This window comes from Streptopelia decaocto (genome assembly GCF_964273445.1).
Source record: "Streptopelia decaocto genome assembly, chromosome: 1".
In the NCBI taxonomy this organism is placed as follows: Eukaryota; Metazoa; Chordata; class Aves; order Columbiformes; family Columbidae; genus Streptopelia; species Streptopelia decaocto.
In genome coordinates, this window is record NC_138663.1 from 79485332 (window position 1) to 79546279 (window position 60948).

At 37.2% G+C, this 60948-nt stretch overlaps 1 protein-coding gene across 2 annotated transcripts; it reads right to left on the reverse strand.

Annotated features, from left to right (window-relative positions):
- Positions 1–6715: 6715 nt before the first annotated feature.
- On the reverse strand, positions 6716–55087 carry AEBP2 (AE binding protein 2). Of its 2 annotated transcripts, XM_082068113.1 has the most exons (9): positions 54282–55087; positions 35697–35904; positions 32590–32697; positions 23983–24169; positions 17628–17752; positions 14501–14568; positions 10405–10518; positions 10083–10149; positions 6716–8775 (listed from the first exon to the last, which is right to left on the reverse strand). In XM_082068113.1, the coding sequence occupies exons 1-8, from the start codon at positions 54908–54910 to the stop codon at positions 10095–10097; spliced, it is 1494 nt and encodes a 497-aa protein (XP_081924239.1). In that variant the 5' UTR covers positions 54911–55087; the 3' UTR covers positions 6716–8775; positions 10083–10094. The 2 variants fall into 2 exon arrangements, with proteins under 2 accessions (XP_081924239.1, XP_081924240.1); XM_082068114.1 differs by lacking the exon at positions 10083–10149.
- Positions 55088–60948: the final 5861 nt, after the last annotated feature.

Below are 60948 nucleotides of genomic sequence, written 5' to 3' on the forward strand. Positions count from 1 at the left end.
GTGGGATCCTGGCACCTCAGAGAACAGTGGGGGGTGGGACAGGACCATCGTGTATACTTTCCGTAAACTGCACTGTGTGTGGGTGCATGTCTTAACATCTACTTACCATCTTCCAGCTTAAAATACCTTCATATCATCTTCTATTGCTGAAATCAGTTCCCATTGGAACACATGTAATGTTATGAAATTATTAAATAGCTTCTAAGATTAAAATTAACAAATATATTAGCCAAGGAAGAAAAAAGGCAGCGGATTCCAAGGAAATAAATACATGAGAAATTACAACATACAGCTTATACAGCTAGTAGTAGATTACCCAGATGAAGCATTAACCAAGATAAAACTTTCAGTTTGCACTTTCCCTTTGCAATAAATCACTTCTGAACAACAATATAAAGGAACTATGTACTTAATACTAACACAGAGGCCACCTTTCATGCTAAAATCAGTGCTTTAAATTTTTTACAGCCTACTTTCAACTTTCATTTACATCTGCTCACTTTAAAAGCTATTGCTATTCATAACTAGTCAACAAGAAGTAAAACATAAAAAACCAAAACCCCAGCAACAACAAAACCCACAAAACACAAACCTGCCACCACAGATTTGACCTACACAGTCTATGTTACAACTTAGGAGTCTAAGTACATAACACGTGAACAAGCAAATCTGGACCATTTTACCCATGAGGAAGGTATTTTCAGACTCCAAGATCTGACAGTAACATAAATCCTCAGCCTTCAAATCAATGGCAAACCCTCAACAACTGTAGAGGAAACAGCTACAATGAGACTAACAGATGAGCATAAAGATTACTAAAAAATCTTCATATCTATTATTCTCCTTTTTAAGAGTAAACAACCCAATCAAATGTTATTTGAACGAGGCAGCGCACGTATCTGGTCAGTGAGGACTTGAAATTCATAGATGACTGCGCAGCACAATGAAAAAGCGTCAATACTACATGATGGCTCTTTGAGTATGGAGGCAGAGCAAAATTTTTAATAAGTAATTACACATGAACTTGATCGGTGTCAGCAGAACGTCTCTTGACATCCTTTTGTTTCCCCACCTCCCCACTTGTATAAAAAGAAAGAATCCAGCTGCAGGCAACTGCTAATTAAATACTTTGGCTTTCAGCTACAGTTGCTCTATGCGCACATCTGCTGTGCAAGAAACTGTTTTCAGTGTAATTGACATATTTTCCACGTTCTAGGAGAGAATATTTATGACATGAAGAAAGAAAAAGCAAGTAAGGTCCAAGCCCCTGCCTCATATTCACTAGAACGTAAAAGCTGCAAACTGTTTAAAACTGTTTAAAATGCCTTTATTGCTTAAGGGCAGTATTTAATCTCACATTCCAACGCTTTGTTCCCAAAACAACATATTTACTAATTTTTTGGCCTTGAAATTATGTAAATCCAAACATATATTTCAGTGCCTAGACACGTTTAAGTGGTTCACGTTGAGCTTTCTGGCTTAAATTAATCATAAGCAACATCATGTTCCATTCCTCCCCATTTCACAATCTGGGTTTCAGAAGATTTGAACTGAAGTAGACAAAAGTATCCATACTGAAGTCCTCCTAGAGTCAACAAGGCACTGGTCAGACTCCATATGCCCACACAAATCTCACTGAGCTCTGTGACCTTAGACATAACGTGGATGGAACAAGTCAAAAAACATGATGGAATAATGACATTCAGATAAAGGAGATCTCGGAGTTTGGTCAGCAGCATTAAACGTCTAGTACTATTATGGAATTAGCTTTTGACTGACAAATTTTTGTGCATTACTAGTATTCCAGTATTCCGTAAGTCCTTTTGGAACTTATGGTGAAACATCTTTCATGCATTTTGCTGAATATTGTTGAAAGTAGCTGTTCTTAGAAGCGAGTATTGGAGAAACATTTGTTTAGATTCACCTCTCTCTGTAATAACATTCTCCTCAGAAACAATGCAACCGCACACTTCCAAGTAAATAAAAACAAAACAAAAAAAAAACTACAACCAGCAAAACAAACAAACAAACCAACCTTCACACCACCACAAACCCACCCCCCCACAGAAACCCATAATTGACTCTACATTTCCTTGCTCCACTTTTTTAGTCAGACAGGCTACTGTGTCTCAAACCAGAGGCAGTTCGGTAAATGTATGAGGGGATCTTATATCCTCCACTGAGACTAGAACCACAGGCGAAGTACTAAGACGAAAGTATACTAAAATTTGACAAAACTTTTGAATGGCATCCAGTAGACAGTACTCCAATCTCCTGTAAGGGAGCCAAGCTAGGGCAGGCTGCTCAGCAAACATCTCTGATCTGAGACAAAGTAAACAGATTTATCATATTACTTACTATTTGTTGCTCTACCACCAAGGAGGATTTACAAAAGTGAAAAGGGTCATTTTTAGAATTAGTAAAAACAAATAAGGCATCATAAATCACAGCATATTAACCTTCACAAACAACTCTAAGAGTTGAATTTACCCATAACTGTCAACAAACAGCCCACTTCTAGTATGCAATCAATGCAATTTTCATCTCTTTACACTTAAAACTACTTTCTTTATACTGCTCTAAGTTACATTGTGACATCGAACACATCACAATTTTAACTCTTCGTTAGAAAACAATTGGAGATGTGAGTTCAAATATGTATGTGGGAGAGAAAATAACACAAATGTGAAAAACTTGATGTAAAGCTGACAGCAAAGTAGCACTAGACCAGAACATTGCTTCTCTTTTTGCCTAAAAATTTTAGAAAACAGGAAAAACAATTAACCATAAAACCTTAAAGAGATCTATATCACAGTTGCTTCCAGCCTGGAACTGAGCACAGCATTACTACCTCTCAATCGTCAACACCTACACACTCACAAATAGCATCTCCTTCTACCCTTCCTTTTCCAAGTCTGCATGAAAGACAATGTCCACTGCTGCCACACTGAGCCTTGTGGATACCAACAGATAACTCCCAATTCTGCTCTCACCCCTGAAAACGGTGGTAAGATGCTCTATACTGGAATCACTATGTATTTTTAAATAATTTAAGAAATTACAGATAAAAGTACTGTAAGATGAGGTTGCAAGACAAGTTTTCAAAAAATCAGGGCACACAAGAATTATGGGTACATGTGGAACTTCACAAATTTGGTCCACCTCTGTACTTGTACTACTGTGTGCTATAATGTAGTGTAAATGGATTAGTATGGGAAGTCCTGGACAGAAAAGGCAAGCAAGTTGGTTAGATTTTAAGCATTACAAAGCATTAAGAGGCAGAAAACAGTATTCCAACTATACATTTCATTAAAATGAAGAAAAATACAAAACAGTGATTACACAGGATTTTGACAAAACTACATCAAAATCCAAACATACATACTTCACAGATTACTGTACAGAGTGATATATATTGTACTATAAAAATTAAGACACCTGGACATACAGTCTGGGGAGAATTTTTCACTGTTAAGGCCAGTTGCTGTAATACAGTAAGCAAGCAAATTCTCAGTATTGCCATTTCCAGTCACCCAGCAATACAGGTTGCAACACTGGTCGATGCTCATCACCAGTTTCTTACCTGGAAAGAGTAAATTCACAGCTCCTGTTCTACTGGAAACAAAGTTCTGGCTTTAAACACAAACCGCTTATCTCTGGGTTACCCCCTGCCTCAGGAGATAACCTGAGATTTGCCAGCATACCTAACTTTTTTTTTTCTAGTTTGCCAGCTATATTCATGAAAACACAGCAGAATAGATGGTAGAAAAAAACACTGATCTTCCCTGAGTATGAGATTTTATTGTTGGTCTGATTTTAGTTCATCCTACGTTAGAAAAAAATATTGTAATAGAGATTACAATAGTGAAGCCCTTCTGCACTGTGATGATAATTATTATAAGTATACTTTGAGAGCTTCACCTCTAGTATTTATACCTAGTTCTTCTCATTACAAGCACTGGGTGACTACAGCTGTATTAAAATGAGTGTTCATTCTTTTATCTCAACTTGGTTTATATAATTGCAAGCACACAAGAGTTTTAGAAAAAGGTCTTCTTGAAAAGGCATGAACAAATATATATTCTCAATATTAAAATATTTTTTCTATTGTATTGCTCGAAACAGTGCAGGCAGGGAATTCCCCCTCTAAAATACGTAATTTGGAAACTTTTATTTCAAGTTGAAGCAACATAGCTCACCAGAGAGTATGCTTTGCTTGGAGTAAGTAAACACCAGGATAACTAACAGACCTAAGGGCACCTTTACTAAGAAAACCCAAGGGATGTTGAAACCATCTTCTGTTGCTGGAGTGTTTTATTTATAATACCTTGGTTTAGGGATCAAACTGGGTATCTTACTTCCAGAGCCATGTACATATAGGAGCCATACACACAATGTCTACTTAACAACTTACAGAAAATGACTGAAGGAAACCATAGGTTCAGGTGCTTTTTTAAAAGCGAACTTTCCTGATTATTTTTTTTTTCCTGTTGTACTTCTCTTGTCACCTTAATGCATGACAAGTACGTAAGAGAGGTTCACATGCAAGTTTAAAGTGTCAAGGCAAGAAAGCATTAAGTGAAGATATATAATCAATTTCAGATTGAAGTATTAAGACTTTAATGATAATCAATTCACCTGCTGCACTGAAAAGCAGAAAGGAAGTGAAATCAACCACTTAAATTCCTATTATTAAAAATCATGCAGATTTATACATAATTCACCTATTTGTTCCCAAATGAAGCCAGTCCAAATGTAATACGTAATTTAAACCGGGAACTGATACAATTACTTAACAGAATACAGAAATTCTTTTAAAAAGAAGTGTTGCATATTATGCAGTTTGGCCAAAATCTGAAAAGTTACAGTAAGTTCAGATAAATTTATATGCAAGACAAGTATGAGAAAAGAGTTTCTGCTTCATCTATTAAAATGGTTTACCAGAAGGAATGGTATCTAGTAAAAGACAATCAGTTGGACACTGCCCAAATGCTAGGGGAAGTCTTCCCAGAGAAGAATTTCCATCCACTTAAGCAAAAGTTGGAGATGTTCTTCATTCCCAAAACAGTACTCCTCACTCAAAAATCCTGTTGTACTCAGCTTTAGAAAACTGTAAAATTCAAGCCAACGCATTCCAAAAGGACTAGTGATTTTGGGCACCAATATTCGGGTGCACTGCAACTCCTGAAAAGTTTAACTTTCAAGAAGCTTGATACAGCATTTCCTCCTTAAAGGTATCCCAGAAGTAAACATAACCCAAGACACCCACAACCTCATTTGAGATTTCTGAAAACCCTTGCTGGTGTCACCTGACAGCAAGGGAGTAAACATTCCATCCCTTGCCCTTTTCTGATCCACATGATCAAGCATCAGCATCCACCTTAAGATGACAGTGTCACTGTAGTTCGGGCACATAGTGGGCAAAACCAAACGTAGACTAAAGCCCCACATCAAATTTATTGCCAGAGCAACACTAACACAACTCAATCCAGACCAGGTTGTTCAGGGCTTAGCCTGGATCTTGAAAACTGTCAAGGACTGAGAGACTTCTAGGATCTCTGTGAGTAATCTGTTCCAACACATTTTCCTCATTTCCCATTTAAATCTATGACCACTGACTTTCATTCTATTGCTGTGAAGTTTTAAGTGACCTTGCTTCCACCTTCCTGGTAACTTCTTATATACTGGAAGGCTGCTGTTCAGTTCCTCAAAAGCCTTCTCTTTTCCAGGCTAGACTTGTGCAGCTCCCTCAGCCTCTCCTCTTGGAGTACACAGTCCGTTGTATTTTGCCATGATTCAGCTTGAACTGTAAAATCAGTCATTTTCATTTGCTCACCTTCCGCAATGTGTTCAAGATAATACAGAACAACTAAGCTAAAAAGTATACGTTGAGGATATTTACAAAGTTACTCATTAAAGCAGTCTGTAAACAGAACTATAGGTTGGTCTTGGTGACATTTCTCTACAAAAAATAAACACTCCAGCTGGGAGGGAATGCAGTCTGTAGGTATTTGGAAAAATCTGTTAATTAAAAAAAAAAGTTATTGAGAAAGACAAGAGGAAACCTCTATGTTACATCCCAAAAGAAGGCACATAGACCTACTCTAAAAAGGAGGGGCCAATTATTTCACTAACACTTTCCAAGAATAACAGTAAGAGCAATAGATTTTTTTTCAGAACAAAGGGATCAAAGTCTCTCAGCACAAAGCGCCAGTTTCATGTATCTGGTACTCTAACAAAACTGGAATTCATCTGGGGATACACATAAAAACTGAAGCAGAGCTTTAGAGGGACATGACTGTCATGTGAAATATAGAACACCATTGCATAATTTGTAAATCTAAACAACTTTCAAGCATAAAAACCTTTAGCTCTTCTCTTTGATAACTCCAAGGTAAAAAAGAAAAAAAACACCAAAAATCGACTTACCTTTTGACTGCTATGGAAAGATTAGTTAATTCCAATGAATCCATTTGTTCACATGTTTTGAATTTTAACTGAATTTTCCTTCCAAAGCAGAAGCTGTACCATGAGAACATGAGATAATACTTTTCTCAAACCCAAGAAAAGAAAGTCACAGTTTACATGAACGTGACTTGAATCCATTAATTCCCAATTGTGTAAAGGTATGCATGTTACTACTTTCAGGAAAAACAACCATATTTTTATATTTATCTTTGAAAAGTTCATTGAAATCTTACAATTTTGAAGCTAATGAGGTTTGTTTGCTTTGTTTTATTAGAAAAAATACTCAGGCAAGGTCTACAATCATCTGTCAATTATAAATGACTTACATGAACTCATGAAGCAATAAAATTAAAAAAATACAAATACAAACTATATCCGAAACACTTCTATTTGGCAATTTTATAACAAATTCAAAAAAGAAACAAAGATTACGGATTACTTTATAGGTACAGAAAAAGCAGTAGGTGAAGTGCTCAAGCAAAAAAAAAAAAAACAAAACCAAAACACTGCATTTTTTCAAAAATAAAGTCACATCACTACAGATTTTATGAATAATACCCTTATTAAACAGCCATTCCAGAATATCTTATATTAGTGGTGCTTTTAATCTGCACTTCATTTCGTTTCATAAGATTTTTTTGTGTATATAAGTAACATTTTTAACCCACTGTTGCTAAGCAAGACTCTCGTGTCAGTACCAATGCAGAATGCATCTGTCTATTAGGATATGCTCACTTCTGCAACCAAAGGGTTACTTTATTCTATTTAATAAAAATTTAGTGTAAAAACTGCTGGTTATTAGTTTCACTGTAGTAAATTCCTCCCCAATAAGGAGGACTAATTCTGCAGTTTGACTGCATATATCCATACAAATTTTACATATTAGTTCCTTCCAATAGTAAGGAAAAAACTAATTTCATGTTCACTATTAGAAAGGAGTGCCATGAATGGGTACTATTCATCCCTCTAAGATTTCTGGGAAGGATGTTCAATGTATTTTTGTTCTTACAACAGATAACAACAGTAGTATATAGTCCCTTAGGTATGTAAAAGAAGGTTTTTTTATTGTTAAGGAAGGTGCTTTTTTAAACAATTCTTCTGGCAGCACTAGTGAATTACAATATCCTTCAATATTATTTCTACCATAATATATACACTTTAACTTTCATGCCTCTAGAAAAACATCTACAGTACATTTCATAATATAAAAATATATTACAAATCTGCTGAAATATTTACAAGCAATGTCCTATTATCTATATGCAACATTTTTGTCTCCATACAAAGACTAACAGGTTAGACACATTTCTATTTGTCAGTTAAAAAAATCCATGGCTTCTTGCTTATTAAGCAAGAAAATGATTTAACTTTCCTTTTCAAAGCCAACTTTGGTGCATAAAGGATTGATTTTCTAGATTACTTTTTTTTAAAAAATACCATTTTCTTTACATCTAGAAAACATTACGCCAAATAAAAAAAGTATACTTTACAAGTGAATGGGGATCCTAAAGGGTCAAAAAAGTAAAATAAAACACCAATAACAATAACTGCTTAAGTAGAGGTTTTTCAAAAACCATCCATTGATACTGATCACATAAAAGCAGATCTCATCAACATACTACACTACTCCTGAAAAGGGGGTCAGACATACTGCAACACTCTTTAACGTCTTTAAACCGTACTATATGTATTCATAGTTGACTGGAAAAGACAAGCATTCCATCAACATTTGCTTAAACATTATAATCCAACATATTTTAGGGATCTGCAAAAGGACACGAGATTACAAATGACAAATGATTACTATCCACCATACTCAAAGGGCAACAGGATAATCCCTTTGTAGCTGTTTTATTGTCTGGCGTGTGTTACATTTAGTTAACATTGACAAGAAGCCTAATAGCTTGTTAACAGTTCTCCTGGGAATTGTGAGTAAATGGTGATGGTTACTTTTTCTTTTCATCAAATATAGACTACTGTATTCACTAAAGAAAAAAGCAGCTTAAAGAAGCAAGCATGCAAAGCCTTTTAGTTGTTCCACTAAGTTGCCAGAAGAGTGTTTGCTCAGTCTCCCACTGTACCATTCCATGAAAATGTGGATATACAGTAATATATTAATATATTCCACGGAAGCATCAACTTCATTCACAGAATGTTTACACTACGCATAAATATTTATCTAAGAAAAAAAAGGATGGGATTTGACTAATGTGCAACTTTATTTCTAAATCCATTGTCAGTGACTAAGACTGCAGGTGTCCCCACTTGCTTGGTTTTTACCTCTTCAACCTCTTCTGGGGCATTGTTCTGTAAAGGAAGATAGTACAGCTTTACATAAATACACTGAGGTGTACATTCAAGTCAGCTAGAATATACTATGAAATCGCAAAAATATAAAATCTACTTTCATTTAATTTGATTGAAAGTGAAAGCCATTTTAGATGATACCATATTACTGTACTTATCAGATAATTATTTCAAACTTACTATTGGAGTCATTATTTTAGCATGACATTAACAGCTGCCACTGCCACTCCCTTAACCACTTCTTTCCATTGAAGAATTTTGGTCTTCAGCTTTATTTCTTTTATCTCCCATGGGTGGTCCCAAAGCTCTTTTTAATCACAGACTGATCTATACTGCTAGAAATCTAGTACCACATTATGTGAGGGGACCTTAATTTTATTTGGGAGATGTAGAAAGGGTTGCTCAGTCTTCCCCAAGGACTTAATCCCAAGAAACATTACATTTTTTATTTTAAAAGGTTGGTTTTTCTTTTCAAATCAAACTATCAGGTTCTGCAAAGGTAATCAATATAAAGATGATTAACACCTAGATTACATTATAAAACAGTCATTGTGTAAGCAGTTTTAAAACACGCAATCCAATTTCCTCATAACATTTTTATGATCTACTGTTAACATCAGTAACTCATACACTAAAGTAAGTATTTTACATACTTACATTTACAAAGAGAGCAGATATAGTATGATGATTTATTTTGATATCGTAAATCAAGTTTTCATTCATTTGATTAGTGAAATACACTGAATATTAAAGGTGAACTGAAAGGCTTATCACATACCGAGACCTCAGATAAGTGTTCTAGTGTCTCTTTTAAACATGAGGTCACTGGATGTTAAGGAAGAAACACAGGAACACTGAACTTATGGCAGAAAAACACACTTTTTTTGGACCCATTTTCATGGATTTTTAATATAAGCCCATAAATATGTATCTTTGAATGTTGGAAAACTTAGAGTGAATTAAGCATTTCAGATCACCTTTAAAAACTGTACACACACAGACCTGTGGGTATTAACAATTATGTGAGCACAGCAATAAAGAAGGGGGGGAAAAAAAAAATCATCAGGAAATTACAAGAAACAAGATGGATTAGAAGCCAATCTGAAGTCCCAAAAACACAAGTGTGAATGCAGCTTAAAGACAAGTAACATGTACTGTCCCCTTCTATCCCCCTCTGAAGAATCTCGTATTAAAAAAATAACAGTACTTGTACACAAGTACATATTTCAAGGTAATACTGCATGTATTACAGTTGAATACAAAATATGTAAAGAAAAATTTGGACTTAAAAAAATTGGTATACAAACCAGTATGTGATCTTAACAGAAGTGATCTTTCAGGATTCCACTGTATGTACCTCCTTTACTAGAATTTCTGTACACCAAGCACAAAAAAGTAAAATACACTTGGTAAATACACACATTCCCCGTTTCTCAGTAACTAGAGTTCAGTTCAAGAAGTTAAGTAATTCTGAAACAACTTAAGGCCTCAGAACTTAACTCCTGGACGCTGACAGGATTGAGGGTCCCTGGGCTGGTGTATTAGCAATCCCAATTTTCCAACGTCTAAAAGTTAAGTGAGGCTTAAGACTATATTCAAGTAAATAAAGTTTCAAAATTAGGACGTTACCTGTATATGTTTGGGTCCAGAAGCAAGGCAGTATCTTTTGGTAGTTTTGATAAATGAACTACTTTAGTTTTTAACTGATGTCGCTCACTTTCATTTACCCACACATCAGGCAGACTATGAATAAATAAATAAAATAAAAATATTCAAAAAAGATCAACCGTTGTTCTTACCATAAAATTATGCGGTAAACTAGTACACATGAAGTTTTTAAAGTAATCTTCACATTTCACTCGTTAAAAAGCATCTTCACTGGAGTGAGTAAGACAGGCAATCTTTACACATTACACTTCTAAGTTTTTCAAGTTCTCAGTGTGAAAAAGATACTCAAAAGAATTTAGATTATTCCAGAAGAATACTACACGAAACATACAATGGTAATGGCACTGCACTCTCCATTTTAACTATTTAATGTGAAAATAGGTAGCAGGGAGGGGAAAACAAACAAACAAAAAACCACATCAACACAGATCTTTGAAAATATTTTACTGGGCTTCAAATTCTTCGATGATGTCAAAAAAGTAAGTAAAGGTCAGAATATATTGCAGGCACTGGGCTTCAAGTTAGACTAATTTGCTTGCTCCAGGCAAACACCACAAAATATTTTCGCTATGTAACAGTTCTCATAGTGAAATGGAATAAAACTTCATCTTTATACATTAAAGGGAATTGTTGCTTCAATGCCACCTGCAGTGAAACTTGGGGAAGATGGCTGGAAACATACCCGTTTGTTCTATGCTTTGTACTTAAATCCTTTGAAACCAAGCACGCCTACTTCAGAGTGGCTTATTGCATTATGGTTTCTTTTGCTGAAAGTACATTGGCTGTTAAGGCCCTGCTGAGGTTTTCAGGTAACACTGGGCTTGCAGGGGTCATCAGTGTTTTACTGAAAACCCACTTTCCTGCCTCCTTCCAAAGTCAGCATTGACCAAGCCTGTGCAGAACAAGAAAGCGATCCATTTTGCTTCCCACTACTGTATAAAAACAAACAAAAAATCCACACACACAAAAAAGCCCAAACCACACAAACAAACAAAAAACCCCACAAAACACATCCTCCCGAGATTATTTTCAGCCCACATGAAGTGATTTTGTTTTTGGTTTGTTTCTTTTTATCATTACCTAGGAGCCAAAAATTAATTTCAGATTGGAGAAAAAGTTTTAAGTTTATAATTAAGGATTCTAACATTTTGAAACGAGTTTCAAATTGAAAAACTAAACATTTAAGCCTATCTAAATGAAACAGATCTTTCTCTGACCAAAGCTCTATGCAATTTGATAGACTTTTGCAAATTATTAAACTGAATCTCTATTTTTCAGCAAAGAAAGTTAGCTGTAATTCAAATTCAATTTTTTGGGTAAGCCATCCAAAAAATGAAACTAAATAAAACAGAGAACTTCTACCCAGTAGGAAAAATAGTTTCTTCAATGATACTTTTCCTTTTCTAGATGAAGGTGGAAGGAAAAGAGAAAAAAGGGGAGGTGAAACCACCCAGGAGGCAATCCATATGTCTACTTATGTTTAATACTGATCATGAAAGATTAAAAAAAAAATTAAGGCTTTTTTTTTAAAAAAAAAGCCAAAATTCAGGTTTTTGTCAAGCAACAGTTGGAAAACAATTTTAGTAGAAGCTATATGCTGAAGATGCAAACTGATACAAACAGAAAATAAAACTTTTCACATGCAAAGACTATTTGAAATGTACATAAAAACACTAACTCTATAAGCTAAGAAGTAATGGCACAAAGAACAAATTGCTGCTCTAAAACAAACAAACAAAAATTGAAAAGTTATTTTAATCTTGTCTAGGAAAACCGCTAAAGACTAGTATTTACTTTTCCCGAAAAAATACTTAATATACCCGAGAACACGGAGCAGTTTAACAGTTTGTCAAGGTGACTCAGAGGAGAAAAATATTAAATCATTATTACTAGCTCCATCTGAAAGGCTGATGAACAGCTCAGCACAATGGAAAGTAATCATCATCACTGCATTCAACTTTTCTAAAGTGTGAGTATATTCACTGTGCAAGACAAAGAGAAGACATGAGCCATGATACCTCACATTTGCTGTTCTTAACTGTAATAATCAAGACGAATCTGCCAAATACTAAGTAATTGAAAACTACATCACTCAGTGCAGGAAAATACATCCTCTACCTAACCCAGCCAAGATACAAGAATTATCAATACAAAACACTTTATTCCTTTGACCTGATGAACCAAATCAACATTCTATTGGGGATGTCTTAACATCACTGAATAATTTGTCTTATCCAATGCAGAAATTCTAATATTGTATTGATCTGCATGAGCAAAAAACTTATTTGACTCTATACTAGAAAAACAGTATTTTTTTTTTACTTTTCATGTTCCCAGAGTGTTACATGCTTTTTTAAAATGTTTCTGTCTTAAAATGCAATTATCTGTCTTCATCTGCAACACTTTAATATGAATAATTTCAGAATGCTGTTATGCATAGTATTACCAGCTGTCCTAAAAGGAAGAAAAACGACACTTTTTACTACAGTATTTTAGTTATTCTCTCTCAAGATTAATTAGAACTTGTCTAGAAGTGCTGCAATGAGCAACAAAAGTTACAGACATTTCAAAACTGCACCAAAATGCCAAACATTGCTGCAGATAACTTATCAGCAATCTCTTAGTCCTCTGCAAATAGAAGTTACAATAGATTCACACTTCCAAGTTCACACTACTGCACACGACTAATCTGAGACACTACAAACCTGAGTAATTCAAACCACATCGCCAAAGCAAAGGTAAATTTCTGTTATGCTAAGGCTTTGCATCACCATCCTACTCAATCACTTAAAAGCAGCACTGAATCTAAAAGATCTTTGTTCTAAAAGATAATTGCATGAACTCTAACTACTTCATCTGAAACTTAAGATATCCTTACTTAATGAATTCTACCAATTCAGAGATATCTTATTGGTAAAACTGAAGTTCCTTTTAAGAAAGAGCCTCTAAACCTGCATGTCCTACCTAACTATTTAGCTATTCATCTTAGTGCAAACTAAATGTCTTAGTAACTTCCACCTTAATGTGAACTATACATCCCAGTAACTTTATCTGTATGTAGGACTATGGATCCAGGAATCTGGGAGTATAGATCCAGGAAATAAATCTATTATAATTATTCTTACCTTTAAAAGGAAAAGTAGTTAATTGCCTTAAAAGTTGTGAAAAACATGTAACATATAGCTACTGCCTCTCCTGAACAATACTCTGCCCACTGCTCTCCTACAGCACAGTGAAAACCAAACATTTACTCTACTTTTCTATAGAATTAAGATCAAAATATTTACATATAAATTCTTTCCTCTATCAGAAGATATGAGATATCAGCTATTTCAAATAAGTAGATAAATTATTTCTGAAGTACACTTACTACTTCCTATGTCCCAAGCCTATCTGAGGGCAGTTCCTTCGTTCTGTATTACACACAAGGCTACACACTTGGAAGAAGGTAGAACTTTGAAAAACCGAGAGGAAAAAGTAGCCAAATATGCTGGAAGAATATTCCAAGCTTCAGTGGGAGAATTCATAGCAGCAGCAATAGGAAATGGATATCTTAAAGGGCCAGCTGTGGTTATTATCCTGTTAAATTGTGGCACCTAGACAAAAATTCTTGTAGTTCTACTGTTACACGGATGATTGTACATTTTTCTGTGCCTCAAAGTATTTTAAGATCATTATGAAGGACTGAGTGAAACAAAGTTGTCTCAGTGATAAATTTCCCTATGTATATGGTGGATAAAACCAACCTAAACTCTCCATTCAGTAAACAGAGGACCTTATTATTAATACCCATAGTGACAAAATGCATCAAAAAATACAGCTTCACATTTACCTGAACAGGTACCAGAGCTTAAAGACTTGAAAGTTATAGTAAAAATCAAATAATTGCTGATTATTTTCTAAACTTTAAATTACATTTTACAAAGCATTTTTAAAACATGAAATCTAATTTAGATATTCAAAGGCATAAAATAATTCAGTGACAGACAGTTCATTTACCCCACTGTAAATCCTCCCTCATTTGAATTCTATATTATATCACTAGCAATATACTTACATGTCCTCTGGTGTCCAGTGAAGCAAGAGTTTTATTTTTCCAGAATCTTCTTTTCTTTTAGCTATTACCTGACAATAATTACATAAATCATAATTAAAATCAAATCTGCAGTTTTTTTGCCCAAAAACTGTTGTTCTTGTTCTACTGAACATTCATAAAAGGCCAACTGTTTTACTCTTCAAAAGTTGTACTAATCCTACATACAGGTAGAATGCACATATCACTACTCAAGCCGTTCTTGGCAAGGTTTAATATTTTCCTTTAACATTTGTCTACTGACTGGTCCCTATTAAAAAACAGGTGCATCCAGTAAGTAGCCTTCTTTCCTTTAAAATAGTTTACATTTTCAAGCAGCTACTCCAAAAACTTTGAAGAACATACATTCCTCTACAAATACGCTCACATTGTTCCACAAGATGTCTATAGAAGACGCAACAAACTGATGCAGCTTCTAGATTAATTACAGCATGGCATAGGAATAAAATCTTCTCTCATAGATGCTTTGACATCCTGATTCATAATACGTATAACTAGGTAACCTTTACTCATTCCTTTCAACACCTAAACCAAGCACTGAATACATCTGCCAGGGTTTTATTGTCACCCCGCAATCAAAACCCTCGACACTGGAGAACCTTTAAAACACAGAAATACAGAAAGGTGGCAAGTGATCTTTATGAAAAAGGCTATTAAAATCTAGCATATAGAAACTGAATAGTGTAGCTCTTTAAAAATATTATTCAGCCAGTAGATGTATGCTCAGTACAGCTTTATTTGAAAAAAACTCTTACTATATTCGCCAGAAATAAAAGTGAAATTTAATTTGAAAATAACTCAGTGAAGGAAACGTGCAAAGTTGTCTCAAACCAGAAATGGAATTCTGCTGACCTCTTCTGGAAAAAGAAAGAAATTTCACTCTCTAAATTGATACGCATCTCACTTTATTTACTTAGTGTGTTTCAAAACACATGTAACTAGTATGTGATCACTGAACTGAAATATCTAAAAAAGCTAAAAACCAGTGAAGAACAGTTTAGTATTAAAATATTTTAAAGAATTAACTCCAGGCATTTCAAAAAGCTGGGCAGGGGAAAGCTGAGGACAGGATAACCTATAAGATACATTTTTAAACAATGTATTATCTGCACTTTAGATTACATAGAAATGTTTGACTTTTCCATCTGACAATTCAGAGAATTAAAGCACCAGGAATTTGACTTCAATTAAAAAAAAGTAAGCAGGAAAAAAAATTAATTAAGTGAAAGGTGAACTCTGGATAGCAAAAACATTTCTTCAAAAAGGCTTTAGTGATGACTGCATTCTACAGCTTTCCATATGTATAAATAAAAAGATGTGTTTGAAAACATATGTATATAAAAAGGAGTGCCTTTTCATAGGGAATAAAAGTTATCTACAGTGACTGTTTTGAAATTCTTCACATTAGTAATTTTTCATTAGGATATCCATCCTGTAAAATATTGGCATTATTCTTATGCTGCATAAAAAGAAATAAACCTACATCATTTATGTCAGTTTTCAGACAGGAAGAAAATTCTATCTTCATATTTTTCACTTTTCACATTAATGCCTTTGGTAATTACGTATTTCTTATTCATCCGAAAGTGGACCACACAAACATATTACACTATTTATCCAGTCACCATTCAAATTCAATGTCCTAATGCTTGCACGTTATGCAAAATTTGTTTACATCTGAGGTAACAATTAGCTCAGTATAACAGTGTACATCCACAAGATCTCTTCTATTCTACCTTTCCTTTTGAAGGCAGATTTTAGGCTGAGTCTCATCAATATAGCTGATGTGCAGCATAAGCCCAATACACTAAAACAGCGCAGCAAAGTGCAGCACAGGGCTGGATTCTTAGAACAGTTCTGCCACTGGTACAACCTCTCCCACAACTGAGATTTAAGCAGTTTCAGATCTAATCAACTCCCTACCACCTTGAGTGCCCCATGTATGGTTAAGTTAAAAGGATTTTCACCACTTCCTCCAAGTTAATTCAAAGCAGTTTTAGAGCACATTCCTCCCTCTAATTCCATCTCTTTATGAATTATACCAATAGCCAGAAGTGAGCTTCCACAACCAAGTAATCTGTCTGGATAACCTTTCAGATTAAAGCAAGCTGTGAATTGGAAGGGAATCTGCTTTTCTCACAGCACTGTAAAATCCACATTGGCCTGGAAAACTAGAATGAGATTTAAATACAGTAACAGCTGAGACACCTGCAAATTTCTACTTGCAGCTGGTGCTCAATACACATGAAGTTCATGAACAACCACTTGGGAAAACACTCTAGCACATGCCACAGATATTTCCAATAATCATCAGTCTTGTAGAACACGACAAAAGTTTCATGCATATAAAAACATCTATGTATGGCAAGAGACTGACAGTTCAGTAATTTGAATCATGTGTTAATGTTAAGCCATAGCTGAAGACAGAGCAGTCAAGCATTCTTTCCTTGGACTTCAGTTCACCTCATATTAGGTCTGTCAATTTACAAAGCACCTATCCTATCCACAGAAAAGGGAGACTGATAAAATAGGATATGGAAACAGGACTAAAGGCCAGTTCCCCACCTGGTTCTTGCCACCTCCTAGCAATTCACTGACATTTTGGTGGTGATTTTATTAAAAGAAGCAAAGGGGGATAACACCACATTTATTCAGGATTTTATCTTTTAAACTAAAAAAAGTAAAACACAAATTTCAGATCAGCATATTTGAAAATTCAATTTTACAATTACCCTCAAAATATTCCTTGTGACTAATTAACACTGTTACTCATGACTATGGGAATGCCATCTAAATTGCATTCTTATTCAGAAGATATAACCAATTTTTTTCTGCAAAACATACTTGCTGTTATATATTTCCCCAAGTGTATCAGACAGGAAATGTTGCAAGCTACTCAATTTGTGAGCTAGAACAACTACTAATAGTACTTTTTGAAAGTTAATTTACTAAGAGAAATGGACACATCAACAATGTAAAATATTCACTATTAAATGCCTAGAGCAGTAAGAGGAAAACAGAAATCTTTCTGAAGTATTAGATTTTTCAGACACATAGGTCAACAAACAGAATGCATAATACATATACTTACAGTACTATGAAATACAACACTGTGGCCTTTTCCTAAGCTTTCTATATGTGCTGAGAGGTTAAAGCAGATGGCTCGATGTCTTATAGCATCCAGTGTTTGCGCATCAAAGAAGTCATGAGGTCTTGCTAGAAAAAAAAAGTAGAGATCCTTAGTGTTGAGCACATTGAAAGCACTGAAACACATACAAGCACCTAAATAAGTCTGAAGTGTCATCAGTAAATCATTTATCAGTATGGCAGTAGCACTACCTTGTCAACACGTTGTAAGCATTAATTTAACTGAGAGGAATGACTAGAAGATGGGCACAATTCATTTAAGTTGGGTCAAAACATAGTCCTTGTAAATGAAACAGCTATTTTGACAAACTGAATTACACTTGTTCTTTTTTTTAAGTTTCAAGTGAATTCTATTATTTCTTAAACTTCAAAATTAAGAATTCATTAATTTTGCTGAGTACCTCTGGGAACATCCACTGCTACCACCTCATTTTTTTTTTTTAAAAAAAAAAAAAAAAGTCTCAGTACAAAGAAACTAAACCCAGAACTCATTAATAAATGTGAGATCTAATTCAATGCAAAAACAACCTAGCTAGTTTGTAACGTTTATGGGAACCTAACTGGACAAGTCATCTTTACAGCACAGACAATAGTTACAATGTTACTGCTGTGACTTCTTAAAAAATGCTATTTTAGTTCTTCAAAACATTACAATGTATACAATCAACATCTTAAAAGCAGAATTATACCCATACCTTATTTCTTAACTTTATTATAAAACATTCTGATCTAATTTATAATCACTAAAAAGCCCAGATATTTCTAGTGATTACTGGGATGCTGTAAGGAGATCAACAATGGCACTGAAAACAAAACTGTGTGGTACTGCAATGGGACACAAAGCAAAGGATTATGAACTGTGAACACAGAAAATACCAGCTCAAGAAATTTTTGATCTCCAAGGAGAAATAATGCTGAATAGTTACTTGAAAAACTCCACACTGCTAGACATGTTTATTTATATGTAAAAGTTGTCATTCCATGTTCTTCGCTTATTAGTAAGATTATTTTCTAGGCAAGAAGCATCAACTGCATCATATACTACATTTCAATTTATGAATAAAATGAAATTAACATGCATCTGAGATTTCACAAATAGTCTAAAAGCAGCATGCACTAATGAAGCCCTTTTCTATTAAGTGTTTCTTGAACAGTAAAAAGTTATTGAATTCTGATTTTGAGTGTAAAGAAGGTTTATCAATTCTACACTAAAAGTACTTCAACTGAAAAACTGCTACTAGGCACATACTTGCATAGTGTTAAAATACTTCACACATTTTTTCTTAAAAGAAACCATATATTACAGTATGAAAATATTCATATTTTTAAGCCTTATTTGAGAGTAGCAATTCTCTATTTAACACACTGAAATTAAAACTAAGAGTAGGAGTTGATATTACATTACTAACTGTATATCCTGTAATCTGCAAAAGCAGTGTTTCAGAGTTCTGTTGTCTTCATTTAAAACAACTTCTATATTCCTTTTAACCAAGATAATCTATCCATTATTTCAAAAAAAATTACAAATTCCACTTAAAGCTAGTATTGGCTACACTCCTGGGACTAACTGTTGTTAAGAATTCATGTGTACATTATGTTCTCCTTACTCTATCTCAGCTGGACACTGCCAATTAGGCAATCATCTTACTGAAATGTTTTCTCGCTGTAAGTGTAACATAGAACCGCAGCTCATGCTGCAGGTGGTCAGTGATGCAAGCATATAAATATTTTATAAATAAATATGAAGGAGGGATGGAGGGTGGAAGAGACAACCCCAAATTTTTGCTTTTGGCTTCATGCAGCAAATTTCTTCGGGATTTACCATTGGATAACAGTCAACAGATGCAGAAGAGCACATTTGTCAGAGGCATATGAATAGTTTTATTTATTCCTTATTGAGTGTTAATGCTGTATCTTCCATGTATCTTAAATCTATTCCATCAACATTTTTTCCAGAGTAACATGCCTCCCTGATTAATAAAAGTTCCAAGTACACATCAATTACTTAAGTCAAATAAATTAAAATCTTCATACCACTAGCCTACTAAATGAAATTCCAAGTCTTATGTAACTAACATTCTTACTGTAAATTCCATGAACAGTAAGTTTCCTTATCTCACTTAAATTTCTCCAGTAAATTCAATTGTCATACTTGTTAATGACTATAGTGTCATCTTTGCTACTGGAAAAGCAAGTGACAATATTGCAAATAGGATCTTAGGTTCTTCAAAATTCTTTGAGGTAGCTTCAGAATAGCAATGGTATGATCTATTTTAGAGGTTCACACTTTCAGTATGTTTGGCTCTATACCTTCAAATGACAGACTACATTGAGCAGTGAATGTGTTTAACACTATCGAGAAGAAAGTTACTAGCTGTAATCCTGAATTACTCTGCAATATCAAAATTCATATGACAAATGAGATGGTCTCTATAGCACCACTAACGTAAGCAGCTGCTCTAAGTGTCTACAGTAAAACATGCTTTCATAATAAAAGTACTAATTTCCAAACCTAAAAAAATGCTTACTGTTTACAGACAGGAAAATACAAAACAGTTTAACAATGACAAGTTCTTATGAAAGAAAATAAAACAAAAAGTAACAGTATGAATTATCTTTATAGAGTAAGTTTTTGTCACATATGAAGTAACAGTAAAGTCTCCTTTTTTATTTATGCATTGTCTCCCAGGAGGGTGTTAACCTTGAGATATAAAACACAGGTCTATATAGAGGAAGCAAATTTATTGATTTGCTGTATTTAAACTGTTAAGAATTTATATATGAGCATGCCTCAATAGCAGCATGTATTAGCAATCAATTGTCAAATATTTAGCAAGCCATTTACACCTTGCAAAAAAAAAAAGCTAGGGTCTAATTAAAACATTATGATGTTTAAAGAACACACTGACAATGTTTTTTCAGGAGGAAAAAAATGTTTTGTGATGTAAACCTGTTTTCATCAAATGACTCTTTGTGAGTAATTTAAACAGACCGTATGCTACCAAATAGCATCTTGTTTTACACCCATTTGTCATAATATCTTGCAATTCAACTTGCAGAAAACCTGGTATGTAAGTTCAACACCTCTCCTTTGGAATCCTCTTAAAAATCACAGAATCACAGAATCGACTGGGTTGGAAAAGACCTCAGAGATCATCGAGTCCAACCCTTGGTCCAACTCTAGTCCGTTTATTATGTAGGTATAGAGTACATAAAGCTAGAAACACAGATTTAGACTGAAGAATACTTAATGTAGTTATTTTTCTACTTTGGCTTCTAAAATATGGGTCCTTGTCCCCCTTGCTCTTGTAAAGACAAAATATAAATACTTCATTCTTTAACTAAAACTACACTAAGAAACAGAAAGACAAGCAAAATTGTATCAGCCCTTTGTAAAGTTCACCTAATCAACAATAATCCATACAAAGTTTGAAAGAAAAGCTACCGCTACTTAGCATTTTCAGAAAATGCCATCAACTATGGATACATTTCTGGGTCACATACTCCCTAGAGAAATACATTACAGTAGTCAGTTCCCAACTCAGTTGCAGATGATTTTTGCCTTAAGGCAAAACTCTACAGCCAGTATTGCATTTGTCTCAAGAGGCAAGAAGATAAGAAATTGTTCGAGCAGCTGTCATTTTTTTTCCTGCACAACACTTGATCAAGACAGCAGACCATTCAAGTACTACAGTTTGGTCTTCAACATTCCCGTAATATTTACTAATAATGCTTTTGCCACAGATTCATTCAAGAATTCTGCAGTAAATTCTTATTATGACTAGAACATATTAGCAGGTAATTTGAAGTTTTAATTATTAAGCTGTGATTTGAAACTTTAAGTCTATAATGTTCATCAATTACTAATAAAACAACAACCCAAAAAACTACTTGGGGGTAAACTGAATCAAGATGCATTATATCAGCCACCTAACAAAATCAATATGGAAAAGCAAGTCAAAATGCAAAATTTTGAGATTACAAGTCTTAGACATGTATATTTCATTTGAGCAAAACAGTGAACATTTCAAGGCAATAAATCAGGGACCTACAACTATTTCAAGTAAGTCTCTCTTTCACTACATCTAAGATGAACCAAAAGGATACTGCAAAGTGACCACATAACGCTTCATTGATCAGCCTTCCCTTCTGGAACCTTCTTATTTACATAGATTGCTAGAGTAAAAGGGAAAGTTCTTTGAAAGTAAAATTATGACAACAAAATCAGCTTTCTACCTTCTTTGAATGTTGAATCAGTGTCAATATTAGAGAAATTCTTGAAGTTTACACTTTTAAGATGTGTTTAACGATATAATATGCTCACATATATTTTAACAATACCCAAACATTAAAAAAGCGAAAGAAAGGAAAAAAAAAAAAAAAATCACTATAACTAGAGCTAGCAGTGGTTCTTCTAGCACTGAACTGCATAACTGTCACACACTATAGAAATAAGATACAAGAAATACACTTTTCAAGACAGAAACACAATCACTGCTTCATAAATTTCAGTTGCTTAGAACACAGATGAGCTACTAAAAGAATAATCACCATCGTGAAATAGAGCAATCACCTAAGACCACTAGTAAGTGCATCCACTGTTGCAGTACCATTTGAATAACTAGTAACTGTATTTCTTCACAAGAACAAAAGAAAAATACAGTGAACTGTTCTGCCAAAGAAGAGTTCTGGAAAAATAAGACTGTAATTGCTGACCCAGCAAAGGAATGCCAAGTTTTCCAGCACACCATCACTAAAATCCTACTGCCAGCCCTGAGACCAGAGTGAAATAATTGCCTGCTTATGAACGAAGTTCCATTTCTGTGGACAGTACGAGATATAAGAGGTCTAGTGATCCATAAAAGAAGGCATCACAGAATCACAGAATGGTTGGGGTGGGAAGGGACCTCTGAAGATCATCTAGTCCAACCACCTGCTAAAGCAGGTTCACCTAGAGTAGACTGCACAGGAATGTGTCCAGGTGGGTTTTGAACATCCCCAAAGATGACTCCACCTCCTCTCTGGGCAGCCTGTTCCAGTGCTGTTGCACCCTCAAAGTAAAGAAGTTGCTCCTCATGTTTAGATGGAACTTTTCATGCTTCAGTCTGTGCCTGTTGCCCCTCATCCTGTTACTGGACACCACAGAAAAGAGTCTGGTCCCATCCTCTTGAAATCCACCCTTGAGATATTTATAAACATTCTCCCCTCCAGGCTGAACAGAGCCACACTGACTCTCTCCTCATAAGAAAGGTCCTCTAGGCCCCTAATCATCTTTGTAGCCCGCCGCTGGACTCCCTCCAGTAATTCCTTGCCCTTCTTAAACTGCGGAGCCCAGAACTAGACACAGTACTCCAGATGTGGCCTCACCAGGGCAGAGTAGAGGGGGAGGAAAACCTCCCCCTCAACCTGCTGGTCACACTCTTCTTAATGCATCCCATGACACCACTGGCATTCTTGGCCACAAGGGCACATTGCTGACTCATGGTCATCCTGTTGTCAACCAGAACTGCCAGGTAAAAATTAATGGAAGTTTTTTCTTCAGCTGTTGACATACTAGCAGGAAAAAATCCAAATGGGTTTTCACATCTCTGTACTCTAAAACACAACTGTCACAGTAACTGTTTAAAATTAGTAAATAATCAGTTCAGTTCTGCATTCAAAGCAATTATAAAACAAAGCTTTTTTTTTTAACAATTGCCTATTCTTTCCTAACTATTTCTGTACATTAGAATAAATTTGACATGGTTATTAGTCTGATGCTAGGACAACTGGAATCAACTGGATTAAGATGGACTAGAAAAGGTACTGGTTAAGTGATTACTCCTAAACACATTGATTCACGTTAAGTTTAGCGAACATCAAAATCAGATCTTGGTTTCACTCATAAAACTGTCATTAAACTAATGAAATGTTTGCTTAAAAGAGAGCTTATATAACATGTGCTTATCTCCAATTTATATGAATCTGCAATCTCTGCCTGAAGTACTGAACTCCAGATCTCTTAATCACTAAACAGAACATTTTTCAACAGTAATAAAATTACAACTCAAAAATGAAAAACTCAAACTGTTGCTCACAGAAAACTGATCTTTTCTACTGAACACATAGATCCATTACCCCTAAAAGGGAATACTAGCAGAATGTGGAACTGTATTACTTCCATGACAAGGGATGCCAACACTTTAATGCAAAGATCACCACCCTTACCAGACACATATCTGCAAAGAAACATCTAAATTGAAGAGAAACATCCTATTGAAGACAAAACTTTCAAGAACTTCTACTCTGGAAATACTTACGTAATGATCGTCGTCTCTTGTTCTTTAACTTTCTTCTTTTATTCATTCCAGCTTTAGATGGAGATTCTTCTTTGGCCTTTGGCTGGCTGGCAACTTTTGAAGAGTTCTGTTGGCTGAAGTGCGTGGGCACATGACGGGCAAGTCCTCCCTGAGATGCAAAGCTGGCATTGCACCCACCTACTACACACTAATGGGGGAAAACAACATAAAACACAGAACAACTGTATCAGCATGCTATTTGGCACTCATTCGCAGGAGTTTGATAGATCTTTCAATTTGACTTTTCTGGCTCAACCTTCAACATGCTAAAAGGAAGACAATTCCTCAATGACCAAGCAATTCTTAAAAAGAAAAACAGGAACAATCTCAGAGAAATTTCTATCTAAACTTTATAACTCTCAATAACTATTCCATAGTGTAAAAAATAATTTCCTATGCTATATGATATTCTGTAATATTGTATAGCATAAAACCAATCTCAAACGAGGTACTGACACTCTTCCCACAGAAAATAAATGCTTCTGAAAAACTTTTCCCTTTCCCTCTTGTCTTTCCAAACTGTGTTACTGCATATTTCTCAACAGCTCTCCAATCTTCTCCATGTGAGAACAGTGACATTCTTTAACATCATCCTTTCTTGTGACAAGGCAAAAGTGGAAAAAAAAAAATTACCCACATTAAATTTGAAACAGCTTAACACTTTTTGTAAATGCTATACCATTCTGTCTAAAACTAACGTCAATAATTTCAGAGCTGTATTGACAATTATTCATACATTTGGTTTGGGATGCTACTATTACTTCAGAAGTCATATTTAAATAAAATGTCCTCTCTTTCTCAAACAGAAAAATAAGAAAATGTCAAATAATTAAACAGAAAGACAGAAATCACAAGTTATGTGCAACTAAGTTAGTACTGGCTACATTTATTGGTGTTTTTATAAGTACGTGATTTACAGTTATATATTTTTATTTACAATTATTTAATTTGGAAACTGAGTATTTAAATTATACTGCTGGGGAGGGAGGCGCAAACCTTTTCTCTTGTGCTCAAAGATTGCAAGGATAATAGAAAATTGATTTTAGGATATGCATTTCATCATGGGCTGCAATGCACTGCGTATCCACATGATCTATTTTTCTTCTGATCCAGAGAATAGTAGTAGGGCAAATGAGTTGATTAGCCAGTGGCAAGATATCACTCTAAATCACTGCAGAGTTCTCCTCTTTCCACATCTGTTCTGCTCCTTCCTCTCCTTCTTAGCTCTTTCATCTGCACCTCTCTTCCCCAGCACTTCCCTTCACAGCCAACTGACAAGGCAGCTCCAACAGGAGGTCAGCAATAAGTAATGCTGCAACTATGTACATACTGCTAAGTTTTCTCTGAAGACTAAGATGAATTTGCAAGCTCTTGCAGGAATCTGCTCCAAGTCTGCTGCAGAATTGTGAAGTCTATTTCTACCTCAGACCTAGCAAATGGATTTCCATTATCATCATAAAACAATACAGTGTCCATGAAGAGAAATATCTGTGTTATCCCCAAGGACTTATTACTTGCTATAGGTATAAAAATACATATATATATATATATATATATATTTCAAGACAGTAAGAGCGGAAAAAATAGGACATTTCTCACATTTTAATGTGGGCCCCCCCCCCCCTTTTTTTTTTTTGGGGGGGGGGGGGTGGGAGGCAGTGTGCAGGGTGATCAAATAAGTTTCCCTGACGTCCTCTAAGTACTGTCCTAACTACAAACAAAGTTCCCTGACAAAAAGTTTTAGGACCCTTCACACTGTATTTATTCTTCCTGTCTCCCACACTAATAAGTATCTTAAGAATGTTGAAGATTTTTACCAAAAACCTACCTACACCTTTTTGTCTTGCCCTATATTTTCCCATATTCAAACAATAGCAATATTGTACACTTAAAATATTGACTTAGAATGTAAGAAATCTGAGCACATCTATGACATTCAAAACACCGAAGATCCTGATCTCATTTACACTATGATAACCTCAATGCAATATTTATTACTTCAAATTAATACTGAAGACTAAAATTTACACTTATAGAATCAAGGAACGGTTTTGGTTGGAAAAGACCTTTAAAAATCATCCAGTTCCAGTCCCCCATACCATGGGTAGGGACATCATCTACTAGATACGGCTGCTCAAAGCCTCACCCAACCTGGCCTTGAACCTGATCCATTTAGTTATACTAAAGGTGATCAAACTCACAATCAAGAGATACAGGTAGAACTTATGCATGTACTAGCTCAAACAATTCTATATTCTCCATTTTTTAAGCCCTTGTAATAGCTGTCTTGCCAACAAAAGCAGTGCCATAAAACTAAATTAAGCAGCTGAATCTAAACTTAGGTTTAACTTCCATTAAGGTGCTCCTTACTTCAACTTCTATCCCTTTCTGATCCTACAAACACTGACAGAAAAAGACTGGGGAAAAAAAAAAACAAACAAAACACCAAACCCATACCCTGAAGTACAATCACACTGAAAAATTAAAATTTCAGTCTTGCCAATGCCTCTGAAAGGTAAAAAAAATAACCTGAAGTCTTGGTACAGTGCATGCATGACCACTCCATTCCAAGTTTATTAAAGTGTACATTCAAAAGGCAATACTTTCTGAAAAATAACACAAACTTCGTGTGAGGCACATTTCTAAAACTTTTTAGAACACAGTTTAATAAGACAATTGTATTTTTTGTCAGATGGGAAACACTGTTTCATGACAAACTGCAGTTTGACTCAGTGCTATAACTTTTGTCTAGTCATGTACAAAGAAAACAGAGATATTCTATCTATCTACAGAAGACACCACTCTTCTCGCTCTACCCAAATTATACTTTCAAAAGCCTGAAACTAGCATCTTTGTATCATCAATACATGCAAATCACAACTAGAAATTCTCTTTTCCAGAAAGTCCATTTATAGCCTGCAGCCACAGTATGAAATATTTACAGAAATAATCACATTCAGATATTGTGTAGTTTGAGACTACATGGTCAAGTCATCAAATAATCAACAGCTGATATATCAAAGATAGCACAGAATGCCTTTGTAGGAGACAGGAAATAGTAGAAGAGGAGAAAAATCTTACCTGTTTTCTTTATTTTTTTTTTTTCTCTAAAATAATATATCCAGCAATCCGTTACTAATGGGTAAAGTCTCTTCTCTCCAAAGATAAAGGAGCAGTTCAGGCTGTCACTTCAGGATCTCTGGACGGTAAGTCACACCAAATCAGCTTCCCACCAGATAATTATACAGATCTAGAGGGCTTCTACTAAACCAAACTCAGCTATTATGCACAACTTCAAACCAAACTCTTAATTTTTCCCCCAAAACCTAAATCTCAAAATTTTACATACAATTTTAAATATGACAGATTGGGTCCGGATTGGTGGATATGTTACTTCAAGAGAAAAGTCAACACATAATAAGATTAATTTCTCCAGTGTATCCATACCCACCATTATTAATGGGCAGTAATGTGCAGCAACTTCAACATAAACAAGATAAATATATCTAGCAATACAGGGTCTTTTCCAATTAAATTCAAAAGAACTAAATCTCATTTTTAGAATATTCAATATGTAATTTTCCGGATAAATTTAACAGTATTTTAGACATCTGGATAAACCTCCTTATTGTCTCATCACCTAAATGTTCAGGCAGAATGTCTTTAAATTTTCTATCTGGATCTGCGGTGCTCTGATGGATAGAAGATATTCTGCCAGGAGAGTAACAGACACTAATTCCAAATGAGGACTGAAGCTGATTGGCTGTGTTTTCTAGATTTCAACAACTGTTACTCTACTGAGAGTCTTACCAAATGCAGTCACCTCTTAATGAATTCTGGAAGTTACAACTGGAAGTATGAGCACCCAATTTCATTTTTATTATTACTTTTTTCTTCCCTTCTAAACAAAGGAATAATGCCTCTGATGAACCTGTGTACTGTCACTCCTTGTTATTGAAGGCATTTACCCCACATGAGCAAACCCTGCATGACTGATCTTAAACATTAAGAGCATAGCCACTGAAATCAGTATGGGAAAGCTGTTGTTGGTATACCCTCATATGGTCTTATATTTACAGAAAATTGCTATATGCAATTATTTTGCATAAATTCTCCCATTGTTTTGTGCTCACTCTACCATTTGCCCTTTCATGATGCCTAACATCTTGTATTTGGTCACTAGACTACATTTTAAGAGTTCATTGGTATGTCTTGAAGTAACTTTCAATGCCTTGTAAAGCAATAAGGCATGGTGAGTAGTACTTGGAGTACGAGAAATGATACTGGAAAATGAAGGCTTAACTATTCAAATACTTATTATTTGTAACATTCAAGGTTTGGACAAGAAAGATAAAGTGAACGAAGAAATTCTCTTGGCTTGCCAAAGACTGTTACCAGCATCAGTTTTCTAACTCAGCAGATTATTCCTCTAGATCCACATGTCTACATGTTCTGAAAGCCTGAAAGTTTTTAAATTGCTGAACCCTCAAACAGGACCACCTCTCCATGTTGGTGATACTGCACAACACCCCACCAGTTTCTAAAAAGCTGCAAAATTATGTCATAACAAAACTAAAAAAGCATGTTTAGGTTTTTTTCCTCTATCCACTCTGAATGTAAAATCATATAAACATGAACATACTAAATGTCTTCAGAGAAACAATTACATGCTCTGAAAATACATATATTAATGTCTACAGTCACAAAAATAATGAAAGCATGTCTAGAAACAGACTGCAATAAGTGAAAACTTCTAGCAGCATAAGAGCAATTAAATTCAGATATTAAGAGGAGTGGCATAACTTCAAAAATACCTAACAGTGGGCCAAAGAAGGTCGGTAAGTTCTCAACCAAAACCGCTTTCTGGAATAATGGTTTGTCTGCCTGTTCCTCTTGATATGAAAAACAAAACTAGGAAACTGCTTACCAAAAGCAGAATTGAAAAAACATGCTGCTTTGCAGAAACAGTATTTGACTAGAGACTGAGAACCAGCAGCCATGAACGATAACTATATCTCATTAGATGGACACTTCTTCTTTGGTAGAGGGATTGGTGTGTACCCTAGGAAAAGATAGTTTACCAAAACAAAACTTAGTTATGATGTCCTCAAAAAAAAAAATAAAAACAAACAAAAAAAACACAACAAACAAACAAAAAAAAAAAACCACCAAGCAAAAAAATCCATCCATGTGGTCTACATGAAACCCAAGGGCATCAGTATTAAAAACGTAGAAAAAAATGGGAAGGAATAAACAGAAAAGCATTCTGATGACCAAAGGGGAACCAAGGTCCTAAATGCTGCCCAAAAAAGCTAGGGTATCTATTTTGGTTTTGTTTGGTTTGTTTTTGTTGTTGTTTTCCTCTCCTTAGTTCAGCAGATGGCTCAGATATAAAATGTCTCCTCCTTTTAAGCTGGACCTACACTACCAGGAAATTGCCCCATATAAAAATGGGGCTAGCATAAAAAAAGTCTCAAAAATAGGTATTCATAAGGAAATTTACCTTTTCTGTGACAGAGGTATTGCAATATTGATGCTGAGGTGGGACTCACTAAACCACACAAACAAACAGGAGAAACTTATGAAAACATGAAACATTTTGCCTTTGTAATTTAGAAGTGGGTTCATTTCTGTGACAAATAAATTACACAGTCACAAAATTTATATGAATGCATAGAAAGGGCAGGTAAACCCACAAAAGACCTTCTAATATGAAAGCACAGCAGCTCATTTAAAGCCAGATACAGGTTTTAATCAAAAGACACCACCATGTATATCACAAAAATAGAAAATGAAAACTCAAATGGGCAACTACATAAAAAGAGTCTACTTAAAAGCAGAAGGGTGACAGGACAGGGACATATCCTTTAGAGTAGTTTTAATGCAAAGGAGAGTTTTATGCCTGAGACAGTCCCCAACTGCCTTTCAATGTAAGAAAATACTTTTGTCCCTTATTTTGACTAAAAGAATAGGAATATAGGAACCTTCTTTCTATTTATTGCTCTCCTCTGTTCATTAAACAGCTATAGTGTTCTTTTACCTTTACAAAAGTAAATTTTCCATGCTTGTAATTGTCATTCTTCTAGCTAATATTGCTCGCTTTTCTCAAAAACATCCTGAACAGCAGTTCTTTAGGCAACAGCACACATCTATCTTATTTCCATTATTGCCTTTTACAGCTTTCCTCAACAATCCTGACATTTTTTGTTTGTTTTTAATAAAACACTGAATGACTAGGTATTTTCAGCAAGTTCTCTCAAATGACAGACTCCTTCTATGCTCAAGCATATTCTCATAGGGCAAGAGAAATTTGTGATTTAGGTTTTGGGAGATATTTTGCTTTCAGCAATCATCGAGAATAAGAGATCTTTAGTCTAAACCTGACTTGAGAAAGTTTGGCTTTTCCTAAAAGGTGAGCAATTAAGATTTGTAAGAACAGCAAAATGCACCAAATGGAAGCGTTTGCTCTGGTTTTGAATGACTGCCATAAAACAATTAATAATTGCTGTTTCAAGACCAATCAAGACTAATATCCAACACTTTCTTAAGTGTATCAAAGTAGATTTCAAAAGCTTGTAAAAGAAAAGAAGGAAAGGGGGCTAGTTAATTAATAGGTTGCTATCACAGAGACTTACATACTTGGCTACCTCATGTGAGCCCTTAAGCCTATATGCACCATAAATGAGAGGGGAACAAAAGATGTTAGAAAATTCTATTCAGACCACAATTATCCTCCATTTAAATCCCCCAGGAACAAATTGAAAAATAGAGAGAGAAAAAAAAAAACAAACAAGACAGACCAAAGACAACAGTAAGAAAAGATACTGAAGTGACACTGAGCAATGACAACTAACTACTGCAATCCTAGTCTGCATTTTGTTCTCTCCCTTAGTATGACCAGAAAGTACAGAAAATGAGCTGGTGAAACTACACATATTCAACACAAGATTATTATTGTCAGAACTATTTGTTTTAAATTTAGGGCTCTAGCTGTAACCAGCCTAGCCAACTTTTACTGACTTCGCTAGGTAAGTCTGACAGACTCAAAAGTAGTACTGTATTTCTGAGCTATGCCTACCTCTTTTAAACCAAATGTCTCTAAAACTGAGTTTCTTTCATCTAGACCAGATAAGTATACCAATTACCCTACTGAAGGACTTTCCTTCAAGACCAAAGCTTGTCATTATACCTTAAGCTATACAAAATATTCGATTCCAAAATGAGAAAACCTAGGGTCCAAATTTCCTTTGACGACTTACAAAAAAAACCAAACAAACAAACAAACAAAAAAAAAAAACAACCAACCAACCAAAAAAAACCAAAAACCAAAACAGATTAACACTTCAGATCAGCCACTGGAAAAATAATATCCGCAAACTTTCAGGGATCTATGACCCTTATACTCTGTTTTCAACCTTATTCCTTTGAACAAAGGCTATGAAAACCTCAAGAGCAAGTTTCCTGTTGTTATTCACTCAGTCAGAAATTTTCAGACTAAACTACACAGTTCAGTACAGAAAAAAGTCTGATCTTTATCAAAAAACTTTTTCACCTGCACCACATGATTTTTACTAAGTTTTGAGTTTAGTTTTGTGTCCTGTCACAACTACTGTTATAAGTTGTGCAGAAGAAGTAACTTCTGGAAGTCATCACTGTAACAGTATTTTTTAGTAATAAATCTGCCTTAAAATATATATTTAAAAAAAAAGGCAGATGCTATTACGTGAGAAGAAAGAAAGGAGAGGGAAGTGGAGAAACAGTGACTAAAACCTGGTGGGGTTGGGGGAGAAGAAAGCACAAAATGCTACCTAAACTTAAAAAACCCTAATAATTTTCATATCCTACATGGAAGAACTTCAGGCTGAAGTAGTGTGGGTGGGACTTACCATCAAGTGATCCAGGACTGACAGCTATGAACTGCCCCAACTGTATCCATAAGAGGATGAAGCAACTCATTAATAACGGATTGGTGGATATGGGAATGATAAACACTACTATACCTAGAATTGCAGGTACAGATTAGGGGGAGAAAGAAAGAGAAAGTTAGAAAATACTATGCAGGATATACAGTCAGCTAAACGGTCCTGCATTCCTGACTTTCTTATTATTCTCAGAGAGGTTAACCATAAATAGCCACTGACTCTGTTTCACTGGATTTTGTTAACAAAACCAGCTCTTATCCAAGCACAGCATGTGCACCATCAGGCATGACCCAAATTTTAATGTGGAAGTATAAAGGATGAGGCAAAATTTCTCACTGTTACGGTCTAAAAGCTCAACTGGAAAATGCACAAAAAACCTGAACTTCGGCACTATTTAGACTCCCCTACCATTTATAGATCAACAGAAACAGGGACAGAGAAGCAATAATTTTATCATCTTCATGTGTTTTCATAACAGAACAGGACCTTTGGGCACAATTATTGCAAAGATGAAGGCTCAGCTCACTGCATGCTTTTTAAGAAATCCTCCTGTGATGGCATTTTTCAATTAAATATAACATATCAGGAAAAAATGAACAGGTCTGCTCTTAAAATAAGGGATAATATATCTTACAATGAACCTTACCTTGAAAGGTTTGTCCCCACTGTGTGTCAGCATATGCCTCTGCAACCAACTCTGACTTGTTGAAGGTGTATTATATACTTTGCAACCTTTCCACAAGCAAACAAACACCTAATAGAGTAAAAATGCGGTAAGTTTACACAAGTCAAAAAAAAAAAAAAAAGTAGCAACAACCAAAAAAAACCCCAACAGATTAGCAGAGAAGCTCACTGTCACAATACAAAGTACTTCAAAGAATTTTGAACAGTAACCATTTATTTTGCAACACACTTCCGTCTCACCAAGTAAAAATAATTACAACCACAAGTATTCAAAAAAGCAGGTCACTGGAATAAATATCAAAAAACAGATGCTCCTGCAGATAAACACACTCAAGAGCCACAGCATCCACTATAAAGAGTTGGCGTTTGTATTCAATATCTGAATCAACCAGATATTGAGACAGAACATTTTTACATGACAAATTTACATTTCTGGGTAGCAGACATAGAAATTAAATCATTTACTCTCATGAGCAAGTAATAATTTTATTCTTTGAGCATAAAAAAGTAAAAGCTCTTCATTACAGTATAGTTCTTTAGACACCGGAGTTTCATCTTATGGAATACTGGATACCTCTAGTTGGGGCCTTATACTCAATTCTTGATGAAGAAAGTTACAATTTCTTATAGGATTCAAAGTCTATGGGTGTTTTGTGATTCCTGTGTACAGATCAGTCACATGCACAATACTGCATTAAGGGGAGCAGAACTTACTCATGCTGCTTTTCTCTCTCCTCGCATTGTATTTATCTATAATTGAGAGAATAAAAAAGCCTCTCATTAGAATTTCCTCAACAGGTCTGTGTGTGAAGGGGGTACAGCCCTGATTTGCAGCAGCAAAATACAGTCCCCAGGAAGAGTATTGTCCATAATACTGGTTTTCAGAACTGCAGGAAACTAATTGGATTTGAGTTTCTTGTTCTCTTTTGCAGATTAAAAAACTTAATCTCCAAAAGACTGTATTTTCAGAACAAAAGAGCAGCCCCAGGAGTGCTACGTACTTGCTATATAATATATAGATAACCCAGCTTACTAAAGCAAAGCTGGAAAACTGCATGTCCGGTTGACAGATCCATGTCTACTGACACAGAAGGCCCAACGTCCTAAACCTTTGGTGTCTGCTGGTTGTCGGTTTTGAGATTTCCCTGAAGCCACAGAATTGGAATTTCTGAGATTCCTGGCTCTGCAACAACTCTGTAACTGTCCCAATATTTTCATCAGCAACTGCAGACTGCAGGGCACTCAGCAAAGAAGTACTATGAAGTCACAGATTGTAGAAATCAAATCCCCCCAGAAAACAAGCCCTTGGTTTTACAACAATCCACTAGAAGTCCACACAAGGCTTCTTGGGAACCCTTGTCAAAAGGCTGAATCCAAAATTACTTTTACAAAAAACTTTCCTGGCTTCTTAATGGATCTATCTGGTTTGGCTTGGAGCCATTGCCTCAGTATTAGCTTGAAAATACACATTTTCCCATACAAAGATGTTTATCACATTGCTTTTAAGTTCTCAACAAGCAGTTACTACTTCCACTTTTCTTCAAATTTATAGTCGTTGTAGTTGAGTAATATCTGAAAACCAATCAAAACCACAGGAAGATTATGTCTACCACCACTTGAACACCTCGCCAGCAGGTGGCAGACAATCCCTTGAAACAAAACAGCCAAGATCAGTCCCCTTCCACAGCATTAAGTTGAAGAACTTTTCAAAAAATAAACCAACTCCAGTAGGGAGATAAAAGTGCAAACTGAATGCAACAGTTTATTAGACACCTGGTGTTTCCAACAAGTTCCTCTTTCAGAAAGACAAATACAGTCTAATATTTTCTAAATAAAAGTATCCACAAATTATGTTGCATGGAATGTAAGTGAACAGAAATATAATTTAAAAAAAGCACCTGAAAAATCTTGCACTCACGTTTTATGAAATGAAAAGGGGTCATGGATGAGATCAAGATACCCAGATATTCAATTATGTGAGCGCTCACAGGATACCGATATACCTCAATTTAATTGTTTCATCCAGGAATCATATAACACTTTTATAAACCTATGCTATGTAGTGAACTACAGACATAATCCCATGGGTGGCTCAGAAGCTACCTCACTGGATGGATGCTTCTGCTTAGAGCTTGAAATGAAAACAGTCACCAAGTATGAGGTTGAAAGTTCAATCATACATAAAAACATTTGCTAAATACAACCAGAGTCATGGCTGTCTCAGTGACACAATTATGTAAGAAATTATTTAAGGTAACGCAAATCAACACTTTATTTAAGTCTCTTATTCACTCAAGATAAAGTGTAATGGCTTAACATTTTACCTCTGGAGAAGTGACAGAACAAAAAGTCAAAAGATAGTGACCATTCTAGGTTAAGAATTGATATTGGCCCTCCAAGAAATGAAAGAGCTGCAACATACAGTGGCAAAGTGAGACAGATTGCTCATGTTTCGTGTGAGGGTAGTTTACATGACATATTCCAGGCATCAAAGGTAATCTGGGAGGTTGGGGAAAGGCAAAAAATACTAAATACAGTTATATTGAAGGCATACTTGCCACCAGTACTACAGACAGAGCTGTTGAGGTAAGACATTGTACTCTGAAATCACTGAGTCTCACATCATCCCTATTATATATTCTGTATATCTTTTACCTCATGAAACTCCATTCATAAAAATAACGAGGATATGACTTCACCTGAGTTCATATGCAGTAACGCATAGTTTTAAGAAAATGAATTCCAAGTATAAGCACTTACAAGATATACCAACAGCTTCAGGATGTTGAGAAGTTAAGCACAACTATCAAAAACCTGATAGCTTCAAACCATTTATTAAAAAGAACTTACTACATTCTTAAAGTTAGGCATTCAATTTAAAACACAGAATACCAAATCAAGTGAACTACGCAAATGACGCTGAATGCCTAATATCAGATTGTTGAAGGCCCAAACTTAGTTGCCATTTGCTATGGAACTAGTACTTTAAAACATAAAATTTCCTACTGTCATTAAAGAGTAAAATATTGGCAACACACAAAGAGGAAGAAAACAAAAAGTAACACAAACCCCTCCTCGTTGACCATCCACATGTATGGAGCGAATGTGATCTGCCAAATCCGGACTGGAGCTGAAGCAAGCATGACAATGGTCCCAACAACAGTTATAAGCAATGCTTTTCGCAGAGGAGGCAGGAACTCCTTGTCCATTCATCATAACCGGAGTTGAACGCCCACTGGAAATTGTGCTGTCTACGTCCATAATAGTGCTGCTTATGCTGCAAAACAAAAAAAAAAAAAGAAAAAAAAAGGGAAAGTTTGCATTTGTTGCATGTGAACAGCGTAAACAAAAATTTTATCTCTTTGGGGCTTTGTTTCAAATATATTCAGATGGGTTGAAAAGAAACTCTCATATAAACTTACTGTTTATTGCAGTTCATCACCTTAATGAAAAATCAGGAAATAGCTACTATTACTTGACAGTATAACTTCTTCTGGACACGAGCAACAAAAGGGAGGAATGAAAAATTCTCCCATCACTGACTTGTGTGAAAATTAAATCTCATTATTACTACAGTAATTTTTAAGCTACATTAAACAGCCATACATTATTTTTGTTTCCCAGAAGAAAAATTGCTCCAGCATGGTGTCTATCACATACATGGTCTAAACTAATGCTTTTTGGTTTTGTTGTGTGTGGGTTTAACACAACAATAACAACAACAAACACCAGAACAAGCACCAGAAAACAAAAACCAGCAGTAGTAGGGATATGGCCAACACGGGTCATTACCATCAGCCGTTCTGCTCTGCATCTTGGCAAATACAGAACAGAGTATCAAACTGGACCAGAAAAAAACATTGCAGAGTGTGTATTCTTTCCACATATAAGCAAGAAGGCATGTAGTTAAATGGATATTTTTCCCGGATAAACATTAAATAGCTACTGATGTACTTTCTGTAACCTCGTGAGCCTGTTCTCTGCCTTTTAGGACCTTTATGTTTTTGTCTTCCACAAACCCACAGCATTACAGTACAGCTCATCTTTGAAATGATCTCAGGTGGTCAAATCTCCTGCCCAAACAGGAGCATGTGAGACCAGATTGCTTGTGGTCTTGTCCAGTTTAGTTGTTAACAGACGTTTTTTGAAGTCTGGAGTTTCTGCTGCCTTTCTGAACAATTTTCCCGATGTTTGATTAACTTCATTGTGGGGGAGGGGAAATTTCCCAACATCAAAATTTCCACTGTTGCAACTTCTGCCTGTTGCCTCTCATCCTTGGAAGCTGTAGGGCTGAGATGACTCTGACTCCTCCTTTGCTAAACCTCCCTATCAGGTCAGTGAAAAGAGCAATAACCCTGCCCTTCTTATCCTCAAACTGAAGAAATCCATTCTCTCAGCCTCTACATGTATAGCATTTGCTTGAGTCTTCTAAACACCTCACAGACCCTCTACCAGATCCTCTCCAGTATGTATCTGGGATGAGTCCCAAACTGGACACAGTAATCTAGACAGTCTTAATAGTGCCAAGCAGAGTTGAGGTATCACTTCTACTGGCCACACAGATACATTTTTGCTAATACAGCCCAGTATGCAGCAGTAATTTTTGCATAGGTGTCTATATATAGTCTTCTGAGCAAAATGCAAGGGAAAAAAATCCAATTACATTACTTTAAAGAAAATAATCACTTCCTATTCAGCTCTACATAATATTTACGACTTTCTAAGTTGTATTAATATCATACCCCTTTTTTCCCCCACCTCTTGCACATAATTGTTATGCTAAAACGTTCTGCTTTTAAAGGTACAGGTGCTGTTTCGTATTTTTGACCACCACTGTTTACATACCCATTATTGTTCTATTACACATTTTGAAAAGGATGAAACAATAACTGCCATTATTAAAATCTTGAAGATGCATTAGCAAACATTAGCATGTTTGCTCTGTTGCTCTAAAAGCTTTTACTTAGCTTCTCTTTTTCAATCACTACTGTGCTACCACTTTTTTCCTGTGACAGATTTGGAATTCATCACAGATATTTGCCTTGTTTAGATTTCCATCCCTCGCCTCTCATGTGGATTCCACTGCATTTATAAATAAAAAACGCTTTGCCTTACTCAAAATCACAGATTCCCTTTACCAATATGTTAAGCTTTAGTTTTAACTACCCCAAGCAACTTGGCTTCACAAGTGAGTTCTGATCTGAGAGATATCAGCAAGGTAACATTTATGAAAATGCTGACTATCATATCTCAAGTGCAGATCCCCTGAAAAAACTTGCAACCAGCCAGTTTTCTCCTATTATTAAAGCTGATTATTCGTACTATTAAAGCTATTATTATTAAATATAGCTATAAATAAAAAATAAACCTATTATTAAAGCTATTATTCATAGGCCTTTGTTTTCCAAGTTAAAGAACTTCTCAATGGCTTTTTGCTTTAATAAAAGTAAATCAAATGCATACTCCCTAAATGCTATACAAATGCCATATGCTTCCCCCCACACTCAATTTCAAAAAAGACCTAGCAATTTACAAGGTATGGCTTCCACCCATGAAAGTCATCCAGGCTTCTTGTCACTACACAGCATTTTACCACGTGCCCACTATTTTATTTTCTTTCTTTTTCTATACCCTGAATACACATAGCTCTGCAGGATCCCCCCTTACCTTCCTCTTCCCTCCCACGCCCCTTTCTAAGTAGCCTTGGTTCCTTTCAGGACATATTAGCTCACAATCCATGACTAGCAATAAAAACGGCCAAGAGAAGCCTATAGATATAGTTTCGAATCTGTTCCATATCGCTGCCTTTCCCAAAAACTTGATATTTACCAGAAACTTAAAAATAAAATAAAATAAATCATCAACTAGCACTGAGCTGAAGCTACCAGTACCAACAGAGTTAGCCACTAACTAAAACTACTGGTAATAGTAATTTAGGATCTCTGCAGGAAATTGTCAGAAGCTGTAAGTGTAAAATATGTTGCAAGCAACCCCAATTTTTCCATCATGCCAGGCCCACAACAGATGCAACTAGGGGTATGACATCTCTCCCTTCCTCAGCTAATACCTAAACCAAAAATTATTCCCAAAAGTAAAAATCTGTAAAGCTGTGTTATGAAAGCAAAGTTTACCAACATGATGATAGGAAAATTGAATAAATAATTAAATGTGACCTCCCACACACCTGAGTCTGAGTTATCCAAACGCAGTTTTCTCAAAATCAATACTTAGAGGTAGGTTTGAATGCATACAACATGGCACAGAGCCTGACCACTTCTGTCGCACACAGTAACGTTACACGGATCAGTGGTTCCAACAGGAAGTCACTTAACCAAGGATGGCAAAGCACTGCAGATACAGCACTCATACAACAGCTGCCTCAGACCATTTAACATGGATAAGTAGCCATAACTTTGTCACAATTGAAAGGTACCAAAATACAGTACTTAAAGTAGGAGCTCTAATTTCCAAACTATTTGCAGTCAGAGTTTCTACATCCACCAACATGAGTCTCATTCTGAAAAACCCCAGAAGCAAGGATAAACAAACTTCCAACTAAGAGGAGGTACGGTGCTGGTGACCACAAGGGCAGACTATGAAGGGGTATTTAGCACAGTTCTCTCAAGGGCTTCCTGGTTTTACACCCAGGTAGTAGCAGGAAAGTAATGAGAAAACATAACCCACAACAAGTTCTGTAAAATAATTGATGGGAGGGGGGAGCACAAGCATGCACTCATGCACAAATGTGTCGTTTCTCCAGTTCACGGGCATGCAATCTGGTTAATTTCTCTACACAAAGACTGAAAAAAAAAAAAAAACCAACCCTCAAATTGATGAACTTGTAGCATGAGAGTTTATTTCATATTGCAAATGCAATGCAACATACCTCAACCACCTTATGATACCAATTCACAGGTCTCTAATTTTACAGCCTAAGGAATGCAAATACTTAGGGTTTTTTTCTGTTGATGGTGCTTGGTGGGTTTTTGTTTTGTTTTAATATGTTATCCTACCTGTAGATAATTACTCCTGTTTTAGAGAAAAATGGAAAAGGCAACTCGTAATACCAGCCCAGAAAAAGATATTCTGATAAGTAGGATTATTAATGACATTAGAAACCAATAGCACTTAGAAAGCTGATTTATTTATAACAGTTTAAATGTTTGCTTTGTTTTGTTCTAATAGCCTGTTTGCTAAGGGCTAACAGATTAGAGTTGCACACGCAATTTCAAAATTTCGTATCAGAGGAACTGGAGTAAGTGCTATGGACAGCCTTTTTTTAAACTAAGTAGTAGCATATAGAATTTCTTGGAAATTGAGGATTAAATGCTACGGTGGAATATGACTCTATAAGCTATTCAAGATAAAGTCTAAAAACGGGGGAAAAAATGTAGCTCAAGTCCAGTTGCATGATCATTTTTTTTTTTATTTAAGAGGGAACACCTTCCCTTCTTCTAGCTTGAAGAACTTAATGTAAGACATTAAAGAGTACAGACAAATACTGCTGTAACAGGACCAAGAAGAGAAACAGCTAAACTGCTTATAAAAAGAAATTACTGGGAGTCACACAATGAGAGATCACTCCTTTCCTGGTGGTTCTCTTGATAGCCTCCATCAAAACACAAGAAACTCACTGATGTGACACATTCCTTCTCCAGAAATAACCCATTAAATAAAACTGTAAAATTAATTATTTTTTTTTGTCTTCTGGGTCACCAGAACCAACAAGTTCCTGGTGATCAGGCACTTCACAGTACTAAGACAGAAAATAATTCTAGCTTCTTTCTCACTTAACAATATTCTGGGTCACCCAGGAAAAAGGTAAAGGCTGCAAAGAGAATCTGTGAAAGACCAGCAACCACCTTCCTCTTTGTCATAGTCCCCTGTGCAGCTCAAGAATGTGTACACTTTCTCTAGTCTTTCACATACTGAGAAAATATCAGGAAGCTTTTCATAGAAAAGTTTGTAGCATCAGAGAAGACACTGACTTGGGAAGACTTCTTTTGTTTTTGGGGATTTCAGACAGGGTACAAGGGCAGGACATACAAGCACGGACACACCCCACCATCCTATCTAGTCCACATGAGTCTCTTCCTGACCAAAGAAGTAGAAGCACGGCAATTCCACCCAAGAAGGGCTAGACTACCAAAAGAGTGTCTGTATATCTATGAATGGGGCTTTTCAATCCAATCTGAATTTCTATCTGCTTGAGATGATCCAAGAGAGGGAAAAGCTCCTTAACAAAGGGAATGTAGTAATGGAAATTACATCCTTCTGCTTTCTCATCTGAAATCCACAAAGCCTGTAAGTGTGAAAGTAATAACGTGTATCAAAGAAGAGAAAAATATAACAAAGTAAGGAAAACAGATATTCTGGCAAACTACTCATAACAAAACAAAACCGTTGAAATAATTTTTTTCCTATATAAGTGGAAAAAGTTTTTCTGTCTTTTTCTAAGCCCTTTTTCCCCAACCAGGAGATCTGTTTAAATCCTGACTGCCACTATCAAAGCAGAATGACACGAGTAGAACTTAAGCGCTTGTGGCATTCCCCTATTGCTAGTGACAGACAGGTCTGGGTTTGCTCCCAAGCTGTAAGCAGGCTACAGCTCCATTGTAATGGATCTATAGAGCATAGCCTGATGAAGAACATTAGACATTTGAGTTTCAGAGAGTTCAACTCAGGGGTCATCCCAAACAATAGAGCATCAAAAACAGTCACTGCTGGAGAGAGCCTGCATACACAATAGCTGTTTTTAAGAAGCACCATTCAAAAGACTGACTAATTACTAAAATTTAAAACTGTTACAGCAAGCACAACATAGTCTTCGAGCTTATGTTACCCCTACTTTCATCCTAATCCCAGCACCAGAATCAATTTGAAGTAAAAAAAAAAAAAAAAAAAAGAAAAAAAAAAAATCACAGCCCTAGAGGCAAGAACTGAATGCCTTTCTAAAATACCTCACAGAGCCCACACCTCATTTTATCAAATCTGCAAACACTGGCAAACAATGCCTTCCAAATGCAGCAAAGTAGAACTGGAAACACAAAATATTCTCAGAAGAGACCGACCTTTTTCCCTCCTCCTGCAATTTTTCCCTCTACCAAAAGATCAACAGCTTGGAAATGATACTCACATTTGAAGTATGTTCGTTAAGCAAAAACATTCACACAAGCTTAGGGAAATCAGTACCTCAAAGGCATTGTTTCAGGTCTTATTTTTACCTTACCTACTTTACCTGTAACTGGAAATAATATATATTTAAAATTAAGAAGATCAAGATTTTTTTTTTAGCATTGCTTTTATGTTAAAAGGTTAGTGCCTGCACAAACTATTTGTGCATGTAAAAAAACCAAAAAATTTGTGCATGCATATAGCTGGTTAAACCCCATCCAAACAACCCTGAAACTTAAACATAATAATAATAGCTAAAAACTTACAAGATGTTGCAAGTAATTTTCAGTTTATAGAGAAAAAAAAGTTTACAAATAATTTTAAGTCCCAGATTATTACTTTCCTTTAAGGATCTGAACAAAATTAAGCCATTATTGAGAGTCATATAAACATGAATATTTTCTAAAAGGAAGAAAAAAAAATCCAAACTAGTCTCAATTTAAAATCCACACATTTCAAACCATTTATTTTACCATGTGTGCATCTGGGCACTAATTGTTGTGTACAGTTAAATGTGAATGAAAATGTAACAAGCCTGTGATTTAATGTATTAAAGGAAATAGTGTATCCCACATCATTTCTGACACACACTTGGCTCTCCAAGGAGATCGATTTCCTCACTACTGCAAGTAATCCCTTCCATTTAAATTAATGAAAGGAAGGCCAACAAAATTTTTACTTCTCTTTTTTGTTATCTAGAAGGAATATCAAAATAAGAACAGTACAATTTAATTTTTCCTTTCCATGAACCCCCATTAGCAACTGTCCAGTTGGAAGGAACAGTAGAGCCAGGCACCGAACACATGCACAAAAGCCCAATCTATTTGCTATTATACTTTTAATGTCTGCTAAACATACTCCCTCTAGACCTTAACTGAAGTAACCCTCCCTCAGGCAAAATTCAGACCTAACAGATGGGCCTTATACCATGCCCTTGAGGGTCAATAGGCACTACTTCAGTCTGATCAACAGGAGCTCATTTCAGAGTTACAGTATCTCCACTGAGAATGCTTAGCTTCTAGTCCCCAGATATTCTGTAGGTAAGGAAAGGACCCAGCTGATTTCAGCTAACACCAAAGGAAACAACTGTGACAGATCCTATAATAACTAACCTCATCTTGTAATGCATCAAATTAAAAACAAGCAGAGATTTCAGTGAACACACATTGCAGAGTTGCTAAAACCAACACTACTGATTAGCCATCAAGCTGTACACTACCCTAAAGCAAGAGAGGAATCTTCAGAAATAGTTTATTCTAAAGTATACCGTAATAATCCAGTCATAAAGCATCAAATCCACAGAAGATTGTCTCCTATTAGATGAAAAGCATAATTAACATTCAAGAATCTAAATACTACAAACCTCACTGGAAGTAGTTGAATATTTTAAGGATTAAAAAAATACCCTGCTAGTTTCTTTAGTTTTTACCAGTCAGTTAAATACCCTGTCATTTCTGCATGAAGCTTCAGCTACAAGTTCCAACCCATATGAGGGGAGCTTGAGAAAGAAAGCTGAATGGTAACACTCAGATAAAACAAACTGAGAATAATGGAAACACTGTAAATGACAGTCATTTCCTACAGCAACTTCAAGGGTTAAAAGCTAGAATACAACAGGAAAGCTTTTACTACATGGAAGACCAAATCACAACTAGGTACTAATCCCAAAAGAAAATAAACAGCAATCACAATCATTCAATTGTAAACACCAAATCAAAAAATAATAAAACTTGAAAGAGGAAAAAAAAATAATAATGACAGGCATAGTGACATACCTCAACACCTCCTTATTTTTATTTCCCTAGGAAAAGGAGTGAAAACAAAAACTTCATAAGTTTCCCCATTACTCTATTTGCTATTCCATTCCAAGACGAGGAGTAGAAAAATCTGGTGTATAGCTCTGTCCAATGGACTAGCTCCACAAAAACAACAGGCCACCTGGCAGTTGTACAGTTTTTTGAGGCCACCAAATTCAAATTGATTTACACTCACTACTTCCTAATGCAATCAATAGTCAAGCGAAGATAAATCCTCACAAAGCTTGGAAATTATCAAATTATCAACCCTGAGCTCAAATATTTGATAGGAAGCTCCTCCATCCACCCCTGGAATCTTATGTATCTTTTTTTATATAATCTCTATTACTTCCAAACATGGGAGAGACACTGACTTCTCCAAAGAGCATCACATTATTAACTTTTACTTTTTTACATCCACTAAGAAATGGGAACTCCAGACCAAAGCTGTTAAAAGCTGATTTAGGACAAATGTCATTTCTAAAAGCTAACAATTTCAATGGTAAAACTGAACTTGATACAACTGTTTAATAACAGAAATTGCTATATTGGCTCCTAAATGAAAGGAGAGGAAGAATACACTCATATGTATTTGTATTAATATTTATTGAAGGTCAGCAAAAGTTAAATATTAAGCAAAATTTAATGCCAACCTCTTTATGGGTTACTGCCAGAACATGTGCATCTGGGTACCAGCATGCAATAAAATGCAGTGCTCAAGGCAACTATATACAGGTGTCCAAGCAGATTTAAATTAATCTTTGCTTTATGTTCTTCAAATGATTTAAAAGTGAGATTAAAACAGATCCAAAGGAAAATGAAGAGTTCATGAAACATCAGCAACTACTATGAGCCAGCAACAGAGTAGAAAAGTTTAACATTTGTCTGATCTTTTTTGTTCCTCTCCTGGTCTTTGGTGAATTTGGTATTCTATGATGCAACTCCATTGGTAACAGACACACTCCTACTACTAAATTTTCATGATCTATCAATTTAATTCCTCAAATCAAACACCTATGTTCCACAAGCAAATCAGTTTGCCTTATTTTAATAGAGGTAGTTTGACTATGACATGGAAATGCCATAATGCTTCAGAGCTCCTACAGTTTCTTTTCACCTAAACAGAATCAAAGTAGACAAAAAAATCAACTTCAGCTACTCACATTTCTAAGCGAGGGGGGGTTGGGGGGGTGTTTTGTTTGGTTGGTTTTGTTTTGTTTGTTTTACGATTTTTCCTGAGAAAGCCATTTGCCTTTAATCTAAATAGGATGCATTCAAAATAATTTAATAACTGATAATGATCAGTTTCTGAATTCAGGAAAATCTACCACCACTAAGAAAAAAGGGTATGTGTATAAACCACCATCAAAACAAAACCAGAACAAAAATAATTTGCAGAACACTAAATGGCTGCCAAAGAGAAAGATAAATTATGTGGCAACAAGAAATTAGAATACCTGGATCAAAACAGTACGCCAGAACTACATAAAGTGAAAGTCAACAACTGTGTTGTAGAGGCAGTACCTCTGTTCACATCTGCTCTTGCAGCTCCTATCCACAAAGGTCCCTGATATCTGGCAACACAACTGACTCCATGGCTCTTCAGAGGCAAGGGAGGAAATTTAGGATAAACAAAAATCGCATATGTCAGCAAAGTCATTTTGTGAAAGTGAGGGAGAATGAACCTAGCAAGTAATAGATATAATACTAAAAAGTTAAGAGGGATAGAGAAGGAAAATAGCAGCGTTTGGTGGTCTAGCATTTTCCAGAAGCACCTTCAAGTTCTTGACACCTTTAAATAAGTAAAAGCAACACTAAGGAAACTTCTAGATAAAGGAAAAAGGCATGATTTCCAGGACTACATGATTCAAGAGAGCATCGGCTCACTTGGAAGCACCTGTGCTTCTGAATCACTTAAGACTTTTTTTTTTTTTAAATCAAACCTTCACACAGATTAAGTTATTCGAACAAAGACTTCTCAAAATGAACAAGAGTCAAAGCATTCATAAATCAATCTTAAAAACGAGTCTGCAAAACTCTTTATTGAAAATCTATATCGTTATATGACTACAAAGAAATCAATGTAGTGGCAAACAGAATAGTCAAGGCAGAATTTTATACAGCATGACAAGTGATAACAAAAAAACCCTTCTTGTGAAATTATTTTTGAAGCAGCAACTTATGTTAGAGTAAAGCTATGTCTAGATTAGGTATAATTACCTAGAAAAGGGAGCAACACTGGAAACACTTCAGAGTCATACTACAAAACCAGGGGAAGATAGAAAAGCTCTTCAAGATAGAGAAATCTTAGGAACTTAAAATAACAAACATGAACAGGAAACAAAACAAGACTGAGAAACTGTGTAATGAATCACCACCTCTCTAGAGCTGTTTCCAGTCTCCTGGATCACTTATTTTAATTATTTAGATTGTTAGCCCTACAATATTTGGGCTCATAATATTTACATAACAAACTTAGGTTATCAGGGATTTGTAGCATACAGAAGAATAGGTAACACAAGAAAGAAACTTGGAATACCACAATATTAGAAGAGCAGTGAGAGAGCAGAGCAGGTAAAACATGCATAACTCATGACAGCACAAAGACTACATATGCAAAAGGATTACACAAATCAAGAAACTGTAAGAGGTTCTGCCTTGAAGATACAAATAAAACTGACTTTCATTTCTGGGAACCACGTTATCTTCAACTTGATCATCTCCTTGGAAAGTTAGGGAAGAGCAACAAGCGGCTTATAATTTTCAACCTTTACTGATATAACAGTACATTTACTAGCACAGCTTAAGATCAACACAAAAGAAACACAAACATATTTAGTCCTTAAAGAACTGTAAGGGGTTTTTTTTGTTTGGTTGTTTTTTTGTGGGTTTTTTTTTTTTTTTTGAACCATGCCTTCCATTCTGAGAACCATAATGAGTATGAAGTAGTCTAATCAGCACTGGAAGTTAACAGCCTTCAGGCACAATGTCAATGAAATTTCACCCCCTGTAACTACTATCCTTCCATTCTTCCATCCCCCATGCCCACAACACAAAACTCTGAAAACAAGCAGAAGACAAAATGACCAAAACCAGACACAAAACTCCTAAGACCCAAAAAACCCTCCGGTTTCAGTTACCACCGTGTTTACTTGTACAAATTGTCTAATCTACAATTTGGCATGCAAGTTAGCCTAAGAAAGTATACTTAAAGACATACCAAACATAGCTTTATTCCAACTTTTTTTAAAAAGTTTCTCTGTTATACTGTGTTCTATAATGAAAATATTTTCTTTGCACCCTTAAGATTTTTCTTTTCTTAAGATTTGTAGTCTAAGTCATGATTACAGTACAATAAATTATAATAATCAAAATAAAGACTTCACTGCAGTTTTACAGGGGAACTAGTAATTTGTACAACATGCTGTACTCAACAACATTAACAACAAGTGCAGATTCTTTATGCTATACTCTTATTTAGGTAAAGTATATTTAATAAATTAGACTACTACTGTATGTGCTGATAACCTTTTCTTTAACAAGCCTTTAAACTCAAACAACTTAGGTTCATATTACACCCTCTGACACTACACAAAGTATTGAATCACAGCACTCTACTACAGTGCATCAAGTCGACAACAGGACTTTCAAGGTCACAACAAATCTGCTTTTCTATCATTATTCAATCTCTTTGCATATACCTTAAGTAACTCTCTATTAAAGAAAGTACTCATTAAACTTTAGCAACTGAAGTTCAGCAAAAGATATTTATCTCAAACTCTAGTATAGCAAAAAAAAAAAAAAAAAAAAAAAAACCCAAAAATATATAGAAAAATAAATCCCAGGTCTTTTGGGATTTTTTTATTTGGTTTTGAGGGTCCATTGTTTTTTGGTTGGTTGTGGCTTGGGGCTTTTGGTGGTGGTGGTTAGGGTTGGGGTTTTTTTTGCAATTTACCACCATGAAGGGAAAAATGTATCTTGAGAGGCAGGCTTCAATTTTTTCCCCCTATTATTTATTTTTTTTTAGTTTTGAAAATCAGGATTTGAGATTCGTAAACACTATCTTAGCACATTAAAAAATGCCAAAAAAACAACAAATATAAAATGGAATCTTTGTATTTTATTTTCCAAAACAAATTTATTTAAACATGTTTGTATTTTAAACACGAACAACTCCAGACAGGACGCATATGAAGTTATAAAAGGGAACCGCTTATATAGATAGATAACAAAACAAGCCAAACAATCTTCCAAAACTATCACTTTTGTTTTTCTGCAAGTCATACCACCAAATAGCAACTGAGAGAGTGGAAAAAAACTCACTGTTCACACAAAGGAGTTCCTTACTCACTTCTGCTCCCTTCTCCTGCACAAATTAACTGGATATTACGATCCCACCTGTTTCAAAGATTCTCTGCAATTACTCAGCTCATTTCCAGAAGAGACCCATTTTTCACTTCCTCTGGGTTAAGCTCTTGCTTCTTCCTCAGGCTCTTAGACATCTTAGTCCTTACCATACCAAAAGTTTTCTGTGTGTATCTCACATCTCCACCTTGCCACAAGCAAATGGGAATAGAGTATTTCCATGTCAAATGCTCTATCTGCACCCTTCTATGCCATGTCCCCCCTCTCCTACCCAATAACAGATTGCTCTACAACTACTCCAGTGCAATGGGTTCTAGGTGTGCTTCCATACTGTTGTCTTCATGCTGCCTCTGCATACTGCTCATTCCCCAACCATTGTTCTCTATTGGATGGCTTTTTTCAAAAAACACATAAATGTACTAAGCTATTGGAAAGCTGTGCAGATTTGAGTAAGAGTGGCTATGGTAGAGCATTTCTACTGCATCATCCAAAATGGTTTATTTGTGATCAAGTCCAGAAATGAGTATGTCACATCTCTGCCAAATGGATGTTCAGGCTACACATAACTTCCAGTTTAGCCTAACTGGTAAGTGGAGGAGCAGGGAGGAAAAAAAAAAAAAAAAAAAAAAAAAAAAAAGGAAAAAAGAAAAAGAACACCACAAAAACACAAACACACACCAAGAAAAAAAAACAAACAAAAAAACAACACACAACCAAACCAACCAAAAAAAACAAACAAACAAAAACAAAACAAACAAACAAAAAACCACACCACCACACACAGAAAGGCGGGGGGGGAAGAGACCAAGACAGTTCTTTCCCCTACTGCCTAGGAAATTCCCTGAAAGGACCGAACCTCATATTCAGAAGTTATCACACTTAATGATGTCACAAACTTGAACCAAATGCACATAGACCTGTGTGGATATACAAATCCAACATAAAAGCAACACCATTTATCTCTTACATTGAATAGGAAAATGTCTTTCTCAAATTCTATGAAGTATATTTACATCTTAATAAAATAACTATAACAGCTCATTATATCAAGCTCTTTCATCTAGATCACAAAAAGACCTCATGTTAACCACTCAATTATACCAACCAACAGCTTTAGTAATAAAGATACTCACCATACAAAATATCTGGGCTGTTTTGTCTTCCCATCAAAAGCTATTTTTCTCAGTGCCAGAAAGGCCTGAACATAACCATTACAGAAACAAGGGGTTTATTTTGCCATTTGAAAGCAAATAACAACAGCAACAACAAATTCAGTCAGAAATGCTGAAACTATAATTTTTAGCAGAATTTTGGAAACTCAGGTAATCTTATATAGCCTACTCTAACACATCAATATTACACACACTCTCAAAAAAATGTAACGACTTAACCATCTTGCCATGAGTGCTAATGAATGATTCTTCACTTCCTGGATTGGAACAAGTGAGACTATGCAGCAAAGACAGCCCTGAAGCACTTCTTAATCTGGTCACATGGATATATGAAGCATACGTATTAGTACCATATGCCTTCCTGATTATATTTCAAATTTACTATTTTGCCTTCATAATATCACTCATACAATTCACATGTAAATGCCTAGTCGGTCATGAAAACGCTTCACTTTTAAAAGTTTAAAAACTAGATAAAGATTATATTTAAACCTTCAAATAACTAACATTTTAAAATCAGCATATATACTAATGGTTGAGAAGGCCTTAATTTTCAACGAGATTAAAAAAACTCAGACTAGATCCTGGGTTTTTCAAGTATAAATCTCTTCGCTTTCAACCTGTTAGTTTCATATTGCGTTATTTCACTCGATAAAATGAACAAACCTCACAATCTGCAGCACAAAAAGGTTGATTATTGAAAAAGACTTATCTGAAACATCTGTTTTCAAAACTGCTTGCCTATTACAGAGGAACAGAATAACATTTCTAGAAGTATTCTACAAGTCTTGAGTCAATCTCTCGCAATAACATTCCGTTGGTGAATAACAGTAAATGTGAAAAGGATAAAAACAAAAAAAGAGAGCGAGAGAAAAGAAAATAAAAGAAAAAGAAAGCCTTACAAGTTGCATGAAAATTGCCTGCTTAGTGAAAAAAGATGGACACTAATTAGTGCTGTGCCTGAGGGAAAGATTGCTACATAGACCAAATGCAACAGGTTGTCATTGGACCTATCACCTAGTCAGTCAGCACTTATATATCATTCAGCAAATACAGCTGATACCTCCAGCTAAAACTTTTTTTTTTTTTCATTGCTCCTTGCCTAGTCAGTATGAGGAGAGAGAAAAGGATAAACTGGTAAAAAAGGGTAAAGACGATGAATGGAATACCAGGGGTGATGTCTGGGTGAGAGCACAAAGATGCAAGACAAATTCACAAGGGTACACAAAAAAGCCCTTACAACTCATATTTCTGCTAAAGATGTTATTACAATTGCAAGATCTACCAGTGTTCTCTAAATCAAACAAAAATCTGATCATGAAACTATTTCAGATTTAAATATACTTCTAGTAAACAATATTTAAATGATTTAAGTAATCTAAGTGTTTGTAAGTAAATATTGTAGTTTAGTAATAAGACATCAGGGAGCTGCAGATGAATCTTCACTGCATTCAGATCAGCTGATTTATACCCAAATCCACGCATCTGCTTAGGTCTAGCTTCACTACCTGTGGCATAATGCTAAACTCTGTGACTCTGTTCATAGTTAATGGAACCACTATTTTTTCTTTTCAAGTCATATCAAATGTTTCTCAGCATTGTAATCAGACTAGCTGTTCTAGAGAACTCTGGAGAAACACATTCATTCTTTCAGAACATGTCTGAAGTTAGGGAAAGGCAAAAGAAAATTATAAACACTCGCATGCAGCCTATTATTACTGAGCCAGTTGATCTGAGCCTGCTCAAGTCATAGACAAACTTCAGCACAGTAGTGGGAACTTAATACCCAGGAAAAACCTCAAATGATTACAGATCAACAAGATGCTTACTAGTCCCACAATTACTGCTCTCAACTCTCGTGACTAATACCACTGAGCTGAAAATGCCACCTGGTTATCCTAGGCATCAGTTTGGGGGTTGGGGGTTGTTTTTTGGTTTGTGGGGGTTGGAGGGGGGGTGGGGAGAGAGGGAAAGGGGGTGCGATAAGAAGATAAATATTTTTTTAACAAGTCTGTCTATGTGCATGGAAATAGCCGGTTAAAATTTACCATAAGTTTCAGGGCACTGATATTCATCATTGTAACTGTTTCTTGTGTTGTACTAAATACTAACAAATTTCCTACAGTAATGCCTCAAATTATTTATTCTATTAGCAGATACTCTCAAAATACATTCAAAACATTAGTAAGAGAAGTTGCCCAAGAGCAGTTATATTTTGATCATATGTAAGATTTCTCAGCTGTTTTATTTGTAGTTTATTTGATATTGCTAAACTAAAAATCAAAGAAAGAACACATTGATCATTGTGGAAAATGATAAAAACTGTACACAGAGAAACAGGAATTTGATCACTCATGGAATTCAGGCCCTCCCAGCACACCCTCTTATTTATTCAAATTTTCTAAAGAGGAAACAAGAAAAAAAATCCCAAGCCTAGGGGCATGTTCTAAATGTTACCAAACCTGGCTACAGCAGAGAATCTTTACCAAGTATACCCTTCTATCAGCTTCCACTTAACACAGGGACTGTAAATTCAAGCATGTTAGTTCAATTTCTCTCTTTCCTTTTCTCTTTTCCCTCCCTTGGGTAATCATACTCTACAACACACTGTGAGGTGAAACAGCAAGTTTCTTAGGACTTCAGAGACACAGGTAGTCAACAAAGGTCATATTTCATATGAAATGTCACTTTATTAATAGATACAATAGCATTTTCTAATAGTTACAGAGCTTACATTTTAAATCAAAGGTGACAAAATCATTGAATGATTAATTCTTTAAAGATTTTAAAATATTATCATAAACCAGTACCTTCACCTATAAGTCTGAACTGCTCCCAGCTGCTATTTCACCATCTCACCTCACACACTCTAGCTCTTCGACACATCCCCTACCTTTTGCAACACTCTCCTTGTCTGTCTGATCATCTAAAACACACAAGATTATGTTGTGGCTGGCTTCCAAGCAGCAGTAATCATTTGGATCACTAGGTCAAGCAAGTGACTTGCTAGACTACATGTGGCAAAAATAATAAAGCATTCTACCATGCTGCAGGAAGGAGTGCAAACAAAATGAAATTTTCCATCCCAAGGAATAACAAATGGCACTCTTAGTAGCATTGCTGTTTTCCTACCCAGCTCAACAAGCAGAATTTAAAATTACAGCACAAAATCTACACTTAGCACCTCAAGTTTTCAGCCTGGCAGTTCAAGATAAAACTTTGCAAAGATTAAAACCAAGGCACAGCCCTTATTTCAAACACTAAATGCAGAGTCTCACTCCTGCAACTGAGTCTGTACCAAAGGTACTGGAAAGGAGCAACAATGAGTAAACACATAGATTCAACTGTATGACTATAGCAAGACAACCATGAGAACAATGACAGAGAAAGCAGCACACTAGCTCCACAGTGCACAAGCAAGACAAAATGACACTGTACTTCCAGAAAAACCCTGCAAGTTATTTCTGTTATTTCCCAAACCCACAAATTGACATGCACTCAGATAAGATCAGGATCAGACTGATTTTAATTCTATGAGAAACAATAAACTATTATCTTAGAACTCCATTATGAACCTGTTTTATTTCCAGAAGTCTACTTCCATACTTCTGTAATTTCACATAAAATCTCAGCTTTTGAAAAAAACAAACCAAACAAAACCTCAGTACCCAGCCCTCCTTTCCATCTTGCGCAAGTACGGAAGAAAGAAAATGTTTTTAACACTTGAGGTTAGATCTAGTGATGCCACACTTGTGGAATATGGATATCTGTATAGCTACACAGAATTTGATCTAGTATATATTCAAAGTACATTTCTGGACTAAACTACATAATCCTTCACACTTAACAATGAAACCATCTTAAGAAAGTATAAACAAAATTGTAGTTGTTACTGAACAGTAACTCTAACAGGGAAGTCAAAGACTTTTTAAAGCTAAACTGAAACAAAAAGATCGCACAAGTTTCTTAAACTACTTTAAAGTACTAATTAGCAAAGGGACCTACAGCATTTTAAAGCTGCTCTTATGTCCATTTTTCATCCTATTTTCAGTTTGTCAGCTAAACTGTTACACACAACATCCAAGAAAGCTACTGCATAAACCACCTTCTTTGAAACGCTTGACTTAGTAAGCTAAACTAAACCTGAAAGGCAAAATTCAACCATGTGTGATAATTTGGTTGTGCCTTTCCACAAAAATCAAGCTAAAGCCTCAGTCAAATGAGAGACGCACCTTTAACACAGAAAAACCTAAGAAACCATCTTTACAATTGCTATTACACAACTCATCCAAAGAAGACTTTGAGCCTCAATTTACTGAGCCTCGCTTAATACTGTGCATGCTTATTACCTGCACACACCTAATATGGAAATGCTGGTCTCCTTTTTATTTTAGCAAACTAGATTTTTCTTTCCCGTAATATTTTACGAGCTTTCTGCCTCTAGTGCAGAGATCTTGGTGCAGGTAAAACCACCTCCATGGATGATCTCCCATCCTGAAGCTCTGGTACACCCTGCATGTCCGTTAGTGCAAGATACAACCCTAAAAAACCCCAAAAGCATCATGTGAAAAAAAATCAGCTTTTGAGGAGAGCGGTAACCAAATATCGTCACCTGAACAGGCAGCGCCCTGTGCTCAGATAGCAGCAGGGGCCGTTCCGGGGCTCTCCATCAGACGCCTAACTGTGATGGCTGCAGCTCCAGCAGCCCCCACGCCGCCTGCCGCCCGGTGCCAAGCCGGGTGGTGCGTCCCCTCCTCCCAAAAGCAGCGCACAAGCTTTCGGAGGGCGCCCGGAGAAGCAGAAGCCGCGGCGGGGGCGCAGAGCCCGCCGCATCGCCGCAGGCCGCCGCCCGCCCCGCCCGGCTCAAGTTGGCCGGAGAAACCTGTGGCTGCCCCGCGCCGCCGCCCTGACAGCCCCCGCGGCCGGGAGGGGGGCGAGGGGCAGCCGGCGCCCGGAGAAGAGGGTCCCCTTGGCCGCTGCGGCGGGGCGGGCGGGCTGGCGAGCCCCCCGGCGCTGCGGGGCGGGGAGGCGACCGGACATGGCGCCCGCCAGCCCCCGGACCCGAGGGACCCCCTGCTCCCCGGGGAAGGGCGGGGGAAGGGCAGAGGCGAAGACGGCCACCGGCGGGGCCCGAGAAGCGCACTGACCTGTCTTCCGAGTCCATGCGGCTGAGGGGCTCCCCGTCCGAGGACATCTCCAGGCTGCCGCGCCGGCCCCCCGACGTGGCGCTGCAGCTGCTGCTGCCGCTGCTGCTGCCGCCGCCGCCGCCGGTGCCGTAGCCCTCGTCGCCACCGCTGGACACGCTGCTGGAGCTGCTCCCCCCGCCGCCGCCTCCGCCGCGGCCCAGCCCGTCCTCCTGGCTGCCCCGGGGGCCCTTGGGCTCCTCCTTGGCGTCGGCCTCGCTGCTGCCGCCGGGGCTCAGCGAGCGGGTCTCGTCGCTGCAGCAGCCGCTGCTCGTGCTGCTGCTCCCCACCAGGCTGCTCTCCTCCTCGCCGCCCTCCTCCTCCTCCTCTTCTTCCTCCTCTTCGTCCTCGTCCTCCCCGTCCCCGGCCTGGCTGGCGCTCTCCGGGCTCGGCTCCGACATGCTCTCTGCTTCGCCGTTCAGCAGCAGCAGCGACTCAGTCTCCGCCGCGGCCGCCGCCGAGGCCGAAGGCGACGACGAGGACCCGGGCACAGCCCCGGCGGCCTCCTCCTCCTCGGCCGCCGCGGCGGCGACCGCCGCCTCGCCGGGAAGCAGCCCCTCCGGCTCCGCCATGTCGCTGCGAGCGGCCGCCATGGCGCCTGCGAGTCGCTGCGAGCGGAGCGGAGCGGGGCCGGGCGGGCGCGCGCGGCGACGGCGGCGGTACCAGCAGCAACGGCGGGGGCGTGCGCGTGTCCCGTGCGAGCGCGCGCGGCCGCGCTCCTCCCTCCGCGCTCCCCCCTTCCCTCTGCCCTTCTCACCCGCACAATCGCAGAGAGGAGGGGCTAGGGCGGCCGCCCGCCGCCGCACGCGCTACGGAACGCGCCCGGGGACAAAAATCGTGAGAAAGGGCGGAGCGGCCGCCCCCCTGGCGCGGGAGGGGCGGTGACGGAGCGGCGGTTGGGCGGCGGGGACACTCGCTCGCTTTCCAGCGTCCCGCGTGAGTCGCGTCATCGTTACTCACACTCCGCGGCTCCACACTCGTGTGCGGGGGTGGGGGGAGTCACGCAGGACGAGCCGGGAACGGGGAACCTGGAACCCCCGGCCAGGAGGCGCAGCCGCCGCACCCCTTTTCCCCCTAAACCTCTCCGGCGGCCAAAGTGCCCAAAATTTCATCAGTCTCCGGCGTGTTTCGGTCACAAGCTGGGCAGCTTTAGTCCTACGGGGCTGCTGGAGGGAGGGGGCAAAGAGAGCGGGTGTCACGGCGTGACATTTGTACCCGTGAGAGGATAACGGGGGTGGTAGGAGGGTGTGGGGAGTCCAGAGATGACTGCGCTCGTAGTAACTAAAATAGGGAGGAAACGGAACATAGAACTTAGGAGAAAGGGAGAAACGAGCACAGAGATCTACAGGGTGCAGGTCACAATGTGACATTACCTAGTGGGAACTGTCAAAAGACAAGCTCGGCTGAGGCACAAAAGGAGACAGAAAAAGGTTTTCAGCGGTACTGACAAAAAAGAATGAAAAAGCGGGCATAGTATGCAGTGAGGAGAACGAGCAAAGAGAATAAACTAGATGTGGCCTTAAACATCCATTTGCAGTAGAGAGGTGTGTTGGCTACCAGGTAAAAGCAGTGTAACTAAAGAGGAATGCAAATATAGATTACTGCATTTAAATGAAAGTAAACCCAAAGAGTTTCATGTACTAAAACTGGAAAAATTACAGAATCACAGAATGTTAGGGATTGGAAGGGGCCTGGAGAGATCATCTAGTCCAATTCCCCCACTGGAACAGGAACACCCAGATGAGGTTACACAGGAAGGTGTCCAGGCGGGTTTTGAATGTCTCCAGAGAAGGAGACTCCACAACCCCCCTGGGCAGCCTGTTCCAGTGCTCTGGCACCCTCACCGTGAAGAAGTTTCTTCTCATATTTAAGGGGAACCTCCTGTGTTCCAGTTTGTACTCATTGCCCCTTGTCTTATCATTGGTTGTCACCGAGAAGAGCCTGGCTCCATCCTCATGACACTCACCCGCTACATATTGATAAACATTAATGAGGTCGCCCCTCAGTCTCCTCTTCTCCAAGCTGGTTATTGGTTATTTTTTTTTTTTTCTTATGAACCTGAATTCAGTTCTGGAGGCGTGAAGTTAGTAAATTTGTTGACTTAGGAATTGTGTCACCTGAAAAAACAGCTATATATGTGTAGAAGAGCAAAGGTGAAAGATAACTGAAAAGAATGATTGTCAGTCATGTACAAGACTTCAAAACAAATTTCGAAAATTCAAGTAATTTTAATATTAATGTAAAATGGGATAAAGTTTACTAAGAGTAGATCATGCCAGACTAACATGACAGGCTTTTTGACAAGAGTCTTGTCTACATGGACATCAAGAAAGTGTTTGATAAATTGCCATGTGGAAGGGATTAGCAGAAGTTTATAGGATGGGGGTTTGCAGTAGAATAGGAAGGTGGGTAGAATCTGAACACAGAGGTGAAATCAGGTAGTTTGACAAATTGCTGGAGGGATGAAGAGGGTAATTGAAAGCATAAAATGCTATTCCACATGACTTTTAAATGCCATATATACATCTGTCAGCCTTTACTCAAGTCTTACAGACCTTGCCACGTTTTAAAAAAAAAAAAAAAAAAAAAAAAGTGGTGCAATGGTAATTTAGTTTAAAAACAAACAACAAAACATGGAACCACAACTCAGTCCAGAAAAAACATTGTGCCTTCTGCGCAATAGGAAGAACATCCCCAATTCAAGTTACAGCAGGCATATCTGGCATATCCACAGAGATCCTGGATTCCAGGCGTAGTTAACCACGTAGGATTAAAATCTGAAAAGGGTGCTCCCAAGACCTGCATTAGCATAGCTGGAGATGGCTTCCAGCCCATCAACAAACATCGTTGTTAGCAGCACCACCAGCAACCTGTGGGGTAGCAGCATCAAAGCAGAATGCCACAGTGCTGAAACAGCAACCCAGTGTTGGAGCAAAGGGGCATGACATTGGATTAAGTTTTGAAAACAAACCTATGAGAGCTTGAGAGCTTTAACCTGCAGAGGAGCACAAGCAAACCAACATAGGAAACGAATAACAGCAAGAAAAGTGATGTCAGTTTCCCAGATTTCTAGAAACCAGCCTCAGCTAGAAAGTCAAAATGGCAAGAATGGTAAAAAAAAAAAAAAAAAACACAAAAAACAACACACAACACAACAACAACCAAAAAAAAAACAAACAAAAAAAAAAAACAAACAGAAAAAAAAAACAAACAAGAAAAATAACAGCTCTGATGCTGTTTCATCTGTGTAATATATGTACTTCTGGTCTACTAACTCCACCAAAATAGTCACCAAACCCATAGCTTCTACATCCTCCTTTGCCTTTCCTCCTCCCTCCCAGGAACAACGTGCTCTGTACTTCACTCTTTGGAAGGTGCAGCGCTCCCGGGTGGGTGTTGCTGTCACTAGTCTTATCAAACACAAAGCGTGAGGTTTCACAAAGAAACGACAACCTTTTATTCAGTCAGAAGACAGCAGTAGCTGCAGTAGTTCCTATATCTCTTCTACCCTTTCTCTACTCCCTTCTGGAGTTCTCTCCTGTAGCAAGGGACACAATCAGAGAGGTACCAAGTCGAAAGAAACCAAAAATATATAAACGGCTTAGGTAAAATATACCTTTTACAAGCTAAGAATAAGAGAAAAAAATGAAAGAAAACTCCATGTACCCTAATGAAAATTGTCCAAATCCACCCCACTGTGTGCTCAGAAGCCCATCACTGTTACTTTTTTTTCCCCCCAAGCCTCACTAGGTTTCTTGAGGTCGTGTGTGCTCGCAAGGCGCCTTGTGTTTGTGTACTGAAAGCAAGCAGGGTGATTCAGAGCTCCCGCCTTCCTAAGTAGAGCAGTAGAGACGCCAGCTCATTAGGTGATTTGTGTATTCAGAGAGGGTGAGGGAAGGAAACCTCAGGGCACAAATGAATAGGAAGGACGGTGTGAACCTGCCTAATGGAAATCACTTAGTGTTTAAGCAAGAGATCAGTACCGAAGCGGTCGCCACCGCGGCAAGCAGTCATCAAAGAAATCTTCTGTGATAGCCTCTTGGTGTCCTGCTCTCGGTTTTTCAAAACCACAAAATTCTGCATCCAGGCATGGTTCTTGAGCACCATAATAAAGTCTTAATAAAGTGCAAGCAGCAATCATCACTTGAGTCTCGTATTACTGAGCTTTCTCTGCACAAAAATACCCAGCTTAAATATTTTTCTCTAAGGTTTTTGATTTTTCGAACCCCTTGAAAGAAGAGATCTCTCTGAGAACAGGTGAGTCTAGACCTTGCAAAGGCATCTAAATCACTTGCATTTCAGTGGTCTGGTAAAAGCTCAAAGCAGGACACACTGTTAGGAAATCCCTTGGAAAAAAAAGAACTTCCACATCCACTTAGGCTTTAAGGGTGGATGTGAGTTTGCTATGTTCAGTCTAGCTTGGTATGATCATGTTGCAACAGGGACAGCTCTTTAAAGCCGAGATATTTATGTTGAGGCATGCTAATCGGTGGTGCTTAGAAGACATTCTCAACAAGGTACAAAATAAATTTTTAAAAAGTGTCAGTAGATAAACTAGGAGAAGCTTTTTAACAGGCAAAAAGTAAAGAGTACAAGCAGTACCATTCTCCACTAGTGCAAGAACAAACAATATTGCAGACACAGAAGAGCAGGGAAAAGGAATTAAAATTTTATTCTCTTACCTTAGGAGCAGTGGAGCGCCAGTCTTCACAGGGACAGCAGAATCAGTAATGAGCACATGCCAAAGAAGTAGTTTCTTCTTGAGTCAAACAATTTTGCTGTTTTGTGGGTTTTCTTTGAAGAACAGTTAGGTGAGATCATCAGAAGATTTTGTACATGAGGCGGGTTTTTTGAGTTTGTTTTCCTAATATTGATCAGCTTTGTAATACTATGATGTGTAGTATGCAAGGAAAACACTTCAAAACACTAAGAAAGGCCTAGAAAGGGAGAAGAAAAATGCCATAGGCCTAAGATACAGGAAAAGTGACATCCCGCTGTGTGCTTGTTCGGATACCAGGGGAAATGCTGTAAAACAAAACATTTGGTCACTGAACTCCCTTCTCCTGCCCCTGCCTCCGCATGTGTGTCTTAAGCACTGCAGGAAATTCCTGCTGCCTGAACCTCATGAGTCACCTTGCTCACCATATTCTGCCTGCTCAGCAGCCTCTGGAAACTGCACCCTTCCCTTCTTTCTGCCCCACCCTTCCCCATCCAGATTCCAGGTCTGGAGGAAGAGGCTGCAATCTCTTAGGGCTTCAAGTGAGCACCCAGCACTCCGTTCTCACCCTTCCCTTCAGACCGGACTGAAACCGGTTCATTCTGCAATTCTGACCCCACCCTCTCCTGCAGCACTCAGTTAATTCTCCCTTTAAACTCAGCTTCTATGCTATTTTCTTTTTAAAGCTGCCTTTAATCTTTTCTCATACTACTTGCTTAAAAACCATGAGTAGAAGATCAACATCAAGCCTTTCTTAGGTTGGCCCAAACAAAGGAAGGCTGCTGGGAATACAGGTTGGGCTGGGGTCCCTCTTCTCTCCCCGTTGGGTGCTGAGCCCTCGCTGGGGCTGTGCGCTGGCTTGGCAAAACACTTTGCAGCAATGTCAATTATAGATCTTCCTATACAGTTCTTCCCCCTCTTCTTTGCCCATGCTTTGTTACAGCTCTCATGGTGACACATTGCCTCTTCTGTTCTGCCAGCACAGCTGTCTCTGAAATGCATGCCACGAGCTAGACCAAGAAACTGCTTTTAGTGGTTACTAGGAGAAAAAAAAAAATGGCATTCTGTTGCTGTAGGTCATGAAACTTCAGAAAACTCCAGACAGCTCAGTTATAAGTAACTGGCCCACTCTGGGGATAGGGAAAAAAAAGAAGGAACAGAAAAAATGAGAAATTATTAAGCTGACACAAATGACCAGAAGTTAATTTGGGAATGGAAAACCCCATTCTGTCATTCTGGAGGTCATCCAAAAGCACATCCTAATATTCATTATATTTGCACTTGTACTACCCTAACAACTTGCAAGCCGAGTGGAGGTGAGGGCAACTTTGTATTAAGCAATCTATAAACACAAACAGTAAGAGGAAGCCCATGTTCCACAGATGTTCTGATGTAACTGAAAGGAATCAGATATTTTATGAGTAAATCCTCTTCTCTAAAATGCACACTAATTGATGTTAAATTTACTGTCAAATGATATTGAAGGAAAACACAAAAAGCAAAACAAAAAAGCATGAAGATTTATTGTGAGCAAAAGATAACTTTCAGTTCAAGGCATTAGAAGGCCTCAGAATATGGTTCATTTATGTGCTTTACAGCTTGTTGCAAAAAACTGAAACATAAGCACAGGATTTCAAATAGATACTATTTAGCTATGATAAGCTATTATTATAGATATTATTATAGGTACCCCTGAGAACCAACTCAGAATTTCCTTCAAAAGCAAAAGCTACTTGAAATACTTCTGCACTGCATTAATCCTGTCACCCCATGTCTCTAAGTTTTTGTGAGTTCCAGAGACTTCATAAGTATACGCTAAAATATGTTGTGCTTTTCTTTGCAAGTATTCAGAAAGTTTTCCAAATGCCACATTGGAAAATTTAGATAGCCGATGCAATACATCAATGAACAGGT

What these genes read in the sequence shown, in the direction of transcription:
- AEBP2 (XM_082068113.1), bottom strand. Translation starts at nt 54,910, where the DNA reads ATGGCGGCCGCTCGCAGCGACATGGCGGAGCCGGAGGGGCTGCTTCCC. An exon ending in GTGTTGTATTTCATAGTACT is followed by an intron (nt 14,569 to 17,627) that starts GTAAGTATATGT and finishes AATTATTGTCAG; the next exon opens with GTAATAGCTAAAAGAAAAGA. An exon ending in CTGGACCCAAACATATACAG is followed by an intron (nt 10,150 to 10,404) that starts GTAACGTCCTAA and finishes CTTGGTGTACAG; the next exon opens with AAATTCTAGTAAAGGAGGTA.